Here is a 64,456-nt window from a genome sequence, read left to right on the forward strand (position 1 = left end):
AACGTCAAATCTACCTATGTTTTTCTTGTTGCAGGTACCCAAACTAACATTGGTGGAATCTGGAGCAGAATTTGGAGATGGTGGGGTCTAGAGAAGATCAAAGCATTATTCTGGCTCTTGACAACCAATAAAGTACACACAGCGGGACTGGGAGCCAAAAGGGGTCTCCTTCAATCTAATGCCTGTCCTCTTAGCTTGGATGCAATACTTGTGAGGACGCTCTTCATCTTTTAAGGGACTATAAGCACGCTGAAGATCGCTGGAGATGCCTCGTTAAAGCAGAACAGTGGAATCATTTCAAGTGCCTGACCAGGGAAGATTGGATTACATGGAACCTTAAAAATGAAGTTGAAAAAGGGTCTACTTGACAGGCACCTTGGGCTGTCCTCTTTGGTTATGTTTGTTGGGATGTTTGGTGTGATAGATGCAAGAGACTTTTTGTGAATAAGGAGGTGGATTTAACTGGATCAGGTTTAATTACACTCCAAAAAGTTAAATCTGATATTAGTAAAGCTGATTTGGTCGAAGGCTTCAATGCTTGTGTTGCAACGCTTCCTGTGACGTTGACAGAATTGACTGGGATTATCTATGACTTACATCTGTGTTGCATTAGGGGTCCTCACAGAGTGAAAGTCTTCACTGATAGCGGCAAAGCCATTAATTTAATTTATTGTAGCAGTGATGATCAATACCCTTTCAAAGACATTATTGAGTAAGCTAGATCATTCTTACAAAGAAAGTGGCACGATTAACTTTATGTTTAGATAAGCCAATTTTTGTGTGCATTTACTTGCTAGGAATGCTACCTTTTGTTCAGATACCTGGTATATCTTTGATCACCCATCCCTTCATTGTATTGAGGTGGTGGATGATGAGAGAAATTCCTCCTTGACTTCTAACTAGTTGTGCTTTATACTTTGTTTTATCAGTTGTAATTCAAAATAAAATGTGCAAGGAAATCTATCCAGAGTTGCAAGCATTCTATCAAGGAATAAACCATAACCAGATACGAAAGCTTTGATATATATCAGTAGGTATAAACACATGAAAACAGAGATTACTAGAATACTTGAAAATCTGCCAAATTAGCAAAAGCATTCTCCTTTAGACTGAAGCAGAGAGTATTCGTTAGATGAGTCTTGGTGTTCTCAAGGCTGCTTATTCAGACTGTCACTTGTAGTTTCACCTTTCAGAAACACTCAAACACGTCTGTGTTCCCAATCTTCCACTCCACCTCTCTCTCAAGTCTCGTGTCCAAGCACATAAAATGACCATTATCTTTCTTCGCATTAAACATATGTAAACTCCGACTTGAACATATCAAGAAGTAGTTATACTCCCACTATTTTTACCCTTTTTTAAAAAAACAAAAGAAGGGAGAAAAACTTCTTGGTGTAATTCTTATAAATATTGTCGTGTAATCAACATTACTACATAACGAATGACAACCTTATTGTAAGTAATCTTGCATTAAAATAAAGGTATTTCACATAGATGAACTCGGATGGGAATCCGAGGACTCCTAACTATAATTGGTTATATATATATATATATTGGTATCATCCAATAAATCCGCCGGAAAGCACAAGTTACATACAGAGTGCTTATTTAGCTAATACATGACCTTCGAGATTCCAAAGTAGCCAACAAGTTAAGATGGACGCATTATGCGGTGATCAATCAGGACTTGCAAAGTTGTATTGTTCTATTATTTGTTGCCCTAACATTGTTTCCTACATAAATCATATTCACAGAACCAGAGAATAACACAGAAACATCAATCGATACCCCAATCGAATTTGTTAACTCTTGTTCGAATGCTTGATTTCATGTTATAAACATCAACCTTTGAAATTTTCATAAATAGGAAGGGAATAGCTTAATTTGATGGCAGAAGTATCTAAACAAGTCGAGACGATTAGCAAGAAGAGAAAGAAAATTACCAGTGGCAGAGTGAGAAAGCTCAATCCCTAGAATTGAACGCCAAATACGCCACCTCTGTCGTGGCCACGTACTACGCAAAAATCCCAATTTTAGTTGAGTAAAGGCCATTTATGTAAGATTAAAAAATAAATAACTTCTAGATAATTTAAATATTTTATAGAAAGAGATTATTTCGTGAAGATTTTATAAAAAAGATATATTATTTTATATTTGATTACAATAATAAAAAATAATTATTAATTAATTATTTTAAAATTTTATGATATTTTTTTATTTTTGTTTTATAAAAATAATGTATTATCTAATTAGTTTAAAAATTTATGATATTTTCATATATCTCACCTTTTACAACATAAAATTTTTTTAGATAGATCAGGTGCATCATATCATTTATAATTTACTCAATTAGAATGTTTTAAATTATTTAAATAAAATTTATTTTAACTGATTATATTCTTATAACAGAATGAATATTTAATTTCTTACTTTTTCTTTTTTTACTATCATTAACATTAAAATTAATTTATATTTAATGACATTTAAATGTCATATTTTTATTAAATAGATTACAAATGACATGACACATCTGATCTACTTAAGAATTTCTCTTAAAACATTCTCTCATGCAATGCATCAGAAAGTAGCTTCTTAAAATAATTAAAAATTTATTTTTTTCATATTTTAATTATTTTTAAAAATTTAAACAAATATATTGAAACTCACAAAAAAAATTTTCTTAATAAAATAAGTGGGAGCACATGAGCCCTAAGTCTCAAACCATACCGCATTAGCTGGTTTTTCACAAAAATATATTAAATATTTTTAATTAAATTTTATTTTTTGGCTTATTACTATTAAATTTTAATTTTCCTAAAATAAGATGAAATTAATTAATATTAAATTTTAGGTAGTATTTCAATTGATAGATATAAATCTAAATTTAAAATTTATATATTTAAAATCTCTTTGTTTAAATGGTATAAAAGTTTTAAATTCAAAGATAATGAAAAGGTAGATGAGAAATATGAAAGTAAAAAAAGGATAAGAAGAATAAAATAATTACCATTTTAAATAATTAGAGTGTAGGAAATATTTGAAATTATAATAAAATATGAATTTAAATTTAAATTAAATCCAAATCTAAATTTCTTATGAATAAATAGTTGATTTGGCTTAAATCGAAATCTAACCTAAACATAACATAATACTTGCATGAAATATGGAAAACAATTTGTATATGGCACAAGTCTCCATCCTAGTTGGGTTAATAATTTGTATCGGATGTTATGCTTTGTATAATTTAGAACTGTCAATTAGGACCAGCTCGGCCCTAAAAGGTTGGTCCTTAAAGGGCCAGGGCCTAAACGGGCTAGTCCTAATAAGCTCAATTATATATTAGGATTTCCTTTTACAAGGCTCGACCCTAGCCCTCAAGGCTAAAGAGCTGGCCCTTAGGGCCTCGGTCCTATTTTTAAAATTTTTTCAATTTAAAATTATAAAAAATATATTTATAATCACAAAAAAAGTTATTATACATAAAATTAAGTTTAAGAAAAAAAAGTTAAATCAATTTACACCACAACAATAAAGAAAATTTGAACATTTATGTCTAATATTAAATAGCAACATCAAAGTTAATACCAATAAAAATTAAATTTAGCTAACATTATCAGCTAAATCTTAATAAATGAATGAGAGATGAATGAATGCGTTTAATATATTTATTTCTTTGAGTTATATATTTAATCTTTTATTTTTTTTATATTATAATTTTTTTAAAAAAAATAAATGGGCTTAAAAGGGCCGGTCCTTTTAAACATAAATTATCATTTTTCCTTTCAAAGTAGTGGCCTGGCCTTAATTATTTTTGGGTTTAAAAGGACTAATCCGACGGGCTCAACCCTAATTGACAGCTCTAATATAACTTATAAAACATGAAGCAGTTGAGAAATTGAAAACAAATACTCCTAGAATTAGACCTAAACATGATTCATTGGCCACAGGAAGTACGAGGTTGCTTGTTTGTAGAAGACCCACGAGCTTGAGATGCTGACATCTGCAAAATCCAGTTGAACCCGTCTGCTTACATGCAACCATGCACAAAGGTGCCATATAGGCACTGAACAAGAACAAACAATTCTTAGGAAGAAGGCAGAAAGCCAATAAACTGCAACCCCAAACCATCGATCCAAAGACCACGGAAATTTCATAGACCAAGAATCTTCAAGTAGACCAATTTGGAGAGTCCTATTCTCAAAGCCCAAAACAACACAACTGAAAAACACACATCAAGTAGCCTGGGATCAGAACATAACACTACCCATTTCATGTTTCCCTTGAGTCACGAGCTTCATATCTCTAAGAGGCAAGCCTTTTTATCGGTAAAGCTCGCAAAACCATAAGTTGAACCCATTGAAGCTACGTGGACCAGAAGCAGGTGTACCACGACCATCAAGATCAAAGCCATGCAAATGGGCAGCATTTATGTCTACCATTGCCTTGATGCATACACAACTATCATTCTGGCGATTATGAATTAAAAGAGCAAATAAGGGTTTAACACGATAGGGCACTCGAAGATCAGGGTACATATCGTGAAACTCGGCAATGAAGGTAGACGTAGGAGGATAGTTGACACTCCCAGAAAATTGTAATACCTCCCACCGTGGTTCATTAATTTCATGCAAATGAAGCATAGCATAGACCAACGGAACCAATCGTACCTCTGTTTCAACCATCGCAGAGAACCAAGTCGGAGGTTGGCGTGCTCAATGGCAATATACCTAACGGTACACTCACGGACATTATGTTGGCACCAGTAGAAAAAAATATAGTTTGAGTTATGCTCAATGATATTATTCTTAAGAATTATTCCGCCACACCAATTGATCGAGTGACAGCCTCTTAAAATTAAACAGACTCATCTTATAAAATAAACAGGGAAATAGAACAACAAAGACTAGCAAAATAATACTCAAGCAGTATAACATAATATAGAGATGGAGGAAAGAATTGGCTCAAAAACTCAAGAGCCTAGCACTAAACCCACAATACTCATTGGTATTTATAGACAAAATTAGACATTCTTTGAACAGCCTGATAGCATGATTTAATTACTAGTTTTATGAACATTATAGCTCATATCACTAATTCATTCTAGCGATTTCTAAATGTTGCATTTGAAGACAATGAAAGAAATCAATTTTTAGTTTTAATAGGTTTAAATAGTGTTTAATATTATTAATAAAAATATTTATTCCTTTTGAAATACCAATATATATTTTTTAAAATATCCAACAATCTCTCACATGTTTTAAAAGGAAAAAAAAACTTTGGAAAGCTATTTTATACAAATAAATTTGTAACTTTGTAAAATAGTTTTCAAAATCTCAAAGGAAAAAAACCAGTGCCTCTTTAACTCATGCGCAAGAAAAATCAGCTGTTTTCAATTGTAATTGCTTTTTGTCAGCCTATGATATACGTGCAAGTTAACTTCTCTTCCATGCCCATTTCTAGCTCACTTTTATTCCTTTATATATACACTAGAAGTTTTACTCATGTGAGTAATATGGGACTTCTCTTTTGACACACTTACATAATAATTACAACACATTATGCTCAAGCAAGATAAAGAGATCACCAGTAATGATCCCAAGCCAATGAAAGCAAAGGAACGCCAACAACGAAAGAACATGTTGAAGGAGTCAAAGTGCATGGTTTCCGTAAGAGCAGCCATGGATGAAAGAAGTGTAGAGAAACTAGAAGCTTGATGCACCCACCATGTGAGAAGCCTCTGATTTATAGAGACAGAAGACAAAAAAGCCCAACCACTCATTAGACCTTGGTTACATGCTTTTCGAGATGAGATTGAGAACAATGTGCATGGGGTGGTGCAATTTGTAAGACGAACCCTGGATATATGACGCGACCATGAATATGAGAAGAGCTAGGAGGAGTTAAAAGAACGACAACTCATCATAACAAATGTTCTCCCATTGAGCCTTGAAGAAACTAGAGCAATGACAATAGTCACTGTATAATCCCCTCTTAATGAAGGCTCAGAGTAATGATGAGCCCTAAATTTGAGTTCCTTTGCTGAGTGATAAGACGACGTTGGGTCAGAAATTTCAATTTCCGAAGTCTTCCTCTTCTCTGTGTCTTTAAGCTACATTGTCACGTCTGAAGAATCATGCATGGAGCCACATAATCCTAAATGATTTGGGCATGAACGACGACACAGTGAGTTGGAAGACCCACATTCTTTCTGAGGCCCACTTAAATTGGTTGCAGTAAAATACCAAAAGCTCCACGAACCACATAATTTTTTAACTAGAAAAAGAAACAGCAGCCAACTCAGTAGAACCCGAACCCAGAAACTAGACCCGAGTATCATTTCTGAATCGACTAGAAGCAACATGCCCACATGCAAACATTGAGTGTAAAGTTGGCCAATGTTTCCCAAAATAATAGAAACTTCTAAAGGCTCAAGAAAATGTTAATACATTTAAAATCAAGGCAGGTGACAAGATTTCTCTCATTTTTTTTAAAGGTATAATCTCCACTCCTAAAAATATGGTAACCCTTGTTCATGGGAGAAGTCACTCCTTATCTGTAAAAGCAACCAAATATGAGGAAAGAAGGAATGGTGACATGACTACTATTTCATGGCTGAATATTCTTGTGACCAAACAGATCCATAGTGTTATGTTTGCTCCAATTTTGCAGTTTCTTTTGCTTGCTTCATCTCATTTTCTTTATTTTTAATTACTTGTATTCAAGAAATTCGTGACAAATTAAAGAACCCTGGGGACTCACGGTTTGAGGACATCTCCTTTGGCATGCCCACCCAACAACCAAAAACCCAGCATATAAATACCATGAAAATAAATTACGGGAACTAGAAACAAAGGCTGGTTATTGTTTTTTCCATTATATTAGATATAAATCATCAAAAATTAATTTTAATAGTTGGATTTCAAATAAAATTCTTAATAAGCATCGACCAGTTTTTCCTCTCCTCAATAATTTTCATTAGGGGTAGATAAACAAGGCATCAAATGTCCCTTGTCTTTCTAGCTTTGATTCCACACAAAAAGAAATAGCAATATTACAAATGTAATGTAAACTATTACAGTTCACACAATCACTAGCCACAAGGGTAGGTTTAATTATATGAAACCAAACTTAAAACTATTAATAATTATGTTTTTTAAATACATTTAACTTTTTACTTGTTAACTATTTATATGTTTGGTATATGGGAAATATTGTTTAGAAAGGAAATGGAAAATGTATCTATAGAAAGAAAATGAAAGAGGTGTATTTTTCATTTCTTTTATAAAAAACAATTTTTTACTTATTAAACATTGTATTAAGTTTATTTAAAAAAATTGTTTAATTTAATAGTATGAAACATGAAGCAGCTTGGAATTTAAATTTATCATTATTATTATTTTTAATATATTTACCTAATTGGGTTAGATTTGAACATTATTGAGCAAATTGAATATAGCTCTTCCAAAGATATCAAACTCAAGGTATCATATTTAAGTGCTTATAGCCCTTTCTAGAAGGACCAACACATGCAAGTAATTAGCTTATTCGGATGGCCTGAGTATGTACGACAGTCACAGAAATGTTTGGCAAAGAAACAAAAAAGGACTGATTTTTACCCAAAAGAATGACAGATACTTTTGGGCCCGTTTGGATCTTTGATTTCGGCCTATCCAAAAAAGAAAGGAAAGCCCATTAGGGCCCTTAAATCGTTCTGTTTGAGTAGCCTCTCTTCGTATTAGTTCTTGTTGTCGTTGCAATCTTCGTTCTCGCATACGAATTTGGGCCCCCCCAAAAAAAAAAAAAAAAATTTCTCGCGTACGGAGGAGAGTATTGCTTCCAACAGTTCCATGAAGTGGCGAGAAAAAGGATTCCCGAAAAATGCACTTTCACACGATGATTTCAAGCTACGAACAAGAGTGAGTGCCGCCAAGCTGCAAATTGAAAAACTGTACATCCACGACTGTAAATCAGATGAGCATTTTTTGCTAGTTGTACTTCCATCATCTTCGTCGAACTGGTTTTGGATTTTACGGTGAAAAGATTTGGGAAGATTTGGTAATTTTTGCAAATGAATAGGGGCGTGTAATGCATTGATAAATAAACTGGCGTTAGGACAAATTCCTTTGGCTTTTAAATAGTACACTGCATAACTAATGCATGAAAATTTTAAAATTATGAGAAAATAATCTAGAGTTTAGTTTACAATATTTCTTAAATTAATGTGTGTGTGCGTGTGTGCGCGTGCGTGTAAATGCGTGCACACACACGCACACACACACACACAGATATAGATAGATAGATAGCATAAATATGTTATATCTAAAAGGCTATTGTAATTTAACTCTGGAAACCGCATGTGCTATGATGCTAGTTTGTTGAATACAAAATGGCTTAACAGATGATGCACTACTTCATGTACATGGCGGTTCGACTCAATGTAAATTCATGATAGATCATACCTGTTTCTGACAAAAATTATTTCATTTTCACACATCTTATGCTCAAATTGAACTGTCTCTTGCACTATCCTCTGAAGGTTCTGGTGGCAGAATCTCTGATGCTTCAACATCTCCTTGAAGCATCTCTACTACTCTGCTCATTGAGGGGCGATCACTTGGGCTCAGCTGAATGCAACTAAAAGCCACGGTAATCAATTTCTGTGCTATCTTCTTCTCTTCTTCTGTGGCATTGTTTTTAAGTATTGTTTCTTCGAACTGATCATGAACCCATTTTGCAAAGTAAGTCTGCCAAGAATTCTGCACAATATCATAGTTCTTTCTTCTTCCTGCCATTTCCATCAACATCATCCCAAAACTATAAACATCGGCCTTGTGTGAGATGCCTCCAATGTTTTTATATAACAATTCAGGAGCCATGTATCCCATTGTGCCTCTAGCTGCAGTTAGAGACACAATACTTTTATCTGCTGGATCTAATTTTGCCAATCCAAAGTCTGAGATCTTGGGAGCAAAATTCTCATCAAGAAGAATGTTGTGAGGCTTGATATCAAAGTTTAGGATTTGCTTGTCACAACCTTTATGCAGGTATTCAATTCCACGAGCCACCCCTAAAGAAATATCATTAATTTTCTCACAATTTATTGATAATTTTCCATGCTCAGAAAGTATGTATTTATCAAGAGATCCATTTGGCATGAACTCATAGACAAGAGCTTGCTTTCTTCTCTCTGCACAAAATCCTATCAATTGCACCACATTTAAATGACGAATAGTTCCAATGGTGGCAACTTCATTGATGAAATCATGTCCATCAGTTGTTGACTTTCCTAATAGCTTAACAGCCACTCCACGCTTGCTTTGAAGCTTTCCTTTATATACAGAACCATAGCCTCCTTCTCCTAACTTATGTTTGAAATTTTTTGTTATCCTTTTTATGTCAGAGTAAGAGTATTTGATGGGCACTAAATTGCTGTGACTTCGTAGGAAGTCTTCAATGTCGTCATACTCAGATAAATGCCTCCTTCTGATTTTATATATTAGAAACCCAACGGCAATGGGGAATCCCAGAACAAATTTTGCTGCAGACCAAAGGATAACTGCCAAAAAAAAAGGAAATTATAAAAGGAAAAAAAGGAAAGACAAATTAACAGAAAAGAATGAAGCAAAACAAAACTTCTGGAGAATTTCAATTCAATTCAATCAGTTTCACTTAGGCAAATGTCAGTGCTGTCCAATGTTTTCCCCTCCCAAACATTGAAAGGGGAATTTCTTATTGATGGAAGTAAATTTTTAAATAATGTAATGAAGGTTTAGGCGCTCACTGATCCCTAACTTGTTTTTATTTATTATTTTGCATTTGTTACTTTATAGTTGTCAGCGTCTGGTTGAGTAACTGTGTTCATCATAGTGGAAGTTATATCTTTGATACGGTTAGTGTTTCCTAAAGGAGTAATTCCCATCAATTTAAGTCTCTAGCAGTGCATTGACGGAAACTGAGCAGTCCCAGATGTTGAGTAGTGCTAACGACTCCTTCCCTATCTGGCACAAACTCAATGGAGATAATTATCTCCAATGGTTGCAAAGTGTGCTCATGTTTTTGAGGGGAAAGGGAAAGGAGAAATACTTGGTTGATGCTTCACAACCAATAGCAGACGACCCAAAGTTTTGAGTCAGGGTACACCAAAAATATCATGGTGATGACATGGCTGGTAAACTCCATGAGTGCAAACATAAGCTAGGAGTATTCACTTGTAAAGACAGCTAAGGAGATTTGGGATTCAGCCTGCGATACCTATTCAGCAATAGAGAATACAACTGCTCTATTTCAACTGAAAGGTATGATTAAAGACCTTAAACAGGGGGAGCAAAGGCTGCTAATCTATTATTCAATGTTGCAAAAAATTTTGTAGCAAATATGCACGGCTGATCATGTGATATGTAAGAAATTGGTGGACAGGGAACGACCTTATGACTTCTTGCTTGGTCTACACCCAAAGTTTGAAGACATTTGTGGAAGAATAATGGACTCTCAGCCTCTACCTATGCTTTGTGAGGCATTTCACGTGGTAAAGTTTGAAGATAGTGGAAATTACTTTACTCGGAGTGCTCTAAACTACTCTGAATCCTTGGCCTTAGCAGTATAAGGAGAAAATTCCGAAGGCAGAGGGAGAAGGCAAGGAAAGGGTTGGTGTGACCATTGTCGTAAAAATGGTCATACTTGAGATATTTGCTAGAAACTACATAGAAAGCCACAAAACAGCTGAGATAGGTCCAGACCAGATAGCAAGGGATATACTGTTGGTCAAGAAGGCATCAGATGCTGGTGAACCTACAGGGTTGAGTGCGTTAGAAGTTTGTAGTTTGAGGAAGCTACTTGAAAAATACAGCAGTGCCAATGCCATGCCTGAAAGAATGATAAATATGGGTAATCTGGCACAAATAGGCAAATATATTCAAGCACTCAAAGTTAGGGCTTTGAGACCCAATTCATGGGTTGTGGATTTGGGTGCAACAGATCATGTGACTTATAATTTATCTCTATTTAGTGAGATCAAACCCTATAGAGGAATTAACATTAAAGTTGATGATGGCACTCACACTAGAGCTTTAGGAATTGGCACTCTTCAGCTCGTTCCTATATTCTAATTGATGTACTTCATGCTTCTGATCTCAAATGCAATTTATTATCTATTACAAAGGTGACAAAAACCAGCAAGTGCGGTGTTAAATTATTGTATTTCAGGAATTGGGCTCGGGGAAGATGAGTGGCAATGCTGAGGAGTTTGAAGGGTTATATTACCTTGAAAGTCACTATGAACAGAGAGCAAAAATGGTTCTTTCTACAGGTATTTTGAATAAAGAGTTGATGTTGATGCAGTATAGAATAGGACATCTTAGCTTCAATTATATGTCAAAGTTGTTTCTAAGTTTATTAAATGAAAATATTCCTCTTCATTTTGATACTTGCCAATTATCAAAGCATGCTCACACATCTTACTCTCCGCGGCCACATAAACCCTCCTCAACCTTTTTCTTTGATTCACAGTGACAAATGGGGACCATCCAAAATGCTTTGTAATGTTTATTGACAATCATATATACCTGTTTGACTTGGATTCTTTTGATGCATGACAAATCTGACATGTTGCAAATATTTAAGCAATACCATCAAACCGCACAATATATTAGAGAAAATGGTATTATCCATCAAACCACCTGTGTTTACACACCACAACAGGACGACACTGCAAAAGGGAAGAATAGACAACTAGTTGAAATTACAAGAGACTTATTGGTGACATATAATGTTCCAAAGTTATTTTGGGGAGAAGCTGTTTTGACAGCAGCATATTTAGCTAATAGATTGCCTTCTAAAACCCTCAACTTTCAGTCTTCTTTGCAAGTTTTGACCCAAACCTGCCCAAATAACGATCTTATATCCTCTCTCCCATAGAAAGTGTTTGGGTGTGTTTCTTACGTCCATAATTACAATAGAACCAAACTAGATCCAAAGACCTTTAAGTGCATCTTTGTTGGATATTCTCATAACCAAAAAGGATATAGGTGCTACCCCCCTACATTGAGAAAAATGTTTGTCCCCCTTGATGTAACTTTTGTTGAGGATATTCCTTATTATTCTGAAAAATCAATTCAGGGGGAGAATCATGGGGAAGTTGATTTTTTAAGCATACCTACAGACCTGTGCCAGTCCAACAATTTCCGAATGAACTCCAACCAGATCTCTGACTCCACCATGAGGCTCAAACTATGCTGGAATCTACTTTATCTTTCTTGCCTACATCTGAAACTATACCTACAACTCTCTCACAAGCTATCCCTGCACCTGAATAAGATATTGTTGATCACAATAAAGAGGAATCAGAGGAGGAAAGCTAGTATGAGGAACAAGCTGAAGAAGATGAATCATATTCAAGGCAGCAACAGCAGATGGAAGGTAATATACCCCCAAAACACTCTGAGGCGAAGTCAGGAATCTGAACCAAGCCCGGTTGCTGGTGATTTGAGTTGGCCTATTGCTATTTGGAAGGGAGCACGTTCATGCACCAAGCATTCTATTGACAGGTTTGTTTCATACTGCAATTTGTCACCTAATTATAGATTATTTGCTACCAATATTGATCATGAGAGGTTGCCAACATCACATCAAGAAGCCATGTCAGATCCTAGATGGATGGAGACAATAAGTGATGAATTCAGGGTCCTTGAGAAATTGACTACTTTTCCCAAAGGGAAATCATTTGTAGGCTGCAGGTGGATATTCACTATAAAATATAACCCAGATGGCAGCATAAATAAATATAAAGCTTGTTTGGTAACAAGAGGATTCACTCAGATTTATGGTATAGATTATCAAGAAACATTTGTTCTAGTTGCAAAATTGAATGCCATAAGGGTACTACTTTCTATAGTAGCCAATCCTGATTGGCCTTTGTATCAACTTGATATCAAGAATGCATTTCTTGATGGATATGTGGAAGAAGTATATATGGATGTTCCCAAAGGGGCGAATTGTCCTAATACTACAAATGTAGTGTGTAGATTGTATAAGTTGTTGTATGGCTTAAAACAGTCTCCAAGAGCCTGGTTTGAAAGATTTACAAAGTGTGTGATAAAATTGGGTTTCTTGCAATGTCAAACTGACCATACCATGTTTGTTAAGCATGCAGGTAGTAAGATGACAGTATTAATCATATTTGTAGATGATATTATCCTAACAGGTGATGACAATGAAGGAATCCAAAATCTCAAGAAGATTCTAGTAAGGGAATGAAAGATTTGGGCCATTTGAAATACTTCCTAGTGATGGAAGTGGCAAGATCAACAAAGGGAGTGGTTGTATCATAGAAAAAATACGCCTTAGACTTACTACAGGAAACTAGGATGCTATGTGCCAAGCCATTAGGTACTCCTATGGATCTTGGTATCAAATGAGAAACCAAAGATGATGGTGTTGTAGTAGACAAAGAAAGATATCAGAGACGTGTAAGAAAACTGATATACCTCTCACATACAAGGCCACACATCAATTACCCTGTAAGGGTGGTGAGTCAATTTGCTAGTAGCCCATAAGAAGAACATCTCGAGACATTATGTGCAATTCTAAGATACGTGAAGATGAATCCTGTTAAAGGGAGTCTTTTTCAACGAGAGCAGCTCTAGAGGACTGGAAATCTATATAGATGCTAACTATAGTGGTTTCCTGGATGATGGATCTACCACAAGTTACTTTACTTATCTATAGGGAACCTTGTGACGTGGAGAAGCTAGAAACAACCTTTAGTTTCATGAAGTAGTGTAGAATTTGAATATAGAGCTGTAGCACTTAGTATATGTGAGGGAATATGGTTCCTTGGGGTACTCAAGGAAGTCAAACTTGAACTTCACCTTCCAATTCAAATGTGGAGTGATGGCAAGGCAGCAATAGTGTTGCAAATAATCCTATACATCATGACAAGACTAAATGTGTGGAGATAGATAGGCACTTTATAAAAGAAAAACTACAAGCAAGCATTGTGGCTTTGAACTATGTTCGTTCTAAGTCTTAAGTTGCTTATCTTATCAAGGTGCTTCCACACAAGAGATTTGATGTATTGAGTAGCTAGCAGGGAATGCTTTATATATATTCGCCAGCTTGAGGGGAGTGTTGGATGGCGTCTTGGGCACAAGTCCAACAAGCCCAATATTCAGATTTTTATTTAAACTATTTAAGTCCTATTTAGTTTTAAAATTTTTCTGTTATACCCCTAATTATATGGGATTATAAGAGATTAGATTGTTTTATCTTATCTTCTAGTCAATCTGTTTGATTGTTTTGGAGTTTCTGGAACTGGGATATATAGTTCTGTCTCGTACTCCTCAATTTGTGGAATAAATTTATGAAACCTACAAATTCCTTTTTGGAAGTGATAGACCGAAGCTTTACAGCTAAAGAAGAGATGATGGGGATTCTAAAACATCATGTACACTGTGAAGAAAGCTTAATGAGGCAAAGGGCTGACTTTCACTGAACAGATAGGGAGTATGCTGTGGGACAATGGGTTTTCCCAAAACTACAACTCTATAGACAATTTTATCAGCATCAAGGAGCTCTTAGAATTAGCTCCTAGATATCTTGGTCTCTACAAGGTGCTAGAAAGGATTGGGGCTGTAAAGCAAAGACACCATCCAGGCTAGAGCTAGAGCTACCACAAGAGACAAGGATCCACCTAACATTCCATGTTTCCATATTAAAACGGTGGCCAGACCCATTCTGTATAGCAAAGACGCGATCCAAAAGATTGGCCAGAACTTCCTACAAGTTCAGAACCTGAGAAAATTCTGAACAAGAGAATTGGCAAATGCAAAGGGCACATTATTACTGAAGCACTAGTGGAAGAGGTTACCAGATGTAGAAGCATCTTCTCTGTTTCAATTCCAACAAAAATTGCCTCACTTTCATCTCTGTTTTTTTTTTGGGTGGTTATTATTGTGTAATAGTAATTTTGTAAGTGACGGGAATATGAATTCTAAAGTTTGTTAGGATAATGATAAGAAAATGATCGTTAGAGTGGTTGAAAGGTATTGAGCCTATGAATAGGATACAAGCATATGTTGTGTTCAGATTCTGATTTGTAAATGTCAGTGAAGTAATTCAGTGCGCATTTCTCGGATTCTTTATTTCCTATTACCTTCCCCCCTTGATTCCTCTTGTTCTTCTCTCAATTCTCTCTCTCTCTCTCCCCTTCCCTCTCTTTCCTTCTCTCTCCTCTCAGAATTATAAAACATCATTCCCTATTAATATAGTTTTTAGTTTAAGTACCTTGATGTAGAGTTTGATGCCAGAAAAATACTTGTTTATTCACTGAGGTAAGCTTACACTTTATAGAGGCACAAACCCTTGCTCTCTATTAAATCTAGGATCTGGTCGAGGTACATAATCATTATAAAATCAAGATAAATCTAAACAAATCTCCTATGTTTAATGCTATGTACAGACGAAGTAGGCATAAAAAAGTAGTGTTTAAATCCCTAAACAGAAAGTGAGAGAGTAATAGAGGTATAAGCCCAGTGGGCGATCTTCAGCGTCAACACTTGAGTTGGGCTCTAGTAAAACCATAATTTACTTTTGAATGTTAAATGCAAGTGATGAATTACGTTCTTTAAGGAGCGCCTAATAGTATAAAATCTTGAATTGTCTGACATCAAACAATTTGGGATAGGTAAGAGGCCAGAAGAAAAACCAAAGGAATAGAGAGGTCTTACAGTGAGAAACAGCCAGAGACCCTGTTGATGATTGATAGTATGACAAGTGAAAAGCAAAATAGAAAATGATTAGATTATGTAATAGCTTCAAGGAAAAAGAAGAATTTCATTGTGTGTGTGTGTAACAATGATGTTTCTTATAGAATTTAAATTTATCTAAATTAAAAAAAAAATGAAATTTAGATGCTTACCAACATAGGAGACGACCATCCAAATATTTTCATCTGCATAATGTGGGCTCTGTAAGTGTACTCATAAATTAATGTCTAAAACTAATAACCATAACAGATTAAATGAAGTGAAAATTAATATACCTTTTCATGTAATGCTGCCCATAGTCACTCTTATTTATAAGATCAAGAAATGAAAAATGTATAGTGGACATGAGTAGCTAGCCAGCCTTGAATATTTCAGTTAAAACACTTTTTTTTTTTAACCAGTATTTCAGTTAAAACTTTGGTGCCAGTACAATTTCTTTAACTAGTTATAGCGACCACAATAGCAAACTCACCTTCCTTGATGGGCCCATCATTCTCCGACATGATGAAGCGATCAGTATCCACGCAGGGGATTGGTTGCCATCTGACTTGAAGCCCCTTCACCTCCTCAATCTGTTCTTTCGGATTCGAACATTTCTGATTGCATGTCCTGGGCCTTCGAGGCAGTACCCTCAGTGTGAAGTCAATGCTGCAAAATTCTGGCACCTGAAAAACGCTTGCATTTAATGCTAAAACATGTGAATAATGCCCTTCTTTTCTACATGGCTCCGCGTTGACCTGGTACTGAATAGAAGAGATTGGATTTTCACAGTTGAGGTGTATGATTCCTTTCCTTTTCGGATAATAACCATAATGATAATAATAAAACAAGTAATCATAGTCAAAATAATAATAAGGATTATAATAACGATAGTATTCAATCTCTTCTTTTGTTTCTTCCTGGTCAACTTGTTGGCTGATATTGTTGTATGTGAAGGAAGGAAAAGTGAGGATGGTGGAGCAATTATTGCTGTTGGATCCAACGCTGACAGCTTGAAGAGTGGAATTAGCTGTAAAGAGGGCTTGCAAACGGGGTGTACCATAGTATATGTAAATTACTGTCTGGTTGTTTTCGCATGTCAATTTGTAATGACTGCTATTATCTTCAGGGTATTCATGGCGATGCAGCGTGGGATATTAGATGTTGCTGTGCAATACACCTGCGATGTCGTAAAGTACACTTGGGTAACTGAAGAGAAACATAGTGGTCACAATGAACCCAAGGATGAACAAGACTTGCGGTAACATTATTGAATGGGATCGGTATGATGATTATGTTGTTATGCTAAAGAAAGTGATTGTGGAATGTGGAGTGAGTGTTTGAAGCCAAGATGATGATTCTCAACACACTATAGTGTCCGATTGGTTTGTTCAACAGAGAATGTTGGCTGTCGATGTGGTGGCTGGTGAGCTTTTGCTTTTGTCAATGCCTGTGATTTTCCTGGAAACTTCCCCATGTAATTTGCCTATAACAATTGTCATCATTAATTGGCAGGGGTGGAATGGTCTATTAGATGGTGGATAAAGTTACTATATTGGATTCTAATGAACTTTTGCCGTTATTTTACCTTTTGTATAATGTTCTTTTCTGGTCTCTTGAAGGAGGATAGCGTGTTTGGAAGGCTAGCATTGAGCCTTTCGCTTTTCTTCTCTGCTTCTCCACTTAACGTCTGTATATTAATTATTGGTATAATATTGAACACAGAGAGACCCCAGAAAGAAACTTGCAATAGATTCACAAGATATACACCATGCTGTGTAAACAAAACACTTTCTAGTAAAAAAGGTTAAAAAAGTGGGAACTGAATATAATAAAATAATTCATCAAGATAATGTTTCGGAGCCAACACTAATACAGTACGAAATACAGGTCTTGAGAATTTGTCCAAGTCAATGCCGCATCAGCCTTTGGCCAAAAAAAAAAAAATTCCATATCAGACGGCTTGACTTAAAGACATCAATTATTGGTGCCTTTAGAATCAACAATGAGTCCCACTCGACCACTACCGCCAAGCAATTGCTGAATTGCATGTTGACTTATTGTATAAAGGAAGAAAATGAAAGGTTTGAAAATTGGTTTCATTCATTGAGGAAGGAACTCTCCCATTCATTCCATCATTTTTCCGGGAAATTTCCTGCAAATAGCATCGAAGGGACCTCCAAATCTCCAGGAGGGGGGCGTGATTGCTTTCCCTTTCTATAGTGTTCAAACTTGCACATAACTGCATGTTTGGTTTCAAGTATAAGCTTTATACGCAACGATTTTTCTGAAGAACAAAAGATAAATGAAACAGCACTTGCATGTCAAGCATGGCCGATTGGCCATCCTGTTCTTATTCCTCTGTTTCTTTCCAACTATTTTTGCAGAACCTGTTCTCCATGATCCATGCATACAATCAAGGTGTAGTGTTTATGGACCAGAGATTCGATTCCCCTTTAGACTCAAAGGAAAACAGCCAGAAGCGTGTGGCTATGGTTCTGGCTTTGATGTATACTGTACTGAAACAAACAAGACAGTGCTCGAGCTGCCTTCCTCTGTCAAGGTTTTCGTCCAAGGCATAGACTATAAATCACAGTTCTTAACTGTATCTGATCCTGATGGATGCCTTGCTCATCTCACTTTATATGCGTCTCCTTTTCGGTCAACTTACAATTATGGATCAGGTGGATATGCATTATTCAACTGTTCAGGGACGTCTCGTAGAAATTCAGAATTTCGACAATGGGGGGACTTTTCTTGCGTCGATGTTCCTGGCTATGAAGTTTTAGCTATACCGTACACAGAGAGAATCATGGACAACCCTCTGTTATCATGCATGAGAATTCCTAGTTACACATCAGTGCCTGAGTCATTTATTTACAGTGACCATACAATAAGTCTATCTTGGCCCAAACCGGATTGCAGAAACTGTGAAGAAAATGGAGGGCAGTGTAAATTGAGAGAAGACAAAGTTGAACGTGAACCTGAATGTATCAAAAGCCCTCGTAAAGGTATAATTTTTCCTCCAATCATAATAACTTCATGAATTGTGAGTTTAAAATCTATGCATAGCTGATATGAAGTTCATTTACTTTTTCAGGTCCACCAAAAAAGATAGAACTTGCTGGTAAATATTCTTCAGCAAACGATTTATTTCGCACATTGAAGATAAAAGATCCACAATATCAATTTTAATAATACTGTATATGTTGGTGTATTTGTAGGTGAAATCCTAGGCCCGTTTCTGCTCATATTTGTTGGAGTTATTATTTATTGGGTCTATGCAGCTAGCCTCGAGAGGCAAGGTTACAAGAAAATTAGGCAGTTTTTGGAGGATTACAAAGCACTGAGGCCAGCTCGGTACTCCTATGCAGATATAAAGCGAATCACAAATCAATTCAAGGATGAACTTGGACAAGGAGCTTATGGAACTGTCTATGAAGGGAAGCTATCTAATGAAATTCTGGTTGCTGTTAAGCTGCTAAACACTTCAACAGGGAATGGACGAGAGTTCATCAATGAAATGGAAACAATGTGTCAAATTCACCATGTCAATGTTGCTCGCTTGGTTGGCTACTGTGCAGATGGATTCAAACGAGCTCTGGTTTATGAATTCTTACCTAATGGTTCATTGCAGAAATTCATAACTTCAGCTGACAGAAAGGACCTTTTTCTGGGTTGGGCAAAGCTTCATGATATTGCTCTTGGCATAGCCAAAGGAATTGAGTATCTTCATGAAGATTGTGACAAACGAATTCTTCACTTTGATATCAAACCACACAACATTCTTCTAGATGATAAGTTCACGCCTAAAATATCTGATTTTGGTTTGGCCAAACTGTGTTCGAAGGATCAAAGCATTGTGTCAATGACAACAGCTAGGGGAACTTTGGGCTACATTGCACCAGAGATATTTTCTCGAAATTTTGGCAATGTATCCTATAAATCAGATGTTTATAGTTATGGAATGTTGCTTCTTGAAATGGTTGGAGGGAGAAAAATCACAGATGTCACAGCAGAAAATACCGAACAAGTTTACTACCCACAATGGATTTACAATCTTCTAGAGAACAATGAAGACATACAAATCCATATAGAGGAAGAGGAGGACACTAAAATTGCAAGAAAACTATCTATTATCGGACTTTGGTGCATTCAATGGCATCCAGCAAATCGTCCAACCATGAAAAATGTGGTTCAAATGTTGGAAGGAGATGATGAAAAGCTAATTTTGCCTCCTAATCCTTTTGGGTCTGCACATGCAACCAGAACAAGCATTGTTAATGGAGCAAGGAGATTGAAACCAGAGTTATCTGTCATTTCTGAAATAGAGTGAAGTTGAGATAGTTGATGTATACTCTAACTATTTGTGTATTGTTTTTCTTACTTTCTTGTATAATGAGCTAGGTAAAATGTAAGTCTGAGTTTAGATTTGTTGCCAGTCTTTTGCTTTTTGTTGATACAAGGTTCAAAATATGATCATACCCAGTTAGACATGGAAAATATTCTACGAGGTTATAAATTATAATAAAGTCTCCATGTTGTTCCCAGAGTTTGTAAACAGTCTTAAAAAAAAAAAAGCAAATTCCAGTACAGTATTTACAAGCCAAATGGTTCACAAAAGCTGCATCATAATTTATCATCTTTAAAGAAATACATGATCCTTTTGTATGAAACGGAACTTAAAAGGACTGCAAACTATATGCATATATGTGAATGGCTTCTCTATTTTGATTAATGATTTAAAAACCGAATTAAATTGGACTGTCAAATTAGTTGGACCGCCTATTAGAGCTGTTAATAGCTCGGTTTGAACCAAAAGACCATTTTCATGATTGAGTTAGATTGGACTGGAGTTAAACCACTATTAAGCCAAAAATTAGAGTTGAATCGAGAACTAGAGTGGTTTTCAGAAAACTGAACAGTTTTAAACATAATATTAAAAAAGCTTAAAAATTTTAAAAAAACTAAAAAAAATCAAAAATTAGATCCTACTATAAATGAGCTTTATTTTTGGGTAATTCATATGTATAAAATATGATTTGAAGCCATTTTTTTATAAAGATGTTGATAATTGTTGGTGTAAATATAGATACTTTTGAGTCAACTTATATCTAATTTAACCAAAATCTTCCTATATTTAACAAATTATAAAATTATAATTTACAATGTCATTAAGTTATAGTTATGTTATGTCATTTTATTAATAGATTTTTCCTTATATTTATTATATACAATATTATTTTTATTTAATTATCACATCATCAATCCAACCATTGGTTTAACTATTTAAACCATAAAAATTGAGAATCGTTGGCTTTTTGGTTTAATGCCTAGTCTGGCTTTTAAAACATTCACTTAGAAGATAAAGATTCAGAATTGAAACATTAAAGAAAAAATGATAAATAAGTACAGATTTAAAGCATACTATTATTTTAAAAAAATAAAAATACTCATAGCCCGTCATGATATCCCTTTCTAGGTTATACAAAATGAAAATAAAAAGATAAATCATTGACTCTTAATCAACTATAATTGATGAAATTTATCTCTACTGACTTCAATATTGATGACACTTTTTCACAAGGGATATAAGGAAAAATTTTTTTTGAAGTTTCTAGGAAGAGGTTTGTATTTTTTTGGTCAAAAGAAAAGGAGCCATTAATTAAAGCAATTCTACCATATACATTGACAAAAGGAAAAACTACATTGAAATGGGACACTATGTAGTGTGTGTGTGCGTAATTATTTTCTTGGAGGTCAATTTTTTGCTCAAGGCTCTATATATTAACATTTTTTCATCGAGGGTTGATCATTTGTGTGCAACGGGAATCTATTATAGTATTCTTCGTGATTTTCCATTCTTGATATATATTATTATTACTCTCATCTATAATCCTAAAACTAAAACCATCAGCTTTTGACTTTTTAATTTTTTTATATTTTTTATTATAAAAATCTTGACAGAACTTCAAAAGCGCAAGACATAAAATAAAAACGTAAATGAGATTTTTTTTTATTTTTACTTTTTGTGAATTTTATAAGAATTACATTTGAAAATTAAAAAAGATAAAAGATACGGTCAATTGAAGTTTAATTTTGTGAAGTGGCCTATTTTGAATTTGTTTTGATTTTTTCCTGAATTGTACAAAAAATTTATATTAAAAGTAAAAAAAAAAAGACTTTTGAAATTTCCACCTTAACTCAATACATTATCCTGGCCTTGACTAAGATGTATTTTGGATTATTGTGATTCATTGATAATTAAAGAAATCAATAATGGTTGAGTTGAATCAATTCCTCGCACCAACCCACCTCCACCACCCATTAATGAATGGCACAAGAATTTTCAACGGAAATGGAGATAATAATGATAATATGAGGATTTTGATAAAATATAATATAAATTAACTAAAAAGTTAAGAACAAATAAATTGAATTTACATAATTCAATAAATATTAAATATAAGAAAACTACATTTACATTGCTTCTATTTATTTATTATTAAATATATTAAAATGAAAAATAATTAGACCGCTATAATTTTTTTTAGCTAGGTTATATTATTATATATCGTTGAAAATCGATTTGACGTATAATGGACAATGGCTAGGGTGGAACCATAAGAAGATGAAACAAAAAAGCCAAATAACTGAATTTAAGTCAACTGCAATTGATGTGCTTTAATATCATTGAGTTCATTGAGAACAAATTTTGAACAAAGTGACAAGGGAAATACCCATGAAGTTTCCAGGAAAAGAGAGACATTAATTAGAGAAACCGACTATATTGGCAAGATTCTAAACATTAAACAAGACAGCATTTTACCATTATGCAAAATAATAATGTTTGTGGGTACATTAATTAGACACATCGTAGACACTTGCTTGGATATTCAGAATCTGGCAATTGCTTGGATATTCAGAATCTGGCAATGCAATGAGTTTCATCATAAAAGAAGATTGGCTTTTAGTAATTAAGTTAAATATTTCTATTTTCTAGACACCAAATAATACATGAAATTATTAGCTACCATATTTGTCAAGAATGAGTAAACTTAAAAGTCAATATAAGAAATCTCATATTAAATAAAATTAAACTTAATAACTAATATGCTCTTCAGTCCTTGATATAAAGCAGTTAACAAACTTCACATTTATTAAAAAAACAGGTAGTTATATCCTTGATATGGTAGTTTTTAAAAAATAAATAATTGTGAAATTAGAAAAAATATTAATTATTCTAACTTTGACTTATATTAAAATCTGAATTTTTTCTAAAAAATTGTCTTATATTAAGGCTGCAGGGAGTATATTATAAAATGGAAGAATTCATAAATTTAAATATTGAGGTTTTAAATTAAAAAGAGATGTCTTTATGCTATTATTCACCTATTTATTCATGAGATTCTGGGTGTGATGTATACATTTTTTTTTTCCCGGTTACTTTTCGTCTAGAATTTCAATACATGTTAAGATTCACTACATGTTAGGCATGACCAAATGACAATAATCATGCCAAATGATCAAAATACTAAAGAAGCATTGAATACACACTAGCTATTTTACTATTATTGATGATTTACCACAACATGCTTTCTAGGAATCCCTTTCCCATGGATCACTACTAATTAATCAATCCTAGGAGGAGTTTCCACGCAAAGGATAGAAAATAAATCGTATTATGAAATTTGGAGTTTATTAGTTATATCTTCCGTAACACTTTTTTTTGGGGGGAGGGGGGGAGACCTATTAGATTAATTATATTAACGTGAGCGTTATATACTTAAACTATAAATTAGAATTATGCCAAACAATCCAAATTGTTTTCAAAATCCATAACTACAGAGAAATCTTACTGGATGACTATGTTATTCTTCTAAAAGCCTATAGTCCGGTGAATCAAAATGCCAAGAAAACATTGAACATGCAAACAATTATAGCAGTTTTACATGTTTATTGCAAATAATAACTCTTTCTAAACTCAAATTGTCATGAGAATTGTATCCTCTTTCATAACCCTTCTTGCCAATCAAGTTACAAAAATTACAAAAATTTAGGGTGGTAGAGCTTCTTGGAGTTCAGTTTCTCCTACAAGCATGTCTATCACTTTCTTCATTGAGGGTCGATCACTAGGGTACATCTGTATGCAATGTGAAGCTACAGTAATCATCTTCTTTGCAATTTTCCTTTCCTCATTACTGGAATTACCCTCATCTATTGATTCCTCAAACTGGTCATAGACCCATTTGGCAAAATATGTTTGCCAAGAATGTTCAATGACATTCATGTTCTTTCTTCTCCCTGCCATTTCCATCAGCAACATCCCAAAACTATAAACATCAGCTTTGGGTGATATTCCTCCAATGTTCTTGTACAAAAAATTCAGGCGCCATGTATCCAATGTTCCCCTTGCATTTGTTAGAGATATAATACTATTATCTAATGGATACAATTTTGCCAATCCAAAATCTGAAACTTTTGGATTAAAGTTCTCATCAAGAAGGATATTGTGAGGTTTGATATCAAAGTGTAGAATTTGCATGTCACATCCTTGATGTAAATAGTCAATTCCTCGAGCAATCCCGAGAGAAATATTAAATATTTTCTCAAAGATGATGGACACGTTCCCTTGTTTCTCCGAGAATATGTAATTGTCAAGAGACCCATTAGACATAAACTCATAAACAAGAGCTCGCTTATTTCTTTCAGCACAGAATCCAATCAGCTGCACCACATTGACATGATGAATCCTACCTATAGTGGCAACTTCGCTGATGAAATCTTGTGCATCACTGGCTTTGGACTTTCCCAGTAACTTGACAGCTACATCGCGATTGCTTCGAAGCTTACCTTTATAGACATAACCATAGCCTCCTTCACCTAACTTGTGTTTGAAGCCGTTGGTCATTCTCTTGATCTCTGAGTAAGAGTATTTGATGGGCATCAGGTTACTATTATTTTGGAGGAAGTCCTCAACATTGTCGTCATAAGATTGATGCCTTCTTCTCCATCGACAAATCAAGAATATAAAAGCACAGGGGGCACCCAGTACAAATTTAGCCACAGACCACAAAACCACTGTGCAAAAGATTCGATTGTTAGTGTTAAATCAATTCTTGCCATATGATTAGATTTATATGATCAGATCTGAGTTCAACACAAGGAACCAAGCTAATTTTTTGTTTGTCAAAAGATATATTCTATATATTAAGGCATATGTAGTTCTGATGACTCATTGAAAATTCCAAGTAAACAAAAAATAGGACAGTCATTCGTGCTCAAGGACTGACAAATATTAAAGTTAAGGACCAAAACAAATTGTTGAGTCCTGAATTTTTTGGTAACTAAAATTACATTTCCTCAGCATTAACTTTTAAAATTCTTTAGTCCACGGTATTTAAGAGTTTTTAACCCTATACATCAAGCTTCCTGGGGTTATGGACTGAATATCCTATCACAATTGAACAGATCAGGGAAGTTTAGCAAATTGATAGAATTGTTGATGGAAAGGTAAAGTTACAAATTTGTCCATTTAAATTCGACAAGTTCTCCATATATCCAAGTCCACAAAAGGAGTCGTCAGTTCTAAATTCACTAAGTAGAGAATAAAAGAATTTCATGGATGCACATATTTCTATTTGTTTATAGCTATAGGTGTTGGAATCACACTAATAAGTATAAGAAATTAATAAAGCACCAACAATGAAATTGAAGGGCTAAAAAATTTTCGAACAAGGAGAAACTTTGCTTCGCTCACCTGTATAAACAGCGCCACTAGTCAAATCTGCGTTGTCAAAATTCAAAACATAAAGAAGTTTCTGTTAGATTCCTATCAGGATAATCTTTTTATTTTTATTTTTGGCGTAATATTTCTTTTATTTTATTTTATTTTATTTGCTTTTAGAAGAAAAGTACCACCCAAAGCCCTCCTGGCCTAGCGGCAGCCAAGTCACCCTGAGATAAGAGAGGCAGCAGGTTCGAACTGGTGGTGTGTATGGGGGAGCTTTCCTTTGGGAAAGTGTGGTGTCTGAGTGAAAAAAGGGGGGGGGGGGGGGGCTTGGAAAGGAGAAAAAAAAAAAGGGTTACCGTGATCGTGATTACTTTCAAGCACTTGAGGAAGAGGATCTAAATCATAAAAACGACAAAGAACCATTTTTTTGCTTTGTCAAACCGACAGTACTTGGATTTCCTTCCTTCGAACTCTCCACAACGATTTGGTCGCCATTTGATCTCAATCCCTTTAACCTCTTGGCTCTGAACTTGTGGATATGAACAATTCTCATTGCATGTCATCGGTCCCCAAGGCATCACCTTCACCGTAAAATCTATCTTGCACGACTCTTCCACATCAGATATTCTGTTTTGACCATACCCTGACAGCACATAAGAATAATGCGTTTTTGGCTCTTCACTTGTACAAGGCGCCACAATATCAGTATACAGATGAGAGAGATCTGGGTTTTCGCAGCTGAGAAACACTAATTCTCCCATATGATAATGGTAACCTTTGTGGTGTATCTGTCTTTTCTTGGTTGGGAAAACGTGGCTGGATTTGTCATATGTGAGAGAATGACGAGTGATTGCATAGCAGTTGTCGTCGTCAACTTCACCGGTGATGGATTGGAGGGTGGTGGAGTTAATGGCATGAATGGTCTGCACTAAGTGCCTCCCATAGTTTAAATACAACACACTTTTGTTGTTCTCACAGACTAGCTCGTAAGTCGGATCGTTGCAGAGGCTGTTGCTATAGAATGTATCTGTAGAATCATTGAATACAAGTCCACATGAATCAGTATATAGATCGCTTAAGTAATAAGACGGTCCTCCAAGAAGACAATATAGGAAAACTAGACCAAGGGCAAGGAAGATGATTATGGTTGCGTATATCATTGTGAAGTATCAGAAAGGTAGAAGCAAGTCTGCAAACCGAGGTGATGGTTCTCAAAGTCGGTACTGAATAAATTTATGAAACCTCCTTGAGTCTCTCAGTTTGTTTGAAGCTTCACCACCTAGAGATCCATGCCTACAACATCAAGTAATCAAATAATTAGTACTCCTTCCATTATTTGTAGGAGAAAAAAATGTATTACATAGTTTAAGAAAATCAGTTAATTATATTAATTATTGTGTTTGAAAATAAAAAAATTAGACTAAAATACCCTTTATTAATTATGTTAATTAAGTCTTCATTAATTATTTTTTATGACTGTAGATGATGAAATTATGAGGGTAATTTAGAACATTTGTAATAAATACTTATTGAAAAATATAATTTTGCTTATATAAAAAAACAAACTACTCACATTTGTTTACTAGAATAAAATGAAATGGAATAGAATGAAATGGATTGAAAAATAAAGATAAAAATAAGATGATCAAAGGGGATAGGTGGGTATATTTATAAAGAGGAAGAGTAATTTATTTCATAAGGTTGGGAATCTTGATTCATGAAATTTTTGAAGATTGTAATAATTCTCGCATATATTAATGAATTTTATAATGCTTATCATAGGAGAAGGATGATTTAATTCATTTTTATCTTGATTTTTTTAATCCATACCATTTTATTTTATTTTAATAAACAAACGTGACTTAAAAGTAATAGTTTCTTTTATAAATAAAAAAGGTGAGAGTATATTGACCCTCCCCCAACCTTTTCAGGTCTTCATGATAATTTCTTGGAAAATACTCCTAGAAGTTTCTTGGAAAAGAGAGGCATAAAAAAACGACCTCACTTCACAAAATTACAAATATTGACTGACGGTTTGCGAATAAATATATAATCGAAGAGTAATACCACACGTCTCTAAGAAATTAGCGAGAAATTCACGCACCAGTTTTCTAAAACACTCCTTCCCCTCTTCGCACAAAATTACAAATATTGACTGACGGTTTGTGAATAAGCATATAATCGAAGAAGTAATACCACATGTCTCTAAGAAATTAGCGAGAAATTCACCTACCAATTCCCTGAAACATTCCTTCCCCTCTTTGTTATAAGTTTAAAAAAATTCTAATTTTGCCTCTATTTTGGATGGAGAAACACAAAATTCGAGAAATCATATAAAAACGCTAAATTAGAATTAAAATATCCTTTTTAATAATTTAAAATAGAGGTATATAATATTAGAAAATGTTAATTAATAACTCTCTTTGTGATTATATTAAAGGCCAAGAAATCTTTCTAGAAGGAAATATATAATAGGGATGTCAGAGGGAGTATACTCCCTAGAGTTAATTATAGAAAAAAGTTAACTAATTTTATGGTTTTCAAAGTGGTAGATAATATACCTTAAACTTATAAAAAAAAGTCTGACTTTCAAATTTTGTCTTAATTGAAATTAATATCTCTAATAAAATGTTATATAAAAATCAAAAGCATGCTAACAATTTGACGCAATTAAGCAGGAGTGTGGTTAAAAAAAAAATTGACTACAATATTTTTGGTCCTATTTACAGTCAAGTATAGCTTTAAAACCTTATCCTATTTATTAAAAAAAGTTATCCTATATATAATTAGGATTGCGAAGAGTAAATGATAAATAAAGTGAGAGAGATAGGGAGACAAAGACAGGCTCAATACTATCATTCTACTTATGAGACTTCACTCACACATGTCCCTTGAGAATCGATAATTAAAGGAATCGATAATTGAGTTGAGTCAATTCCTTGCACCAACCCATCCCCGTCACCCATTAATGAATGGCACAAGAATTTTCAACGTAAATGGAAATAATAATGATAATATGAGGATTTGATAAAAATATAATATAAATTGACTAAAAAGTTAAAAACAAATAAATAGAATTTACATAATTCAACAAATATTAAATATAAGAAAACTACATTTACAACTGTTTCTATTTATTTACCATTAAATATATTAAAATGAAAAATAATTATACTGCTATAATTTTTTTAGCTAGATTATATTATTATATATTGATAAAAAATGGATTTGACGTACAATAGACAATAGTTAGGATGGAACCATAAGAAGAGGAAAATAAAAAAAGCCAAATCATTGACTTCTAGTCAATCGCAATTGATGTGCTTTAATATCATTAAATTCATTGTTGAGGACAAATTTTCAACAAAGTGATGCCCACGAAGTTTCCCGGAAAAGAGAGACGTTAATTAGAGCAAACCAGTATATTGGCAAGATTCTAAACATTAAACAAGACAGTATTTTATGATTATGCAAAAAATAAATAAATAAATAAATAATGTTTGTGGGTCAAATTAGTAGACACTTGCTTTAGATATTCAGAATTTGGCACGTACGATCTCATCAACCATTCCAACCCCACCAATCAATGCAATGAATTTCATACTAGAAGAAGATGAGTTCGTAGCAATTAAGTTAAATATTTCAATTTTTTAGACGCCAAATAATATATGAAATTACTAGCTACGACATTTATCAAAGAATGAGTGGACTTAAAAGTCAATAAGAAATCTTATATTAAATAAAATAAATTTTAATAATTAATATTCTTTTTCATCCTTCATACAAAGCAATTAACAAACTTCATACTTATTAAAAAAAATGGCAGTTATATTCTTAATATGGTAGCTTTTCAAAAATAAATAAGGGTAAAATTAGAAAAATATTAATTACTGTAACTTTAACTTATATTTAAAAACAAAAAAAAATTAAAATTTTTCTTATATTAAGGACCGCAAGGAGTATACAATAAAATGGAAGAATTTATAAATTTCAATATTGAGGTTTTAAATAAGATAACAAGGTATTTTCCACTACTATTTGCCGATTTATTCTTGAGATTCTAAGTGTAATGTATACTTTTTTTTTTTTGGCTACTTTTTGTCTTGAATTTGATATACATGTGAGGATTCATGACATGTTAAGCATGACCCAAATGGCAATAATCATGGTAAATGATCAAAATACTAGAGAAGCATTGACTACACAAAAGCTATTTTACTATTATTAATGATTTACAACAACATTCTTTCTTGGAATCCCTTTTCAATTGATAGAAGGATCCCATCAACCATTCCAGCACTACCAATTAATCAAGGGAGAGTGATAGAAAGATCCTAAAAGGACCAATTAATTCAAGTTCAGTTCCAAGTATCAAATTTTAAAAATTTAATTTGCAATTTAATCTCTCAATTTTATAACTCTATTATGATGAATTTGCAACTTGTATCCGAAATTTTAATAGAAAAAATAAATTTTTTTATATTTCAACCATGTTAAAATTTAAAAAATATGTTGCAAATTCATCACAATATAGTTGCAAAATTGATAGACTGAGTTGCAAGTTTTTGTAGTTTAGCACTTGGACTTAAATTAATCAATCCTTTTGGGACAGCTTTGTCATTCTCCCATTAATCAATCCATGTAGGAGTTTCCATGCAAAGGATATAAAATAAATCGTAGTATGAAATATAATATGGAGCTCAGTTCTATCTTTTGTAACTCCTTGTTTTTGGAAGACCTATTGGATTAATTATATCAACATATACATGAACTATCAATTAGAATTATGTCATCAAACAATGCAATTGATTTTCAAATCCATAACTAGTGAGAAATCTTACTGGATGTCTATGTTATTCTTCTAAAAGCCTATAGTACAGTAAATCAAAATGCTAAGAAAGCATTGAACATGCTAACAATTATACTAGTTTTACAAGTTTGTAGTTTATTGCAAATAACTAATTGTGAACTCAATTGTCATGAGTACTAACATCCTCTTTCATAACCTTAAGGGATGTCATACAAGATATATACAGATCTGGATTGAGGCTGATTGGCCGTCCTATATTCTCTAAGCCATACCCTGAACATAGACTAACCCTTATCCTTAGGGCTATAGAATCCCAAATTTCACTTTGTTATTAGGAGATGCACATAGTCAACATTCAAACATATTGGTAGATTTACCATCCAATGTGGAGAAATTGTCAATTGTGACAACTTCGCCAACTTGAAAATGAGATTATTTCTAAACTCCCTCACAGGTCCATTATTCACTTAGTACACTTCGTTGCCTCGTAACTCGGTGCTCAGTTGGCTTGAAATGGAACACAAATTCCACATGCAGTTCTATAAGGCAAAACCTAAAGTAAGTATTGCAAAGCTCTGTAAACTTACTCAACAGGACAAAGAGGCAGCAAATCAATATCTTGTAAGGTTTAAAAGACTAAGGAGCAAGTGTAATGTACTGCTTCCAAAGGCTAAATTTGTCAAACTGGCCTAGGCATGACTTGATATAGAGCTAAGAAAAAAGTTTCAAGGGATAGAGTTTAGAAACTTTTATAAACTCGCAATCAAGGTTTGTGAATATGAGGAATTATTGAAGGAAAAAGATCACCATCGATGGATGAACACGAGCACATACTTTAGTGAGCTTGATGTGACTGTAGCAGAACTAAAAAACATAAGGGACTATACTTTCCAAGCCTTAGTAAGGAAGGCTGTTGAAACCTTGAAAAAACCTAATGCAGTACAGCACACATTTAATACCTCAAAGATTGAAAAAATATTTGATTTCTTACTCAAAGAAAAGTTCATCTTATTACCTGTGGATCATAAAATTCCTTCTAAAGAAGAACGCAAAGGAAAGGAATACTATAAATATTGCCATTCATGAAGCCACAGTACTAATATATGTTGGGCATTTAAGAATGTCATGTAGGACTGGATAAATAAAGGTGTGCTAAAATTTCCAAGAAAAGAAGAATCTATGGTAGTAGACACGGACCTATTCCCGCCATTTGCCATTGTCAATATGGTAGAGATAGACTTCAATAAAAAAACCAAAAAAATATAATTGTAGGAGAAGAAAATAAGGGAATGAACAGCCTTGGAATGTTTAGATCAAAGATAAAATGAGGCAAAAAATGATCGTAGGTGAAGAAAACAAAGGAATCAATTGCCTTGGAACATTTGGATCAAAGATAAAACAAGACCAAAAAAAATGAAAACAATATGGGACCACCTAAGAGAACTTTCAGGCAAGTCAAATCGCGATGACAAGTGTATAGTCCTACTTGACACAACAAAGCCATATAAAGATAGACCTTGAAGCTAAGATGTAGGCCTGAAAAGGCAGCTTATGAAGAGCACACAAAAAATCTAAGTAGTTTAGGACCGTTTAGGAGAGCCATCAAGTAAATTTGATTATTTTGTAAAAAAACTTAGCCCCACCTGAAGCAAGGGAACCTTTCATGCGAAAACCCTTAGGTTGGGATGTAGGTCTCGATGGATAACCCATAGTGGAGCCAACAGCAAAAATCACTCAAAAGCTCTCTTCAACACTAAAGCCCGTAAGGAATAAAAACAAGTTTGTCACTTTGCCTAGCAATGTGCTACCCTTACAATGAAGGGTCATAAGATACCTAAAATTATTGGGTGTTTTGACACTACTCAAAAAAGACACCTTTAATGCAAGTAGGTTGTGCAAAGATACCTCGAGCAATAAAAGACAAACTCTTAAGAAACTATTGACGGGCAAGAATCAAGTAAATTTAGAAGAAGGTCAACAGAGGACCAAGATGATAAAGAAGAAAGCAAGAATAAAAGCTAGCAAATTAAGGATATTCACATAGGAGAGATACCCCTGAACCTCTATTGTGTGGTTTCTTTGATGCTTCCTTTACGGTTTAACAGAACCACAAGAAATAGGGCCTAAGACAATCTTTTGAGTGATTAGGACAAAGTAAGGATCACTAAGACAAAGCAAACGAGCCCATACTAACATTGTCCTATGGAGTCGAGGGAAGATGAAGAGCCTAAACCATCTGGAGTGTAGGGAAAGGTGTAAATAGAAAAAAACTAAGTCAAAACCCGTGTGCCAAATTACATTACAAGCTATGGAAAGGAAGCCACAACAAGCTATTCTAGAAAAACCCAATCTTAAGATGACTCAATACTTAAAAAGCTTTTTTATATTAAGGCTCACTTTGACAGAAAAGCCCATGACAAGAGTATTAGTGGATAATGGCTCGACGACGATTCCAGCCTGTGTAATGCTCAAAATGGGATGAGAAGAATAAGATTTAATGCCAATAGAGGTATCCATGGTAGGATTCACAGGGACCTCCTTGAAGGATCTAAGGGTACTACTATTACAATGGTCCATGGGGCTTACCATTTGAGGCAAGAAATGCAATGGATGGTGCATAAACATGAATATTATTGGCCATCAATATTTAAAGATTGCATTGAATACACTAAAAGGAGTAGGAAGTACTAAACTCAGGGGCCAACACAAGTATACCATCATCAAACATAAATCCCATCATTAAATCATGACCCTTCAGAGGCTAGGCCATGGACATAATAGAGAAAATTTATCCAACCTCTTCCAAAGGCCACTCTTTTATCTTAGTAGCCATAGATTATTTTACAAAGTGGGTAAAGGTCGTCCTTATGAAAAAAGTCAAGCAAGATGATGTAATTAGTTTCGTACGTGAAAAAATTGTATTTTATTTTAGGATTCTTCAAACGATCACAATAGATCAAGGGACTATGTTCACTGAAAGTAGCTTCAAGGCTTTTGTTGAGAGAGTGGGATTAAATTATTTAACATCTTTACCACATTATCCTCAAGCAAATAGACAAGCTAAGGCTTTCAATAAATTGATCATAGGAATTCTAACGAAAATGATTGAGAAGAAAACCTTAGGGAATTGCATGAAAGACTTCCTAAAAACATTATGGGCTTACAGAACTTTAGAGAGAGAAGCCACTAGCACAAGCCAGTATGTCCTAACATATAAACACAAGGTCATGCTACCAATGAAAGTAGTTGTCCCTTCATTACATGTTGTTAACAGCCTAGTAATATCCTCAGGGGAATACAATGAAGTCATGATTAATGGCATAATTCAATTAGATGAAATTTGTTTACAAGTGTTGGATAAAAGGAAGAGGTTTTGAAAATACATAATAAAAGGATAAAAAAGAAGCAATTTTAGACAAGCAAACTTGAGTGGAAGTTTATTTTATCACCTGGTACCAACAACTGGACACTTGGTAAATTTTCACTTAATTGTAAAAGACAATTCAAAGTTAACGAAGTACTTAAAGGAAATGCATATTGGTTATCTAGCCTTGACAAGATTCAACACAGACGGGCCATAAAAAAATACTTAAAAAATATTGGTCATCACAAGAGTAATTGTAAGGGCTCAAGGCCTATAGTGGCCTTAAGAAAATAAGATAAGTATAAAGGACCCGAGGCCTAAAGCAGCCTTAAGGTACATAAGGGAACAATAACTCTAAATAAACATATGTATATATATAAAAGTTTTGATACAAAAGGCCAATATAAATCACTCCAAAATTTAAGCTTGAATGGTCTCCCATACCTCTAGAGCTGCATCTAGTCCAGCAGTCAAATCGATACTGCCCCAAGGCCGTATTTAACTCAGTTACAAAATGAAGCTTTTCTTCAGATTTGGCCCATAACTCCTGCAACTCCTTAATAGCAGCCTCAAGCTTAAACTCTGTGGTACCCTCTTCGGCCTAGGCTAATTCCTTCACAACAACTATGAATTGCTACCACAGATCAGCTACCTTAATTCGTAGAGAGTTAAGATGGGTTACTTGAAGAGTAATCTCCATACCTCGATTATTAGTAGTGGTCACCCAAGCCATAGCTTTGCTATACTCATCTCTGACAAACCAGTACTTTAAAAGGTAGTTTGACAGGGATGATATCTACACAAAGCACCGGTTGATTATACCATAGTAGGTCAGGAGCTGGCGATAAAGAAGCTCTACCTCAGGTAATGAAACTGCTTTCTCTATGACTGAAATAGCCCAGAGTAGTTCTTTATAGCCTTACTCTGGAAGCAACAAGGGATTTCGACTAAGGTAGAACTAGATGACCTTCTAAGCATCCCAAACGACCTCCTTATAAAAAATATAGAGATGGGCTAAAAGACTGTCAGTGGGGGCTATCATTATCAAGATCGGTACTTGAAGAAACACATATAATTAGCCAATAAAATGACAAAACACTAATAAGAAATAAACCAAGAGCAAAAACATCCCTGATTCGAGTCCACCAGTCTTGCCTTTATTTGCTAAGTAAAGGATGAGCGCAAGATATACAGCCTTGTTAACCTGGGCCTTAAGGGTAGCTGGCTCAGACTCATTAGAGCCAGAGGTTAAGGGGACTAGCTCTTTGATAGGAGGATCAATACTTGCTATGCTAATGTCACCAAGCATGAGTTGCTTTAATACAGGTTTATCAAAATTTAATTTCTCGATAGCTATCGCTCTGGGGTCGTAATGAAAACAACTATTTGAGACTCCACTTGACTCCCTTGAGTCTCTACCCCACTGGTTTGAGGAGGGTATGGTCTGCTGTCCTCTAATTCATTTGATAAAATCATCTAGCATGAGCATTTTTGTTAAATGCCCTTCCTTTTGGCACTAGCCTTGGCAAAAAGAAGTAAAGGAGAAGGCTGATGGGGACCGATAAAGGGGATGGCATCCTCCTCCTTCTCTTTGGCTCATCCCACTAGTCCAATATAACTAAAGAGGACGAGGACCATTTCCTTTTTGTAACTTTCTCCTCCTTAACAGCATTGCCCGAGGGTTGGCTTATCTTGAGCTTTAAGTTCTTCAAGACTAAGACTCACGAGGAAGCCTCATTGTCTTTCTCAATTTCTCTGACCATGGTCTCAAGTGAGGGGGCTGTCTTGGTCTTAAAACAAAAGGGAGCATCAATGTTACCCCTAAAAAATGTTACCAATGTAGGAGATTGTGCCCAATTCCAGTTTACTTTAGAACAAAAAAGCAATGCAAAAGAAAGAGTGCACAAATATGAAAACAAAACTTACTGATATGAGTCTTTACAATACACCCAAACCTCTGGGGCTATCACTTATTGAAGTGGAGGCAAGCATCCCAATCCACTATTTACACCTTGATTGCATCTAGGTAATGTGTAGAATAGCCACCTAGGCGATAGCATCTTTATCTAGCAACTCCATGTGGACTCGAGGAGGTGGACCATGTGGGATACACTGGCAAAGCCTAAATTAGCTTACTACCAGTTGAAGATGATAAGACTCTACAAAAACCTTAAAAGTTTTAAAGGAAGAACTAGTGTAAGAAAGCCATATCTTCCTACGTGTGGTAGCCAAGAGGAAGATCTTGTCTCTCAACAGAGAAGTGAGTTTATTTTTCTTCTCCACCATAAACCTATACTAGGTGGGAAGGTGATGATCCAAAATGTTAAAGGCCTTTAGGGTCCGTCGTAAGGACTAATTTTATTGACAGAAGAATTTAAAGAAGTCCATCATCTCATCTAGTATGTACATGCCCAATGGATAGGTAAATAGATAGGGAAAGGTTCTCGGCAAAGCTTTAGAAAATAAGCTGTGGTCTATAACCTCAGAAACTAAACAGGCTATAGAAATTGTTGAAGGGTTTCTTTTGCACGTACTCTCTCATGCCATCATAAAGATAGCAAAGAAACATGGTACCCATAGTCAGTTGATTGCTTTAGAGAAGGGATTGGGTGACCCTTAGATGAAATTGCACGAGCTTTCCTCCTACAGGGGCTAGGACCCACTAACTCAGCAGAATCCAGATAAAAACCAAGTGCTTCATAAGGGTCATGGGCTTATTTGCAGACTTCTCTGAAAATAGCTCCATGATCCGAGTACAAGAACCAGTACCCCTAATCTTAGACTCAAGCTTAGTGGGTAGGGTAACATAAGATTCATGCTTCTCAGGGATATTAAAGAAATTCTCTTCCCTAGTAATCAGCAACCCCAGGAACATGAACATGTCTGAGAGCATGATGGTCATAGGGCTCAAGTTGAAGAAGAAGGCATTGCAGCGGGGAGCCCAAAAGCTCAAAAGAATCTTCAATAAGCTAACAAGAATATCAACATCAACTTGAGAGAGCTAGATTAAGTCATAAAGACCCATTTCTATCCACTATACTTTAAAGGTTGGTCTCAAGTAGTTAACCCATTTGGTCCAAGCATGAGGAGAGTAGGGCCAGCTACAAAGCTTTCAATAGGAAGATTCAATAAAGGGTAATGTCGCTTGGGGCCAATATGAGGTCACGAACTGAGATTAAGGGCTATGGGTTTAGTTGGGTAAGTCCTACTACCTCCGATAAGTCTAAAGCTATAGATAAATATCCCATATCGCTTCGGTTGGACAAGAAAAGCTCTAAGGAGAAGTTTTGAAAAAAAGAGGTAAAATGCAATTAGCATCAATCCTTAAAAAATGAAAGAATTTAACCAAAACAAATATTCTTACCAGAAACTGATGCATAGATGGAATGATAAAACTTCTTGAAAAAAAAAAAGAAAGAAGGAGCATTAGACTGAAAACTCAAACTGAGAATAATGATAGTTTAGGGCAAGATATATACCGTAGTAAGTCCCCTTAAAAGGCTATCAATATTTTTGATTGTGGCCAGAGAGTCAGGGAAGGTCCTAATAGAAAATTAAAGGGAGTAGCATCAGAAGTAGTGGTAGTAGGAGAAGAAGCCATTATTGAACAAGGAAGTGGAAGGAACAAGGAGTAAAAGCTTAAGGATCAAGAAATGGAAGAGAAAATAGGAAGGACTAGCAAAAAGGGTGGAAGAAAAATTTTATATTGTCAAGAAGGCACACAGAAATGAAATAACATTTCGATCTTTTTTCAAACATGCCACGTGGCTTATAGTTATCGGTCACTAGCATGCAGGGGGCATTGTTTCAGTTAAAGCTAAAATATTGTTTACAATAACTATAGCAAAAAAATGGGTTGAGAAGCTAAAGAATCAGGTCTAGTAAGCGATCCAATAACAAGGCCAACCTAGAACATGATGAACAACCTGATTAAGTCAACATAGGTATTTGAATCCCTTAAGATTGGAGCCACTACTTAGACCGTTGCATTACACAAAACCATAACCTCCACGGGCCTCAAATCTCGTAAAATCGTGGCCATTATCCACAAATATCTCAAGGACATAAGCTAATAGTTAAACAACAGTATGCGTTGTGAATAGAAAGATCGTGCCATGAATCTTGTAGGCTATGCCTATTAAAGCCCTGATATTTCACGAATGAGTTCCAAATTTCATAGAAGCAACCGTCTCCACTATACCATTAACAAAGGAGGAGTAGGTCATAGAAAGCAAGGCCGAACAACAACAATTTGGGTAAACTACGGTAAGAGAGCTAAAGACCCTTTGTTATTATTTAAGACTCAGCGTCTTTGACACGCTTAGTATTCTATTGTTTATGAGGAACAGAAGGAATAAACAAGTTTACAAGCCTAAACTAAGTGATTCATTTTGATGTCCTAAACAAGGTTAATCCACGTGGATTGATTCTAGTTTTTGGGGTGGCTGTGAGTCATTCAGCCATTGATAAATAAAAGTGGTCCAAGCAAAAAAAAAAAAGGAAGCCTTTGGTGATTGATGAAATCAATAATGCATGGTTGAATTAGAGTTAATGCCTTTTAGTAACTCAGGACCACCGCCACACGATCACGATATGAGGAATTTTGTTTCATTAAAATGAATACAAAGTAAATCAAAACAATTAACTGAATTCAATTAATGGAACTCAAAAATATTATATATAAATCAACTAATTTCAATTTGGTTTCTTGTTAAAGATAAAGTGTTTCTATGTAATATTATTTAAGGACAATCTATCTGGCACTTGCGTTATTTAATTACACCCACAATGGACAATCTATTTGGCACTTGCGTTATTTAATTACACCCACAATGGATTTATAATCTTTAGAGAAAATGAAGACATACAAATCCATATAGAAGGAGACGAGGACACTAAAATTGCAAGAAAGCTACCAATTATTAGACTTTAATTTGGTGCATTCAATGGCATCTAGCAAATCATCCAACCATGAAGAATGTGGTTGATATGTTGGAAGGAGATGATGAAGAGCTAATTTTGCCCCCTAATCCTTTTGGGTCTACGCATGCAACCAGAACAAGAGTTGTTAATGGAGCAAGGAGATTGAAACCAAAGTTATCTACCATTTTCTGACATGGAGTGAAGTTGAGATGATTAATATCTACTTTTAACTAGTTGTGTATTGTTTTTCTTACATTGCTGTATAATGAGCTGGGCTAAGTGTAAGTCTTGAGTTTAGATTTGTTGCTAGTCTTTAGCTCCTTGTTGATACAAGGTTCAAAATATGATCACACCCAGTTAGCCATGGAAAAAATTCTACAGGGTTATAAATAAGAATAAATTATCCTATGTTGTTCCCAGTTTGAAAACATTTTTATATGAATATGATCAAACCATATGCATACATGTGAATGGCTTCTCTATTCTGATGCTTAGAAGATTAAGATTCAGACTTGAAGCCTTCAAGAACAAAATGATAAATAAGTATACAGATTTAAAAATAAATAAAAATACTCATAGCGCGTTATGAGATCCCTTTCTAGGTTATACAAAATGAAAATAAAAAGATAAATCATTGACTCTTAGACAACCACAATTGATGAAATTTATCTCTACCAACTTCAATATTGATAACATTTTCACAAGGGATAAGGAAAAATTATTTTTTGAAGTTTCTAGGAAGGTTTTGTCACACCTCAAAAATTAGATATGATCATCACAGGATACATGCATAAACATACATTTCTTAAGCCTTTATCAAGGAAAATTCTAATTTAATATCTTAATGTGTTTGAAATAGAATTAGAAATCATTGCAATACTTTCTTTCAATCAAAACAGTCCCAACCTATCTATAGAAATTTCAATAAAACCACCTTATAAAAAAGTCCTTCCAAAATTTCCACAACCATCATTTACAGAACCAAATTAATAATACTGAACTCTACTCTTTCATAACAAACAAACAATATAATTTACAATTTAACATTCTATCTACAATTATTTTGGAGCACATGAAGCATATTATAAAAATAATACATAAACTCACATTTAAATCAAAAGTTAAGATTTGTCCAAAGAAATTCATCTAGTTCACTGATAAATTCTCTCAATGATCAATAAGAGATCCTAAGTGCTGATATTATCTGAGGCCAAAATATTTTTCAATAAATAATGTTCCAATTTAAAATTAAAGAAAATAAAGAGAAAATGTACTAATATGAAAATCAAGAATTTAATAGGAATATCTATTTGAAAACAAATTAGAAACTCATACCTCAAATCACATGATTCCATGTAAATATGTGAATCATGTATTTATGAATCTAAATAATGATGACATAGCATTAGAATCTCATTTTAATACTACAATATATATTTTAGACAATTATTAAATATGAAACTCTTTACAAAATCTATATGTGAAGAAATACAACTCATTTAACTAATATCATTTTAAACAAACTATAAGTTTCAAAACTCAAATGTTTAGTAGGACTTAACCAGAACAATTAACGAGCGTGGATACAAAGTCCATGAGGGTAAATAACCAATAAGCATAGACATGCAGTTAGAAGTCACGAGATAATCAAGCGCATCTAGAAGCCATGAAACAAATGTAGGTAGAAGCCTATGAAACAAGCGCAGGCTAGAAACTCATGAAACAATCATGAATATGATGCTAACGAATATCTATTCCTTCATTTTACGTGCGTTAGCCTGTGCATGAGGCTAACATCTCTTACAAACACATTGTTAGCTAAATGTACTATGGCACGTTAAGAGCTAACAAGACTGCTATTAGCAACTAATGTTTTGTATTCAGTCCCACCAAAAGATTTTCAAACATGCATGGAATTCAATTATTGATGGAACACCATATCATTTTTTTTTAATATTGACATTCATCAAAAGAATATTATTAATCATGAATTTTTTTTCGACACAAGTTCTCATGCTTGGGTATTTGTAATTAGGACATTGAAAAATAAACAAAATCTTTGTTTTAAACCAACCTTTAACTATCAATAATACAATAAAAATCATAACATCATGTGTGTGTATGAAAATATGCTTAATCAATATTTTTGGCAAAAAAATGAATTTTAATTAATAAGTTATTGGGACGATATTCACTTACTTGTCGGTTTCCCAAATCTAAAGATTGTGTTCTTTCAACTCCTATCAAGTTTCACATCTTTCCAACACCCTATAAGACATAATAGGATTTCAATAGATGTTCGACACTAACACAATCATAATGAATTTAGATAACTCAAAATTTTTCCAAACACCATCATTTACATCCCAAAGTTCCTCTATAATACTTTAGTCATAGGTAATTATTTAATCAAGAGTGTTTGTGTACACACCATCCTTAATCACTCTATTAATCTATAATTCTTCCATTATTCATTTTACCGAACATCTTAAGTGCATTCCAAAATTAAGTCATAAAACAATATCATGATTCATATATTCTGTCAAGAAATCAATTACTTTCACAGATAAATATCATTTAAGCCACTATATTTCTTATGAGATTTAATGAAATTTCTAAAAAAATATATAATCAAGCAAAACTGTTCCTAGCAGGCCTTTTATCGAACATATTGCAAGCGTTAAGCCTTAATCTAATACCAAACTTTTTCCTCTTCAATTACAATTTCAAAATAAACAAATGAATGAATGAATGAATTTTCTATATCAATCTTTGAATTAATCGGTTCCCAAATTCTATCCCTTCAACAAAATTATTATTATTATTTTACTCAAATAAAACCAAATCAGCAATCCTCATCTTGCATTTAAGACTAAAATTTTCAGTTTGAATCCATTTCCCCTCCCCATTCAACGCACACAACAGCACAAGGGGAAAAGATTAAAACTTTAATCATTACACCACATGCACACGCGCAAATCAACAAGGAGAAGGAAGCTCCTCACCTCAATCAGCAACGTCTAAAAGGAAGAGGAAGACGAAAGTGCAGATCAATGAATACGGAGAAAGAAGGGGAAGAGAGACCGACACACTTGGAGCAAGAAATACGATGGAGGAGAGAACCAGCAGCAGCACTCACAGCAACGCACAAACAGAGAAGAAATAGGGGAGGAAGAACGATCGAAATCTCAACGCACCTACACGATTGTTCACACGGAGGAGGACGAAGAATCTCTTTCCACCCACACTGAAACCGTTGAACCAGATCGGAAAAAAAATTGGGGGAGAGAAGGACGATGGGTTTAGTTTTTGCTCTCCCTTCGTTCCGGAACGTTCGGCAATGGGAATGGAAAATAGTGAGAACGAAAAATCTGAATCTGATAGTGTGTGCTTGTCTGTTTGTTGGTTTTTTTTCAGGGGCATTTCAGTAATTTTAAGAAACTGAAGCAAAATGAAATTTCTTCCGCTGCAAGATTCGAACTCCATATTTAGAGGAAAAAACCAATGCTATTAAAATCAGATTGAATATTAAACCGATTAAAGTATTAATTCACAATTCAATGGTTGAATTGGGGTCGAATCAAAATCAGACCGTTTATAATTAAATTAATATATTTTAAATATTTATATGCTAAAAATTATAATTATAGAAAAAATATTAATTTAAGTATTATAATTTAAACACCTTTTAAGGCCACCAACACCGTCCTAAAGTTTGTGGCCTCCATTTATTTGACTATTTCTCTTAAAAAGTCAAAATATTTATTATATTTGGTTTCTCACATGATTTAGCTTGTGTGCATAAAGACAGTTTTGCTTTTTTATGAGTTCTTCTCATTTCTTCTTGGACCAATAAGGCTGACTCCTTATGGCTTACAGAACAGCTAGGAGCTACATAGATATTAGCGTCCCCAAAGAGAGTCATTTGATTCAAAGACTTAGTGGGCCACAAGCTTGTCAGGTGCGACTGGTAACAGATCGAGAGAGAGCTTCAGGCGCAAGATGAAGAGAGAGACTGATGATGCAAAGCATGAGTGCAATGACTGATAAGGAAGAATGAAGAGGACTCAGTGATTTACGAAGAAGGCGCTCGAAGAAGATGAGGCTTGCGCTTGATTCTTACAACTTGAGAGAGCTTTAGTTGCAATGATTTAGATTTAGGGTTCGAGAGTATGACATTGAGAGGTATGCTACTTCGCGATTTGCCCTTTTTTGTCTCTTTCATCTAAATTTTTTTTAAAATAAAAAAGTGTCAGTTTAGTTGTTAATTTAGAGAGAAGAAAAAAAATAAAATAAAATGAACCGTTTGAGCCATTCAAACCGTCAGCTCTCCCGGTTCATAGCCGGTTTAGGTAGTTCGCAAGTGGTTCACTTCTCCCCTAGTTATGTGTTAGTTTTGGACTGGCTACTTGGTCAGTTCCCGATTGCACCAGTCGAACTAGCCGGTCCGGTCCGATTCTGATAACCATAGAAAAAACTACTAGCAAGCTTTCCACTAAACCACAACCATCTCTTGCTATGCTTGTTCTAAGATTTATAAAAATAACTTCAAAATCTCTTATTAGTAATAAATTAATTTAATTTAATTTTTTAATTCTTGGGTCATTATAGGTTTTTATTTTTTCGGCCAAAAGAAAATGACGCATTAATTGAAGCAATTCTACCATATATATTGACAAAAGGAAAAACTACATAGGTCAATTTTTTACTCAAGGCTCTATTAACTTTTTTCACCGAGAGTGTGGATCATTTGTTTGCAACGGAAAGCTATTATAATCAAGATTATTAAACTTAAAAGTTTAAATAAACTCATGATAAATAAATTAAAAATGTAGACTCAGATCATAAATTTATAAAAATTTATTTCTATTAATAAATAGCCTTTAAAAGTATATAATTAAATAATTAAAATATAAAATATGATCATAATTTAATTTAAATATATTTTAAATATAAATCGTTGATATTTAATCTACATTCATATATTATTATATTCAACATAAAAATGTCAAAATAGGACAACTTAAGGTCCGTTTGGTTTATATTCTTATTTTTTATTTTTAAAAACTGTTTTGTCATGCAGTTTTTAAAATTATTTTTTTGAAAAATCCCTTTGGTTATATCAATTAAAAATAAATTTTAAAATAAAAAATAAATTGATAGTGATGATTATAGACAGTTAATGATGGCAATTAATAATTAAATTTAATGTTTTTTAAAAAAATAAAACAAAAAAACTTAAAGTCGTTTCTATTTTTTAAAAAAAATAAAAAATGAAAATAATTTTAGAAACAACTAAATAAAAACCACTTATTCAAAAAAAATTAAATTTTTTATTTTCAAAAATAAAAATAGTTTTTAAAAATAGAAAAGAAATAGACTCTTATTTTTAGTATTTTTTGTTTTCTTTTTTATTAATATTAGTCTTTTTTTTAGTTTTATTTTTTATTGAACTGGGTCCTACTGTTTCTATGAATCAAATTCTACATAATATATACTTATATTGCTCAATGAGTTTATGAGTAGATTGACATAATTTTATAAGTTAAAAAAATAAAAATGATAAAATTAGAGAGTCAACTCGTAAGTTTAATAAAATTTTATCAAGTTCAAGTTTATAAACAAGTTAACATAATTTTATAAGATAAAAATATAAAAATGATAAACTCATAAAGTCAAACTCAAGAGTTTGACAACGATAATTATAATATTCTTTGTGATTTTCCATTCTTGATATATATTATTATTACTCTCATATATAATCCCAAAACCTAAAATCATCAGCTTTTGACTGTTTAATTTTTTTTTAGATTTTTTTATTATAAAAATCTTTAAAGAACTTCAAAAGATTAAGACATATATAAAATAAAAACGTACGTGCGATATTATTTCTTGTGAATTTTATAAGGATTACATTTGAAAATAAAATTAAAATAAAAGATACAGTCAATCAAAGTTTAATTTTGTGAAGTAGCCTATTTTGAATTTTTTTTTATTTTTTTTCTCGAACTGTACAAGAATTTTATATTAAAAGTTTTTTTTAAAGATTTTTGAAATTTTCACCTTAACTATATATATTATCTAGGGCTTGATTGAGATGTATTTTGGGTGATTCTGATTCATTGATAATTAAAGAAATCAATAATGATTGAGTTGAGTTTGGTAAAAAAATAAATAATGGTTGAGTCATCATCAATATATCTTAACAAAACTCATAGAATGCACCCTATTGGTCAGAAATTGTGCTATCTCATTGGTCAAAAATATTTTGGTCCAAGTTTAATTCCCTTCTATTGGCTAATTCTATTTTGTCTTTGCACCTACATTTAATATGAGTATTCATTCATTCATTCATTCATTTTAGTATCTCAACCATCTGGCCTGCATGAATTTCAAATGGGAGCATTAATTTCAACTATTTCTCCATATTCATTTATGCCCCATATTCCCAATGTTTATTCCATTCTTCCCATTAGTTTGTAGTTCTGTTTTTATTATTTCTTTGTTTGTTCTTACTTAATTTGTAGGTCTGTTCTAGCCGCTCTATCTTCATTTTCTTTGTTTAGTCCCTACTGCATTTTTAATTGAAGGTTTTAGTTTCCTAGATGGCTACCGATCATTTCACTCCCCTAAAAGATCTTCAAGAGGGTGTTGTTGATGATAAGGTTCGTGTTTGGATTGTACGCAAGTTTTGGGTTGACGATTTTGGCTTCTATTAGATTGCAAAGTCTCCCAACTTTATTATTTCTAATATGGAGGTTAGTCTTCTGAAATATTATCTTTATATCTCATTCGCATCATCCAATTATCTACCACATTTCTTCTTTTGTATCTCCTATAATTTTCCTATTTTTATTGTTTCTAGGAAACTCTTCTAATGGTTGTAGTTAATGTTCTTCACCTTATCTGTGATAACCCAAAAATTTTAAGTAAAACTAAATATATAAGTTTGTATTTTAATAATAATTATATTAGTTTTTGGAATAATTATGACAAGAAGGAAAGTTGTCGTAGTGGCAACAGAGCAAACATCTCCTCATTGGGTCCTGAGTTCGAACCGGAACTGGGCCATGAGTGGTCTTATTTTTCTGTCTTTTTATTATGTGAAATTACAGAATTACCCTCCTTCAAATTAGATAAAAATCTTCACTCTTTCGATTTTTCCAGACGCAGCAGAGAGAGAGAGAGTGTGTGTGTGATGGATGCTCTGAGATTTCATTCCTTCTTCCTCCTTCGAACCTTCGCAGTTTTTCCTTCTGTTTTCATCGTTGTTGTCGCTAGCGTGAGTAACCACCCTTGCTTCAATCGTCCGAAGTTGACAAGTCCTTAAGTTTGTCTGTTGCTGCTGCGCGTCTGCAAGATCTCTTCGTTCTTCCCGTTTCCAGCTCATATCTACTGTGATTTGTTGAGCCGCTACTCTTCTATTACCGTTGTTGGAGGCTTGGTTGATCAGAAATTTTAGTTTTGCTCCCCCATTCGTCCGTGCGTTACTGTAGATGTTGCTGTAAGTGTCTGGAAATCTTTATCTTCCTCTGCTGGTGCGTGTAGGAATTTTCAGGTTAGAAACTCGATCTTATCTCCTTCCTCGGAAACATTTTTGTGCATGTGAATGGATAAAGAGATGGGGCTGATTGAAAAAAAAATTATGTCCTGTAGATGCTGCTGTTGATACACAAATTTTCTTCCATAGTTTCGATTAGCTTTCTTCTACTTGTTTTCTTTATGGTTGCTGATTCATGTCTGAAATTTTATACCCTTCATCTTGCTAATTTTCTGTGCGAGCATTTTAATGGTTGAAGCTATAGAATTTTAGCGTGTTTGGCTGCTGCTCGTGTGTCTTAGAGAATAACAAATTCAAATGTTGAGCTGAAAATCCATCTTAAAGCTTGATACTGATCTTCATATGGTCATAATTTTTGGAATAAATTAATTTGGGTGGAATGATTGATGTTGAAGAATTGGGTAAAATGAAGTTGGAAGAGAAGAGGTTAGATATGATAATGGAAGATTAGTGTTTATAAGATGCTTATTAAAATGCTTATTAGAAGAATTGAATTTGACTTTAAAATTTCATAAATTCTTGTGGGAAGTAGGGTTAGTTTAGAAGTTATTAATCTATAAATTTAACTTGAAAGGTGCAAAGGACATTTGATTATGAAATTAATAGTGTATGATTATTAGAATTCTCGGAGACTGATACTTTGTTGAGAAAATACTTAAACGCTAGAGTTCTTATGAGGAGATTGGAAAGGATATATATTCGGTGTCTTGACAAAATGTTGATGAGAAATATATTTTTATATGTAACTTCGGTTTAAATTTTCAAATTTATTATAGTTGATTAGTGCTGAAAATGTTAAAAAGAAATTATTGTATTGGTTAAGGGTTGAATAGAATTTTAATATGATTTATAGGATATTTGGAGGAGGAGAAATTTGATCAACAGTGAGAGGTGAATTTTAATTCTGGGAATTTTAGGTAAGTGAATACCGTCCCAACTGATTTTTTTTTATTCAAAATTTCCTTTACTAGAATATTATGTTTTTCTGGAAATCATTTTAATAGCATTGATGCAATTATTAAATATTTGTTGATTAACATTACTTTATTTTGAGAAATGAGTTTTATTAAATTTGAAATGTTATTTGATCAACGAAGTCAAGTTTGAACTTTGATTATGAGATTTTTTTTAATCAAATATTGGATTGATACAGAGAATGATTCATGCGAGTTTGAAGTTGAAATTTTTTTTATTCAGTAAATGCACGCATAAGCATTGGATATGAAATTTTATACTGGCAAGTTTTAATGCTTAAAAGTATTCATGCGAGTTTGATTTTGAGAATGAGAACTGTATCTTGAAAGTGATGATTTTCTCGCATGTTTGAAAAATGGTTTTAAAAAGGGACTTTGTACAGAACACTGATTGCTAACGGCAGTTCTGTTAGCCCTTGGCGTGCCATGGTACACCTAGCTAGCAGGGTGTTTATGGGAGGTGTTAGCCCCGTGCGATGGCCAACGCACGTGGAACGGAGGGATGGTTATTCGTGAGCATGGTACTCATGTTTGTTTCGTGGCTCTGGCCGGGTTTGGTTTGTATTACCCTCGTGGACTGTGTGTCCACGTTTGTTTCGTGACTTCGGCTGCGTTTGGTTACTTACCTTCGTGGACTGTGTGTCCACATTTGTTTCTGTGGCATAAGTCACGTTTGGGTATTTACCCTCGTGGATTATGTGTCCACGTTTGATAATTGTTCTGATAAGCCCCTGTAATTATAATCTGATTATTTGGTGATTTTATATTCTATTGGTTCTCATTTAGCAACTTATTTATAAGTATTTATTTCATTTACATGCTTTCTTGAAATCAAGTGATAATAACAATTTTTATGATAGTTCAATGATTTACGATTTTATTTAATTTTTATAGAGCCATTTCATTTCAAAGCTTATGGAATTTTTATGTAAGAAGTTGCCTCTTTGGTTACATAATTATTTTGAACTTTTTTCTTATTCATGATCAATTATTTATTGTTGGGATGATATTCACTGGAAAAATTTATTTGGGTCTCAGATTTGTTAACTGACGCCGATTCCACCATTGACTCTGAAGGGCAAACTAGCTACAGTGGGTGGAAATTTTTGATTGGTACTGTTACTTTTAATGTAAATATATAATTTGTATGTCTTTTTGATTTTTTTTTAAAAAAGAGTAGATGCTCCACATAGATTGTTGTTAGGATTTTATTTTGATTTATATAGTGTTGCTGGCTGGAAGGAGCTAAGCTCCTGATTGATGCTGTTTTCTGAAAAAAAAAAAAATTTTGTTATAGAACTTTTGGGAGATCGTATTTCCAGGGAAGGTTCTGTCGAAATTTCAAAAAAAAATGTTGAAGTCTTATTATGACAATTAATAGTAGCATTAGAATTTTTATACAATCTGGTTATTTTTAAAATGAAAGAAATTTTTATTTTAAGGCTTACGGGAATGCATGATATAGTTCGCACCCGTGCCAGTCACTCTTTATTTTCAGGGTGTGACATTATCCATCGCCTATTGCCCATTCTTCATGAAGGGTCTACATATCACATCCAATACTTTGAAGTCAAATGGGCTAGAAATCCTGTATCCACTAAGTACTTCGTTATTATACAACTTGATACATATTTTAGTAAGTCACCAATCATGGTCCCCTCGCCTACTATAAAGTTGATTCCCCTCCCATTTTTAATAGATCCTCGTAGGTCTGAAAAATAACTTTTCAGTAAGTAAAACTTTTTTCATTGTTATTGTAAACATCATTATTCATTCTAAAGTTATGTCTTTCAAATGTTATCTATTTAACCATATGCTCATTAGTTTTTCTTATTATTTTCAAATGTTGCTGAATTGATTACTTGTGTTGGTCCCCTCATCAAGGAAGAAGATAATGGCTTTGTGCATTGGAAATTCTCCTTCATATTAAAGGACACATGGTTTGCTTTGTTCAACTTCATCTTCCTATAACTAAATAACTTTACTTTGTCACCATTTTATTGTGATTTTATTCTTATAGGTGAATAATTTCCAATCAATATCTTATTTACACTGGTAATCATCTAAATTGTTTACTTGAGGATGGTCTGGCTTAGGGTGTATATAATGATTATCTTCTAGAGATTGAGAAAAAAGATTCAGTTGCTATATTTGAATTTGCTAAGTTGGTGGGGAAGAATGGTCAGTCACAATTTTTCTTATGATTCTTTTCCATTCCATTATTTTAATTATGGTTTTATAGTAAGATTTATCATTTCATTCACTCTAAATGCAGATGACAAGGTGATAATGAACCATTATAATGCTATCAGGGTGAAGTACAACCATGATCATAAATTTGTCTAGTTCTTCAAAGATTGTTTAAAAAGGCAAACGTCTTTGATTGACCTAGATCACCCTTCTTCATCAAGAATTAAAAGTTAGGATATTTTCATCAGTACCCAATCGTCTCATGTAGAAGGCTTCTTTTGTTTTTCATCCTCTATGTTTCACTTTGCTAAATCTGTAATCTTGCTTCTAAAGTTGACAGTTATAATTTAAGCTCTGTTTTCTTTTGGTTGGGCTATGCATGATCATGTTGGCCCCACATTAAGTTTTTATCTATCATGCTCAATACATTCTTAATTATAGCAATTGTTCTTTGATTAGAAGCTTATATAACTATTACAATTAGTTTATCTCTTCTTTTTTCTTCATTATTAATGGTAGTATTTCATGACTCAAAATTAAAATTTTATTTTTTAAATCATCAGACTTTGTCCCAACAATTGAACACATATTATATAATTAAGTTTATATCAGAAAGCCTGTAATCATCAGACCATATGAGGTACCAAACTTGTAAGAATCATGAGCAACACCAAATGTCTCAGTTCCATTAAACTTTATATAATGAAGTTGTATCAAACCTGTACATATAATGAACATTATAGTAGAAGACGAAAAACTTAGTTTAATTAATCATGTATTATATAATGAATTTTATATTAGAAGACAAAGCCTCATTACTTGATGTATTGTTCTGAGTTCCTTCAAACAGTTGCAACTGAATTTCTTCCATCTTTACCTATTCATCTAAACCATCAAAAAATATTATTATTAATCATTTAATCAAGAACAATCTATTGTCACGTTGCAATTATAAAGGCTATTCAATATTACTATAATATTCCCAAGTAGTGAAGTAAACTATTAATTTATAAGCCTTTAAGAGTACTTTTTTTAAATCCTAGACACATAGTTTGAAAACCATCCCCTATTTAAAGGTATTTATTGAAATAAATTATCCATTTTTTCTTATTTCCTAAATAGGCACAGACTCCAACCACTGCCCCAACTAAAATTAATTTGTAAACCAAGAGTCTTTCATTTTAATGGCTTTGGAGAATCTATATCTATATTATTTCAATTTCAACTCAGATTCTCGAGTTAAATTAATTTTACATTAAAATGGAGCAGTAATTTCTTTTAAGAACATTGAACTTCTCAACAACTCTTAAACCTAAAAACCATCATTAATGCTTAATATCATCTGTTTATAAAGGGGCTCCCCATGTAATACTCATTTCAATTTCTCCTTTGTCAAAATCAATCTTGTACTTATCTTTACCTTAAAAAAAATACAAATTCTACATTATTAGCGTCAGTCATGTCGTTTGATGAATATGATTTTGTGAAGAATATCAATGACCCCATAGAGACATAGTATATTATGGTTAGAGTTTTAAGAAAATGGCCTATGAAGTAGAAAAATCCACCTTTCAACACCTGAAACTTTTCTTACCTACTAATTAATGAGAAGGTGTTCATTAAAGTTTGCAGCTTGGTATAATATTAGTTATCAGTTTTCACTAACAAATTCTTATTCTTTACTCAGGGTTCAATGATACAAGCTTTCCTTCAAACAAAAAATTTAATATAATAGTGTCACTTAAAACCAGTTGAGGGACAAATCTATTTCATAGAGAACTTTGAAGTTCTCCCTAATGCTGACAACAACAAGGGTTGTACTCATCCCTAGAAAATAAATTTCCATACAAATACTTTCATCGTGTAGCATGAAGCAGATGTCCCATCATATAGATTCAACTTTGTCCTAATTAAAGAGGTTATAAGTAAGGTAGATACAATAAAGAAAATAAAAAACTTTGATCATTTAATTGGTGTGACATTGTTTTTTTATTTAACCCATATATTACAATTAATTCTACTAAGTCATATATCTAAATGTGAAGTTAGAACTAATGGTTGGGCTTATTACAGACATCATAGGTGTCTTACAAGGTTTTAGAAAAATTCAAGACCATAAGTCTAGTATTTCTAACACAAATAGGCTATCATTCACAATAGCCGATGAAGAGTGAGTTTTGTAAATGCATATGATATCTAATTATATTATTACATAATTCATTTCCATGTTCTTTCTACTATCTGCAGGGAGAGGTCTATACTTGTTGTTCTTTTTAGGGATAGTGCAGACAGTGCTGCCAATGCAAGAACTGTTGACTTAAACCTTCCTATCATCGTTGTTGTAAAACTATGTTTAGTTGGGTTCTATCAAGGTGTGCTTTTGTGTTGATTGTATTATTAGTGTCTTCCTTCTTTCAATCATTTATTAAGTGTCCATATTTAATACCAAATGCTTAATGTAGGCAAACTTCAACTATCAAACTATGGAACAGCTACTTAGGTCCTCTTCAATCTACCTATAGAGGAGACTTAAAAGCTTCTAGATATATACTTCATTGAATTATTCATATTCTTTTTCTTATACATTATATTATCAACTCATATTGTTTACTTATGCACATTTTTATAGTGTTAATAATTCCAATGAACTATCCCAAGCTTTCTCTATAATGGCTTCTGAAAATGTTGATTACTTCAATCCTAAATATCTACTTACATTTCCAATAAGAATTTCTATATGCAACCTGCTTGACATTGACAGTGTAATTATTTTTCTTTCTAAAAATGTTACATCTTCCTTTCTTATAAAGAATAATATATCATTAAGAGATTTATGACAGATGTGATTTACTACTTTGCACTTTCTGAATTTGGATTTTTAAGGAAGATGAGGTTGTTATTAAGTGCAAGATTCTTAAGATTGAGACTAGAGATGGATGGACATATGAAGGATGTGGCCCCTGTGATGCAAAGCCATTAAAAGATGATAAAGGTGCTCTGTATTGTAAGACTTGCAAAAATAAAAAACCTATTTTTGAGCCAAAGTAAGTTAATTTAATTGTCAATCATGAATTTTTTTCCAGACCAAATTTCTTTCTACATCATCTTATATTTTAATATTTACTTACAAATTTAAAGTCCATTACAAAGTAAGTGATAGCTCCCGACAATGTCTTGTGGTCTTTTTCAATCGCCTTACAGTACAACTATTTGAAACAAGTGCAACCAATCTTCTAGCTAAGCAAGATAAGGTTCCATAACTATAAGAATAAATCTTATATTTTTTACTCTTTGTACATACATCCTTATTCATGTAGACTTTAGTATATCAATGACTTCTATCTAATTAACTTTTTACTACTAAACTCATTTTAGAATAGGCCTACCTTATTTCCAAGAATTTTCAATAGAATTATAGCAAGGGAAATGCTTCTGAGACTTAAGCTTATGAACTTCAATATCAGGAATTGATATGCTAGAATTAGTGTTTCTCAACATACTGATGATCCTGAAATAATCAGCCAATTTACTTACTCTAAGGGAAAGTTACACAAAAAAAATCCAAACACATGTGCATCTTAGTGAATTATTTGAAAATTTGGATTTCAAATTCAGATGCTTACAGTCTTCAAGTTTATTACCAAATTTACCATCTAATGCTTCACCTAAATTTAATGGTTTGTTTAACTACTGAATCATACCATAAAATATTCAATCTTACTTTTTCTCACTTCCTTTGAACTACAGAAATTAATATGCAGGAAGAGCAAAGCAGTGAAGTAAGAAATCATAACTTGGATGCAGATTTTTCAGCAAATAGCCTAAACAGTACATTTTACTTAGATGATGGTGACCTTACCTTCAATTGTGCTAACTGTGGTGCAAAGATGTGGTTCGCTGAGCGTCTCAAATGCTCCTCTTCTAAAGTTGATCATGTGTTTTCAATGTGTTGTTATCATGGAAAAGTTCAAGTTCCCAATTTAGAAGATCCTCCTGAAGGTCTTTATAAATTGTTCATGGACAAGGATTGTGTACACTCAAAAAACTTCCAATCAAATATCAGGGCATATAACAATATGTTTAGCTTCACTTTGATGGGTGGTAAAATTGATCATAGCTTGAATAATGGGGGTGGACCAAACACATTTGTTATGTGCGGCCAAAATTATCATCGTCTTGGGAGTCTATTCCCTCCAGATAGACTTCTTCCAGTATATTCTCAGCTCTACATTTATGATATAGAGAATGAAGAACTAAACAGAATTAATGCAATTAGGTAATAAATTAAAAAGCTCTACATACAAAAAGAATAAAAAGTTCTGCTCAGTTATAAAAAAATGATACATTGTCATTTCTAATAACTCCTTTTTTATGTAGAAACTATATTTGTGAATTATTTTTAGAAGGAATTGTTATCTAATGTTTTTTATTTGATTTCTCCTTCACTTTACAGTAAGCATTCAAGGGGAAGTACATTAGACCCACAAATTGTTGAATTTATCAAGCAAATTCTTGATTGTCACAATTCTTTAACTAAAAGTATAGATTGGCAAGAGACATATTAAAAGAAGATCTAGAAGCTTTGGTTAGGATCTGCTTGATAAGGCAAAATGAAAGGGAAAATAAGAACTTCAATTTACCCATTGCTTTAGAGGTAGCAACCCTTATTGTTGGAGATTTTGATGAAGCTTACACAAAAAGAGATATTATTGTAGAAAAAAGAGGCCAGCTAAAAAGAATTGATGAAATGCACAAGTCATGTATCCCTCTTCAGTATCCTCTACTTTTCCCTTTTAGAAACAATGGCTATAATCCAACATTAAATCATGAAGAGGAAAGCCTCAACCATATATTAAAGAAAAAGACTCTAACCATTAGGGAATACTTGTGTTACTGATTGATGGATAGAGATAATGAGATTTTACTAATTCTTCATGGAAGAAAATTGTTACAACAATTCATTGTTGATGGATATGCAATGATGGAGAGTCAAAGATTGGATTTTATTAGAAATCATTAAGATAAACTTAGAGTAGATTTGTATCAAGGTCTATCTGATGCTTTGTTTAGAGGTGAAACTAAAGCTACTGCAATCAGGAAAAGGATTATCTTGCCATCATCTTTCACAAAAGGAGCTCGATACATGATTAACAATTATCATGATGCAATGGCAATTTGTAGATGGGTAGAATATCCAGACATATTTATCACTTTCACTTCTAATCCAACGTGGCCAGAGATTACAAGATTTTGTGAGAAGATGAATTTATCACGAAGTGACTGCCCTGATATTTTATGTAGTTTTTCAATTCAAATTGAACAAGCTTATGAAAGTTATAACTTATAAAAGATAACAAATTTTTAGAGCAGTCAAAGCAGGTATAATATCATTTTACATTTCCAATTTCACCTCAATATTTACAAAAAAAATTAAATATGAAACTAACATTCTTTACTCACTAAAATTATATTTCATTTTATTTCAGATATCTATACAATTGAGTTTCAAAAGAAGGGTTTGCTGCATGGTCATATCATTCTCTTCCTTGAAAACAAGGATAAAATCAATACTCCTCAAGAGGTTGATAGCATTATATTTGTAGAAATTCTAGATAAAAATGAAGATCTAGTTCTTTATGATTTAGTTAGCAACTTCATGACTCATGTTCCATGTGGACATGTAAACAAAAGTTCTCCATGCATAAAAGAAGGTATGTGTAGCAAATACTTCCTAAAAAAGTTTGCTGATGAAACAATTATTGATTGATGATAGAGGTTATCCCACATATAGAAGGAGAAATGATGGCAGAAAAATTGTGAAGAAAGGAGTAGTGTTAGATAACAGATACATTGTTCCTTATAATGCAAAGCTTTTAAAGATGTTTCAGGCTCACATAAATGTTGAAAAGACTAATCAGTCTTCATCAATCAAGCATCTGTTCAAGTATGTGAGTAAAATTAATGACGAAGTTATAGTAGGGATGTACACTAACAATAATGAAAACAACTCACAAGTTACATTTGATGAAATCAGTCATTACTTAAATTGCAGTTACAGCTCACAAGTTACATTTGATGAAATCCGTCACAAGTTACATTGGAGTTTCTTCCTCCCTTGTTCAGTTGTAGTTTCATTTACTTTCCCCTGCTTGGGTGTTATTGGTCCATCTAAAGTGAGCATCCTTATTCTCTTCTCCTTCTCCTTGATAAATATGTGCATGTGAGTGTGTGATGTAATATGATTGAAGTTGCAAATTTTCTCTTGAGTTTCTGCTATGCTGTCCGTGGTTGAAAAAAAAAAGAAAGAAAGAAGAAAAATTGAATTAAGCTGAAATTTATGTATTGAAAGCATGATGATGATAAATATGGATAAGAATTTAACTTAAGTTAATTTTGTTTGGGTTAGTTAATGTTGAACAATTGGTTAAGATGAGCTTTGGTGAGAAAAAACTTAGAATTATAGTTTAGAAATTTATGCACATAAGGTGTTCGATAAAATGTTTGTTAGGAAAAATCTTGATTTTGGTGGTAATAATCATGTTATATCTGTATTGTGGTTAATTAATGTCACGCCCCATGAATAGAGGGTGACCGGCACGGGTGTGAACCACTCACACATTCTTGTAAGCCCAAAATGAACATTTATTCCATTTTACAAAAGAAAAGAACAAAATTAGTCAAATTACATGAAAATAAAAGTAATTCCTTTAAATTCATTATCATAAAAAGTGCTGACATTTTTGTAGAAATTTTAGCAGAACTTCCCCTGTAACTAGTATCTCTTGAAAATTCTACAACAACAAATTTTTTTTTAGATAACAGTATAAATCAAGAGCGTAGCTCCTTCCAGCCAACAACTAATATACAGACCAAAAATAAGATTTATCACAATCTATGTGAAGCATCTACTCTTTCTTTCAAATCAAAAAGACATACTATTTATATATTTACATTAAAGCAACAATACTAATCAAAATGTCCACCCACTATAGCTAGTTGCCCTTTAGAGGTCGATGGTAGGATCAGCATTAGCTAACAAATTTGAGACTAAATAATTTTTTCAGTGAATAGCATTCCCATGGTAAAATTTTTAGAATTTAAATCAATAAACTCCAATAATGGTGTCACTAATTAAAAATGATTCCACAAAGATTTGTAAGCCTATAAATTATATCCATAATTGTAAAATAAGAGTAAATTAAAAAAATTATGTTATCATGCTTAAAGAAAATAATTTACTCACATATTCCTCAAAGTGGTAAAATTGTTAGCCAAAATCATATAAATTTAAAGACACTTTAATCAAAACTTAGAATTTTGAGAACTCAACAGAACAGGTTACAAACATGAACACACAGTTCATGAGGGTAAATAACCAAACGCAGCTTATACCACGAAAACAAACGTGGACACACCAGTCCACAAGGGTAAGTAACCAAATGTAGCTGAAGCTACGAAACAAATGTGGACACACAGCCCACGGGGGTAAATAACCAAACGCGGCTCAGGCCATGGAATCAAACGCGGGTACAAAGCCCATGAATACCAAACGTGAGAATAAAACTCATGAAACAAACTAGCTAGTATTTAACAACAGCGCGCTATAGGCTAACGGAATTGCCGTTAGCAGCAGTGTTCTGTATAGAGTTCTCTTAGAAATCCCATTTCAAATATGCAAGAGAAATAATTAAATTTTTTGAAGTCAAATTTTCATTCTCAAAATTAAACTTGCATGAATTACTTCAAATATATAAAACTTGCCAAATTGATACATCATAACGAATGTACAAACTTGCACTAATCATGTAACTAAGAAATTTTGAAATTCAATAAGCAAGGGTGCCTTTAGTAATATTAGAAATATATTTCTTGAGAAAATGCACAAATCATAATGTAACTATCCTTCATCGTTATTTCAAAATTTCTAAAACTAACATAATTTATAAAAATGAAATATTTCAATAAAAGATTTTCAATAAATAATTATAAGGAATGTTATTCACTTACTCGTTAGAACTTCAAACTCTCAAAGATATCCTTTCCTCTAATTTTGATCAGGGTCCCATTCTTCCTCACACCCTATCAGAATATAAATAATTGAAATTTTTTTAACTTAACTCCAAATCAACCATTATCATTTAAAATTCCAAAACCAGCATCATATTTATAATTGATCCAAGTGTTATCATTAACATCACTAATCCCCACCGATTTATTTTAGTTAAACCATCCATTCATGATTCCATAGCTTGCACACTTACATACTTCTCCCACCAAATATTATCCTTCATACTTACAACCTTCCCCATTTTTGAGGTAAAAATTTTTCATAGGTTTTGCACCAATTACTTTAGGTGCGTAAATTCTAATTATTTAAATTATATATCCAAATCACTCTCTTCCTACCTTTCCTTAATAGTTTTTTTAACTATATTCAATTCAATTCAAATTTATTTAGCTCATAGGATTATGACCCACACACACACACACACAGAGCAAATCTTTGAACAAACTTCCAACTTAAATTTAAATCTTCTCCCTCCTATAACAGCACAGCATAACAGTAACAGAAGGCATGCATAGTATTTTTTTTTCCTCAGCCACGTATAGCCATAAACAGCCACAGGGAAGCTAATTTTTTTTTTGCCACTTTAATCACCAATTCATATATATACAGAGTAAAAGAAGCCTAAACGTAAAGCCTTCTCACCTTGACTTACCACAACAGAAAACCAAGATGAAGAAATTGAAACAGCTGGCTGAACAGGGAAGATATAATCCGAACACTGTCATGATGCACATCAATGAAAGGAGCTTGACTCCATAGCACCGATACAAGCTTACAGCAATAGCTCTACTCTAGTTTTGATGCCTTGTGATTTTTCAACTCAGAACACACGGACCGAACAACACGCAGAGAGAACGCAGAAACAGGGAACACGTAATAGTAAAGTAGAGCACAAAGCTCACGGTTGAGCTGGGAAAGGAAAGACTCATGAATCTAGCTCCAACGACTAAGTCTCACGGTAGCAGCAACCCAAACAGACGATAAAAATCGAGCAGCGATTGAACCCAATGAAGACAGCCAGAAACAGAATAGAGAACGATAATAACAAGGGAGTTGAGTTGGCGATCACTGAAATAAGAAAAAGGTCAGAGGTATAGGAAGGTTAAGTCGATCATATTCTCATACTCTCATTCTCTCTCTGTTTTTCTGGAATGGCTGAAGAAGAGAAGGAAGCTTTTATCATATTTAGAAAAGGGTAGTTTTATAATTTTGGAGAAACTGAACAAAATAAAATTCCCTTTTATTGCATCAAGGATTCGAACCAGAAACCTTCAGGTTGCTTGGCATACGTACTTCCATCCTACCAGTACTCCTTATTGTTATAATTATCCCAAACATAACTAAAATATATTCATATAGTTAATTCAATAAGTATATATATATATATATATATATATTATTTAAGGCTATTACAATTAAATAGCTATGGAAGGCACTTATTTGATATAAAGGAACTAGAGTTAACATTTTTCCTTTCCTATGTACTTACTTTGGATTGAATATTTTAGGTGATAAGTTATTTATATATATATATATATATAAGAAAATGATAATGGTTTTACATGGGTACTAGGATTTAAGGACCCAATATGGTTGCGAGAGTCAATTAGGAGTAAGTTATATCTATTTGGGAGCATGTCAGGTAAGTAGATAGCTTACCAACTAAATTATCAATTATTTTTCTTGCTGAAATTTTCTATTTTATATAGATTATTTTAATAATAAGTATGTTAATTAGTAGATATTTTGTTATTTAAATTTCTTCACTTTTAAGTTATAAGATAGTGGTGAAGAATATTTACATCATGGCACATAAATGTTTTACCCCTTAATACTTTCAAGATTGATAAAAATTATTTTCACTAGCATTAGCAATTTTTGATTATTCAATAAATGCAAGCATGAATATTGGATATGAAATTTTATTTGGCAAGTTTTGATGCTTGAAAACTATTCATGTGAGTTTGATTTCAAGAAGAGAAATTATATTTTGCCAGTGACAATTTTCTCGCATGTTTGAAAATGAATTTGAAAGGGACTTTATACAGAACACTGGTTGCTAACGAAAGTTTCGTTAGCCCTTGGCGCGCCATGGTACACCTAGCTAGCAAGGTGCTTATAGGAGGTGCTAGCCCTATGCGATAGCCAATGCACGTGGAACGGAGGGATGGTTATTTGTGAGCATTGTACTCACATTTGTTTCATGGCTTTGACTGTGTTTGGTTACTTACCCTTGTGGACTGTGTGTCCACGTTTGTTTCGTGGCTTCGGCTGCGTTTGGTTATTTATCCTCATGGACTGTGTGTCCACGTTTGTCTTCATGGCAAGAGCCGTGTTTGGTTATTTAACCTCGTGGATTGTGTGTCCATATTTGTTAATGGTTCTGATAAGTCCCTATAATCATAAATTAGATTATTTGGTAATTTTATATCTCATTGGTTTTGTTTTATTTAGTAATGTATGTATAATTATTTATTTTCTTTATTTGTTTTCTTGAAATCACGTGACAACAATATTTGATCTGATACTTTAATGATTCAAAATTTTATTTAAAGTTATATAGAGCCATTTTATTTTGAAGTTTATTAAATTTTTATAAAAATTGTTATCTTCAACTTACATAATTGTTTCAAACTTTCTTTTTATTCATGGTCAATCGTTTATTGTTGGGACATTATTTACTGCAAAAATATTTTTGGTCTCAAATGAAAAGGCTCAACTTGTATTTCAACAAGTTCATTGTGATGTTTTATCATTCAATGGAGTGAAAAAATTACTTTGGCAAGACTTATTTGATGTAATTTAAGCCTTATATTAAATTAATGGTCTGGCCCTTGATGCTCCACGTTGATTATAGGCAAGATCCTCACTTTTATTATAAGATTGAATAATTGTTGGTAAGGAGTGCAATTTATTTGTTTGTATTATTGTTGTTCTTTGTTGGTGACAAATTTTAGGAAGTCTCAATTTTAGGATACATTCCACTAAAAAAATTTTATAGGAAATTTTAAATTTTGGTTGCACAAAAAATATAAAACAATTAATTAATTATTAATAATAAAAATAAAATATCTAAAAATTCTATTTATATATTATATGTGTTTATGGTTTACAAACTTGAAATTTCTTTAGTTAAGGCTTATGAGATATGAGTTTTGCATACATATCCCATGCCGGTCATACCTTATATTTTGGGACATGACAATTAGGGCATTATTTGAGAAGATTTTTTGCAAATATGTTGCTTAGCCAATGTCTTAGCTAGCCAGAGTTAGTTTGGAGTCAAATAGCCAAGTTAATATACGAGAATATATATTACTCACCAATTTCAAGACAATTTGGAACAGGTTAGACCCTTCTTCTTGTAATGTGAAATGCCTCATTAGCTATGATAGATCAAAACATGTTAAACCCTTTTTCCAAGTGAGATATTATTTGGCATGCATCAGCTTTAATCAAAATAGGAAAAATGTCTCATTTAGATTTGATAAGCAGAAAAAAATAGTACTTATCACTTAAAATTAGATGTCTAGAAGAGCAATATATATTATTAAACTCACTTCTTATATCATCATTATGGTTTGCTATTTATTAAACTCCGTTCCCTTTTGAAATTTATTCCTAAAACCATAATCATCATCTATAAAAGTAGATAGCCACAATATCTTATTCTTTATATATATATATATATATATTTATATCCATCTTCAGCTATAGACTTGTTATAAGATAATTTTTATGACCAAATTTATATAGTAGAAAAAAAACTCTATTATTCCCTTTAATATTTAGTTATATGCAGCATCTATCTTTAGTGATGAAGAAAGGGAAAATGTTGCACTTTTAGAGATTAATAAGATCCTTCTTCAAAATAGAAGATCACTAGATGATTTTCCTTCCTTGCCAAAGCCTACAACTGTGATTGATATGAACACAGTTAATCATCTTGTCATGGAAGAATTGAACTTTGATATAGACCTCTACAAGTATAAGACAACAATGCATGAGCAAAAGATGACAGATGAGCAAACAAAAATTTATAAAGATATCATTTCTGCTATCCAATCAAAAACAGGAGGGTTTTCTTTGTCTATGGCTTTGGAGGAACTGGTAAGACATTTTTATGGAATGCTCTCACAGCTTACATTAGATCTCAAAAAATGATTGTCTTAAATGTTGCATCAAATGGAATTGCAGCAACATTATTGCCTTCTAGAAAAACTGCCCATTTAAGGTTCTGCATTCCAATTCATATAACAGAAGATTCTACGTGCAACATCATGCATGGTTCTGCAATAGCCAACCTACTAGTAAACACTGATTTAATTATTTGGGATGAGGCACTTATGACCAAAAAACATTGTTTCGAAGCATTTGATAGATCACTAAAAGATATAATGCATAGTGAACAAATATTTGGAGGCAAAGTCATGGTTTTTGGGGGACTTTCAACAAATTCTACCTATAATACCTAGAGGTTCTATGGCTAATATTGTTAATGCTTCCATTAATTCATCTTATCTGTGCTATTATTGCAAAATCTACAAGTTGACCAAGAACATGAGGCTTGCTACATCAAGTTTAGAAATAGAAAAGGATGAAATTCAATCTTTCTCAGATTGGCTTCTAAGTGTAGGAGATGGATCAATCAATAATCAAGGTGATGGTAAATCAAACATAGACATACTTGAAGAATTTTTAATCTCTGAGTACATAGATCCTTTGAAAAAATTGTGGAATGTATTTATCCAAAGTTACAAGAAAATTTCATGCAAGAAGATTTTTTCACAAATAAAGCAAGATTGGCTCCAACTTTAGAAGTTGTTGATCAATTGAATAGTTACATATGTTCAATCTTCCCGGGCGAGGCTGTTACATACTTTAGTTTAGACTCAATATGTAAAACAATTGAGGATTCAAATTCTTTTGAAGATATCAACAATACTGAATTCTTGAACACAATTGAATGTTCTGGAATGGCTCCACACAAGTTAACCCTTAAGGTTGGAGTCCCAATGATGCTTATGAGAAATATAGATAAGCCTAATGGACTTTGCAATGGAACAAGGCTGAGGATCACTTTGTTGGCAAACCACTTTATAAGGGGAATAATTCTTAATGGATCAAATCCAAGTGAAAAATTCATCGTATGGATCTAAATCCTTCTGAGGGTAATCTTCCTTTTGTCATGTGTCGGCGACAATTTTCTATTGTCCTATCATTTGCAATGACCATCAATAAAAATTAAGGGCAAACGTCGTCAAGAGTTGAAGTTTATTTGCCAAATCCAGTATTTACTTATGGGCAACTATATGTTGCTTTCTCAAGGGTTAAATCAAAGGATGGGCTTAAACGTCTTATTCATGATTCAAATTTTAGGCCTCTTAATTCTACAACAAATGTAGTTTACAAGGAAGTTTTCCAAATTGTAACTTGAACAATACTAGTTGAACCTTTTTCTCAAAAGACATGAATACATCTTTTTGGTTTCGGTCTCTTCGTGAAGGAAATTCGAACCAATTTCAATTTCTTGACCAATCTCCATCTATCCTTTATATTCATTGCTTTTTTTGGTTAGCAAATGAACCTTCCAAAATATAGCAGCAAATGTTTTTGGGCTAGAAAATCATACCTTCTTCTAATAAGTCAACATTATTATGTAAAATTTTCATTCATTTTTTAAAAAATTTGTTATTGAAAATATATATTAACAAATATTTATTTAGTCTAATAAGATAATATTATTACTTAAAATAATAATTCTGTAAATGTGTTGACTTAAAGTACTTCTTGATTTTTAATAAAAAGTTAAATGTGTTTGACTTAAAATAATAATTCTGTAAATGTGTTAACAAATAAACCCGCGCGTCGCACGGGATTTATGCTAGTTGAGTCAATTCCTTGTACCAACCCACTCCCACTACCCATTAATGAATGCCACAAGAATTTTCAATGCAAATGGAGATAATAATGATAATTTGAGGATTTTGTTTCATTCCATAACTCTATAAAACATAATATAAATTAACATAAACACAAATAAATTGAATTAACATAATTCAATAAATATTAAATATAAGAAAACTACATTTACAATTGTCTCTATTTATTTATTATTGAATATATTGAAATGAAAAATAATTATACTGCTATAATTTTTAAGCTAGATTATATTATTATATATTGATGAAAATTGATTTTTCGTATAATATAGATAGCTAGGATGATAATAAAAAAGCCAAATCTTTCACTTCACGTCAACCGTAGTTTATGTGCTTTAATATCATTGAATTCATTGTTAAGGACAAATTCTCAACAAAGTGACAAGCAAAGTATCCATGAAGTTTCCACGAAAAAGAGAGACATTAATTAGAGCAACCCACTATATTGGCAAGATTTTAAACGTTAAACAAGAAAGCATTTTATGATTATGCAATAATAATAATAATAATAATAATGCTTGTGGGTCACGTTAGACATAAAACGTATAAACTTGCTTCAGATGTTTAGAATCTGCCACATACGATCTCATCAACCATTCTAACCCAACCGATCAATGCAATGAGTTTCATCACAAAGAAGACGGGCTCTTAGTAAGTTAAATATTTCTATTTTCTAGACAGCAAAATAATACATGAAAATATTAGCTATGATATTTATCAAGCATGAGTGGACTTAAAAGTCAATATAAAAAATTTCATGTTAGATAAAATTGAACTTAACAACTAATAATTCTTTCAGTTCTTAATATAAAATAGTTAACAAACATCACATTTATTTAAAAATGTTAATTATATCTTTAAAATTATCTAATAAATATGTAACTTTAATTTTCAATTTTACTCTACTTTATAATTAATAGTCATAATAAATTATTGTTTAAGAATTTAAATGAATAATAAATAAATAAGGGTAAAATTAGAAAAAATATTAATTACTCTAACTTTAACTTATATTAAAAAAATTAATTTAAAATTTTTTTTATATTAAGGACCGTAGGGAGCAAATATAATAAAATGGAAGAATTCATATTAAGGTTTTAAATTAAGATGAGCCGTCTTTTCGCTTTATTCACTTATGTTCTTGAGATTCT

General features: G+C 32.9%; 4 protein-coding genes and 1 long non-coding RNA gene across 10 annotated transcripts in view; 2 read left to right on the forward strand and 3 right to left on the reverse strand.

Moving 5' to 3' along the window:
* Positions 1-2,026, reverse strand: part of LOC129286809 (probable inactive dual specificity protein phosphatase-like At4g18593) — a 3,148-nt gene extending 1,122 nt beyond the window's left edge. The window contains exon 1 of the mRNA XM_054922861.1: positions 1,944-2,026. The gene's annotated coding sequence lies outside the window, so the exon portion shown is untranslated. The remainder of the gene's footprint in view (positions 1-1,943) is intronic.
* A 5,757-nt stretch (positions 2,027-7,783) lies between these two features.
* On the forward strand, positions 7,784-20,290 carry LOC129285588 (rust resistance kinase Lr10-like). 4 transcript variants are annotated; one of them, XM_054921330.1, is made up of 8 exons: positions 7,791-8,055; positions 8,537-8,646; positions 11,203-11,305; positions 12,313-12,542; positions 16,870-17,166; positions 18,128-18,751; positions 18,841-18,867; positions 18,965-20,290. In XM_054921330.1, the coding sequence occupies exons 5-8, from the start codon at positions 17,142-17,144 to the stop codon at positions 20,074-20,076; spliced, it is 1,788 nt and encodes a 595-aa protein (XP_054777305.1). In that variant the 5' UTR covers positions 7,791-8,055; positions 8,537-8,646; positions 11,203-11,305; positions 12,313-12,542; positions 16,870-17,141; the 3' UTR covers positions 20,077-20,290. The 4 variants fall into 4 exon arrangements, with proteins under 4 accessions (XP_054777308.1, XP_054777305.1, XP_054777306.1 ...); XM_054921333.1 differs by lacking the exons at positions 11,203-11,305; positions 12,313-12,542 and having other exon boundaries at positions 7,784-7,916; XM_054921331.1 differs by lacking the exons at positions 11,203-11,305; positions 12,313-12,542.
* On the reverse strand, positions 8,341-16,706 carry LOC129285589 (rust resistance kinase Lr10-like). Its single transcript, XM_054921334.1, has 4 exons — positions 16,234-16,706; positions 15,914-15,946; positions 15,723-15,743; positions 8,341-9,556 (listed from the first exon to the last, which is right to left on the reverse strand). Exons 1-4 carry the CDS (start codon positions 16,262-16,264, stop codon positions 8,502-8,504), a joined length of 1,140 nt encoding a protein of 379 aa, XP_054777309.1. The 5' UTR covers positions 16,265-16,706; the 3' UTR covers positions 8,341-8,501.
* A 3,358-nt stretch (positions 20,291-23,648) lies between the features above and the next one.
* On the reverse strand, positions 23,649-41,916 carry LOC129285008 (rust resistance kinase Lr10-like). Of its 3 annotated transcripts, none has more exons than XM_054920545.1 (5): positions 41,576-41,916; positions 40,770-40,838; positions 25,845-26,766; positions 25,501-25,527; positions 23,649-24,821 (listed from the first exon to the last, which is right to left on the reverse strand). In XM_054920545.1, exons 3-5 carry the CDS (start codon positions 25,894-25,896, stop codon positions 23,797-23,799), a joined length of 1,104 nt encoding a protein of 367 aa, XP_054776520.1. In that variant the 5' UTR covers positions 25,897-26,766; positions 40,770-40,838; positions 41,576-41,916; the 3' UTR covers positions 23,649-23,796. The 3 variants fall into 3 exon arrangements, with proteins under 3 accessions (XP_054776520.1, XP_054776518.1, XP_054776519.1); XM_054920543.1 differs by having other exon boundaries at positions 25,830-26,766; XM_054920544.1 differs by lacking the exon at positions 40,770-40,838 and having other exon boundaries at positions 25,830-26,766.
* Positions 41,917-45,739: 3,823 nt separating this feature from the next.
* LOC129285483 (uncharacterized) lies at positions 45,740-49,727 on the forward strand. The gene is made up of 3 exons (XR_008587220.1): positions 45,740-46,128; positions 46,985-47,048; positions 48,144-49,727. It is a non-coding gene; the product is annotated as an uncharacterized LOC129285483 (long non-coding RNA).
* The last annotated feature ends 14,729 nt before the right edge of the window (positions 49,728-64,456 follow it).

The sequence above is a fragment of the Prosopis cineraria genome, unplaced genomic scaffold (assembly GCF_029017545.1).
Source record: "Prosopis cineraria cultivar Desert tree isolate PC_DT_omini unplaced genomic scaffold, ASM2901754v1 PC11, whole genome shotgun sequence".
NCBI lineage: Eukaryota > Viridiplantae > Streptophyta > Magnoliopsida > Fabales > Fabaceae > Prosopis > Prosopis cineraria.

What these genes read in the sequence shown, in the direction of transcription:
- LOC129285008 (XM_054920544.1), bottom strand. Translation starts at nt 25,896, where the DNA reads ATGGTTCTTTGTCGTTTTTATGATTTAGATCCTCTTCCTCAAGTGCTT. An exon ending in TGAAAGTAATCACGATCACG is followed by an intron (nt 25,528 to 25,829) that starts GTAACCCTTTTT and finishes TTGACAACGCAG; the next exon opens with ATTTGACTAGTGGCGCTGTT. An exon ending in TAGTGGCGCTGTTTATACAG is followed by an intron (nt 24,822 to 25,500) that starts GTGAGCGAAGCA and finishes TCTTTTGCACAG; the next exon opens with TGGTTTTGTGGTCTGTGGCT.
- LOC129285588 (XM_054921333.1), top strand. Translation starts at nt 17,142, where the DNA reads ATGTTGGCTGTCGATGTGGTGGCTG. An exon ending in GGCTGTCGATGTGGTGGCTG is followed by an intron (nt 17,167 to 18,127) that starts GTGAGCTTTTGC and finishes CTATTTTTGCAG; the next exon opens with AACCTGTTCTCCATGATCCA. An exon ending in TATCAAAAGCCCTCGTAAAG is followed by an intron (nt 18,752 to 18,840) that starts GTATAATTTTTC and finishes TTACTTTTTCAG; the next exon opens with GTCCACCAAAAAAGATAGAA.
- LOC129285589 (XM_054921334.1), bottom strand. Translation starts at nt 16,264, where the DNA reads ATGTCGGAGAATGATGGGCCCATCAAGGAAG. An exon ending in TGATGGGCCCATCAAGGAAG is followed by an intron (nt 15,947 to 16,233) that starts GTGAGTTTGCTA and finishes CACATTATGCAG; the next exon opens with ATGAAAATATTTGGATGGTC. An exon ending in GTCTCTGGCTGTTTCTCACT is followed by an intron (nt 9,557 to 15,722) that starts GTAAGACCTCTC and finishes TTTTTTTGGCAG; the next exon opens with TTATCCTTTGGTCTGCAGCA.